The sequence below is a fragment of the Amia ocellicauda genome, chromosome 3, assembly GCF_036373705.1.
Source record: "Amia ocellicauda isolate fAmiCal2 chromosome 3, fAmiCal2.hap1, whole genome shotgun sequence".
Lineage (NCBI taxonomy): Eukaryota > Metazoa > Chordata > Actinopteri > Amiiformes > Amiidae > Amia > Amia ocellicauda.
The window spans coordinates 45,999,729-46,071,817 of NC_089852.1; the positions used below are offsets into that span (position 1 = coordinate 45,999,729).

Below are 72,089 nucleotides of genomic sequence, written 5' to 3' on the forward strand. Positions count from 1 at the left end.
AAATTACTTTATTTTCATGTACCCTGCACATATTGCACAAAATGTGTCATAGTACTATTAACACATTATTTGAATTTCTACACTGTAACCTGACAAACAGATTTTAAAAATTCTATAAAAAAGCTGACCCAACACATAGCCCAATGTGGGTTGATATAGCACCGACCCATTGTTGTGTCATTTTAACCCAATGCATTGGGTAGCAAGTTTTACCAATAAATTGGGTTATAAAATAACGAATTTGTTGTGTTTTATTTATAAATTTTTTGGGGGCCAAAATGTTACTTTAACCATCCTAGTATTATTGGTACTATTATTATTGGTACTATTATTATTGTTGACATTATTATTATTATTATTATTATTATTATTATTATTATTATTATTATTATTGCTGCCGTGTAAATAAATTATAATGCACAAGTTACAAATATCTTGAAAATGCTTTACTTCCATTAAAATTATATATATATATATATATATATATATATATATATATATATACACTCACCTAAAGGATTTTTAGGAACACCATACTAATACTGTGTTTGACCCCCTTTCGCCTTCAGAACTGCCTTAATTCTACGTGGCATTGATTCAACAAGGTGCTGAAAGCATTCTTTAGAAATGTTGGCCCATATTGATAGGATAGCATCTTGCAGTTGATGGAGTTTTGTGGGATGCACATCCAGGGCACGAAGCTCCCGTTCCACCACATCCCAAAGATGCTCTATTGGGTTGAGATCTGGTGACTGTGGGGGCCGGTTTAGTACAGTGAACTCATTGTCATGTTCAAGAAACCAATTTGAAATGATTCGACCTTTGTGACATGGTGCATTATCCTGCTGGAAGTAGCCATCAGAGGATGGGTACATGGTGGTCATAAAGGGATGGACATGGTCAGAAACAATGCTCAGGTAGGCCGTGGCATTTAAACGATGCCCAATTGGCACTAAGGGGCCTAAAGTGTGCCAAGAAAACATCCCCCACACCATTACACCACCACCACCAGCCTGCACAGTGGTAACAAGGCATGATGGGTCCATGTTCTCATTCTGTTTACGCCAAATTCTGACTCTACCATCTGAATGTCTCAACAGAAATCGAGACTCATCAGACCAGGCAACATTTTTCCAGTCTTCAACTGTCCAAGTTTGGTGAGCTTGTGCAAATTGTAGCCTCTTTTTCCTATTTGTAGTGGAGATGAGTGGTACCCGGTGGGGTCTTCTGCTGTTGTAGCCCATCCGCCTCAAGGTTGTACGTGTTGTGGCTTCACAAATGCTTTGCTGCATACCTCGGTTGTAACGAGTGGTTATTTCAGTCAAAGTTGCTCTTCTATCAGCTTGAATCAGTCGGCCCATTCTCCTCTGACCTCTAGCATCAACAAGGCATTTTCGCCCACAGGACTGCCGCATACTGGATGTTTTTCCCTTTTCACACCATTCTTTGTAAACCCTAGAAATGATTGTGCGTGAAAATCCCAGTAACTGAGCAGATTGTGAAATACTCAGACCGGCCCGTCTGGCACCAACAACCATGCCACGCTCAAAATTGCTTAAATCACCTTTCATTCCCATTCAGACATTCAGTTTGGAGTTCAGGAGATTGTCTTGACCAGGACCACACCCCTAAATGCATTGAAGCAACTGCCATGTGATTGGTTGGTTAGATAATTGCATTAATGAGAAATTGAACAGGTGTTCCTAATAATCCTTTAGGTGAGTGTATATATATATATATATATATATATATATATATAATACTCCTGGGTGTTAAAGACCTAGATCCATTCTGCCTTATCCACTGTGCTCAGTAGATGGTTGTTCCTCTCATATACTCTTCAGTTTGACTGATAGGTTGCTTATTCTTCTTCAGCCACTCCGTCATTGTGTTACTGTCTGCCTCACTCACATCTGAATCTGCATGAATCACAGAGCACCAGAGTGATTAATATCACAACAACTTAAGCCAGGGGTATCAAAGAAGAAGCTGAACTATTCAGAACAAACACAATATGGGTTCCAGCACCAGCATAATTCAGTTAAAGGGATAGTTTACCCCCAAAAGTTGTTTGATCTGTAATATATTTAACTAGTTGACCTTATTGGCTACGTTCACGCAGTCAGTGTTTGGGATTGACAGCCATATTTAATAACAGGTGTGACAAACTCTCCTGTTCACACAACAGTTTACATGCAGTATTTAAGTTACTGCATGAACAAGTAACCAATGTCAATTCCCTTTTTTGTTCTCACAATAGCCGTGAACATCACCTGTAACCAGTGACAGTGACTAAAGTAAATATCAAACACGGCTACGTCCGTAATATGAAATATTAATTATGTATGATTTCCAAAGAAGTGTCGGGATGAACACAGAAAGTGAGGGGGAGCATCCCAATTAATGTTTCTACGCCACAGTTTGAAATAGGCTGGCTTTATAGCAAGTGTTGGTGTCGGTAGCCAAGTGAGCAGCAATACAGCAGACCCAAAATTACTCGGAAGGGTAAATTTAATTATTTAATTAATCAGCTATTATTGTATGTTGTTAAAGAAAATGAAAAGCGTTAAAATATAATGTAATATTATTAACTTACCTCTGTTTCTTCTGTTGCCGGTGGCACTGGTCGACCGTTGAAATTTAAAATGCCCTCGTGAGATAGTTTTAACTCAACTGGGTGCCTTATTATAGAAACAACCCAGTAAACGATAGGAATAACCCAACACAACGACCCAATATGTTTAACCCAGCTATTGGGTAAAATAAATAACCCTACGTTTTTTGGAGTGTACAGCCAGCGCAGTTAAAATGGAGGCTCTTCCCAGACTGTTCAAGTTCAGAGTCTTTCCCGCTTTCATCTAATTGGCCGATTACTTGACCCTTTCCGACTCTGATTCGTCAGCTAAGCGGTTTGTCATAGAGTACCATTATATATACACACACACACACACATATATACATATACATGTATGTGTATGTATGTATGTATATTAATGGATATATATGCCTGCTGTATATATATGTGTTTTATTTATTAAGGGGAATTTTGTGAATTTGTTACTGTGTCACTCAAAATACACCCATGAAAAATGTACTCTCTGGGGAAATACATTTGTTTAACAGGATATTGTGTTTGATATCTGGGGTCTGTTTGATTGTTTTGACTTTCACTATGTCTATTCAACCTGAAAGCAACGTATATTTCGATGTTGATGAGTCGTTGCCAAAACCACGTTGAATAGCAGTTGTATTCTTGTTGATCCACGTCGCAACTAGATTTCAACCACAAAAGAATGTGGAAATGACGTCGAGTGCCTGCTGGGATGAACCTGCTACAAGTGGGAGTGTACCTGGATGATCTCATGGTCTTCGGAAGAACTCTGGAAGAGCATGAGGCAAGACTTCTGAAGGTGTTGGATCGTTTGGAAGAGCATGGACTGAAGCTGTCACTGGACAAGTGCCAGTTCTTCCAGCCCAAAGTGAAATATGTAGGCCACATCGTGTCCGAAGAAGGCATAGCCACAGACTGAGAAAAGGTCAGAGCAGTAGCTGTATGGGAGAAACACCATGATCTGAAGTCACTGAGATCATTTCTCGGGTTCTGTGGATACTACCGGAGATTTGTCAAGAACTACTCTGCGGTAGTTAGGCCGTTGACTGAGCTGACCAAAGGTTACCCCCCAGCACAGCACCAGCACAAAGCTGCTGCCAATAATACTGGAAAGCAGTATTTAAAAGTGTCCAAGCCCTTTGGAGAGTGAGGGGACCTGTCTTGTGATGAAGACTTTCATAACATAATCAAATGCTTGACGGAAGCACCTGTGTTGGCGTTTGCAGATTGTGAATGGCCGTACACCCTTCATACGGATGTCAGTCTGGACGGGCTTGGAGCAGTATTGTACCAGGAGCATCCTGAAGGCTGTCTGATGCAGAAACAAGGTACCCAGCTCACCAGCTCGAGATTTTGAAACTGAAATGGGCGGTGGTAAACAAATTCCCTGAATACCTGTATGGAGCCAAGTTTGAGGTGAGGACAGACAATAATCCCCTCACCTATGTGTTAACCACAGCTAAACTAAATGCTTAGGGCCATAGGTGGTTAGCTGCACTAGATACTTATGATTTTAGTTTGCAGTACAGGCCCGGAAAGGTCAATATAGATGCTGATTCTCTATCCCGCCACAAGCATACAAATGAGAGTACAGAGGATTGGATTAAGATGTCTCCAGCTCAAGTGAAAACACTGTGTGAGCACATTGGAGTGAAGGAGTCTGAAAGTACTGCATCAGTATGCCTGATGAATACACTGGGAAGTCCACCTGAGAGAATACCTGGGGCCTACAGTTTCCCCACCATGCTTGGATTTGGATCATTGCCAGCTAGCAGACCCTGTGATCAGTGAAGTGCATAAAGTAATTAAAGACAACTATCCTACCCATTCTGTGAGGTCCCTGTTAACAGATGTATCTCTGATGTTGAAAGAGCGGGCTAAACTGGTCATTAGGAAGGGACTACTATGTATAAATGTATAAAGACTCACTCATGGAGAAGTAAGTCAATTAGTGCTCCCAGAAGAGTTTAAGGCCATGGTGTTGGTCACTTAGGAGTAGAACGGACTGTGCAACTGATTAAAGACCGATTCTACTGGCCTCGCCTGGCTACTGATGTGGAACAGTACATAAAGACATGTGGTCATTGTATTCAGCGTAAGACTTTGCCTGAAAAGGTAGCAACTGACGAGTTCTGGACCCCTTAACCTGGTATGCATCGACTTACTGTCTATAGAACCTGACTATAGGAATAGCAAACATGCTGGTCATCACTGACCACTGACCACAAGAACAACTATTCCATATTATTTTCGTATTTTATGATTAGTTAAGCAGGAGGAAGTGTACGATGAAAGCTGATACTAAAAAAACATAAAAATGTGTGAATGAACCTATGAATTCTATTCATATGGAATTACTGACATGTTTGTATTAATACAAATATTTATATCATACTGAAGGCAAACAATCTATTTTCTTTGCTGATATGTGCAACACAAAATAATTCAGATTTCATTCAGATTTTTGCACTTTTAACATGGTTGTACTGCTATGTTGATGTAGTTCTACAGTGGAATATCATTATAATGCAATAATAAATGTTTCTAAAGCACACTTCCTATATCACACCATGGTGCACTCGTGGTGCACTTTACTACTTCACAATGAAGGCAGAATGAACCCATAAAAAGTCACTGCACAATCACAATGAAACAATGCTAACTGCTAAAATAAATTTACCAACACACACTTGCTTAAAGACATCCTTAGTTTAGTTGAATTGTCACTCATTTTGGGCTGTGTGAATAAGTCATTTGGGGGTTTTAAATCTAACTGAGGTACTGGATACAACCTAACAGTGAATGCATTGAGACTGACATTTTAGTCCCTCTTTAGTCCCCCTTAGTGCCTCTGGAGGGATAACATCCATTGCTGGCCTCTGAGGGCTGAGAGTGCACTGAATGGATGGGGTTGTCAGGGAGGCAGACCCCCAAGGCCAGAATCAATCCTTATTCCTGGGAGCTGTATCCCAGACATTTGTGCTGAATGAATATCAAGAACTTGTGTTTTTAAAGAGAACTTTAGGGAGATGTGGGGGTGGATTGCTAACAGGATAGAAGCATTCTCAAAGGATATTCCTTTGCAGAGGATGCATGGGAGTTAAGAGATTTATAATTACATACTTTGGTTCTATTGTATTTTAGCTTTCTCAAACATTTGTATGACAAGCCGCTAAAGATTGTGTTGTCATTATAAAAAACATTTCCTGAGGTCAAAAGTACATATAATAAGAATAGTCCTAAATGTATTTTATGTAGTGCAACTGACTAGGGATTAATTATTGTATAATGAGAGCTCTTGTGTATACAGCATGCTACATTGGTGATGAATCTCAAAATAAATACTTCACAGCTCTCATATCCATGAAGCCAGAATACAAGAAAGACATGTAAGTAGCTACATTAATCTAAAGCAAGAAAACTGAGCACCATTTTTTCAGTTATATATGGTTTTCATAGTAAATCTCTCAAAATTTAATGAACTGAACGAAAAAAGGGTTAAAAAAATATTTGTCCTTCAGAATGTAAAGAATATTTTATTTCACAAAGTGAAAGCTCTAAAAAATACTATGTATTCAATGTAACCTAATTTGTCTTTGTATGATCATATATATTTATATACAATATATTTTTTGTATAGAATGCTAAAATAAATAAAGGTTTTAAACTGTCAAAGAATAATATAAACAGTCCACTGAGGTACATTGTAGGATTGGAGCATGACAGAAATACTGTTTTCTTTTCATTTCCATCTCTATCATGTTTACACTGCTCTTTTTCTTACAGAATCTGAGACTACAGTAATTGTGGATCATGACATTTACAAACCTTACAGCTGAAGCCATAACAGAATTTTACATCACTGGTTTCAAAGAGACTCAGAATCCAAAGGCAGTCGGATTCATCATTTTGATCATTTATTTACTGATTTTATTGGGCAGCAGCGCAAACATCTACATCATCGCAAGGGACAAGCGTCTGCACACCCCAATGTACTTCTTCATTTGCAGTCTCTCTGTTGTAGACATAATCAACAGCACCAGTGTCAGCCCAACAATGATCCTGGTGCTATTAGCTGACATCACTGCAATCTCTTACAGGTCCTGTATTACTCAGATGACTCTTTCAAACTTAGCTTTTGTAATGGATAAGTTTACTATTAGCTTGATGGCCTATGATCGGTTGGTTGCAATCTCCAATCCTTTGAGATATCACAGTGTCCTCACAAAGACTCGTATAGTGCTGTTAACAGTAGCATCATGGGTGCTGGGTTTTTCCATTATTGCAGTTCTTACAGGAATAGCTGACAGACTTCCTTATTGCCAGAAAACACTTTCATCTGTGTTTTGTGACTATGGTGCTTTGGTTCTGGCGGCTTGTGTCAATACTGTTGAATATTTTGTTGTATCAAGTGTTCTTGCCTTCTTCATTTTACTTTGTTCCTTTGCTTTGATATTTATATCCTACCTTAAGATAATCTTCACTGTGCTTAAAATTGCCCCCTCAGAAGACAGGAAAAAAATGTACAGCACTTGTTCAAACCACTTAATAGTAGTTGTTTCAGTTTTTTTCCCTCCATTTGTCATTATTATTCTACCACGCATAGGTTTAGTGTTGAGCCTCACAGAACGTAATGTATTAATTATTTTCTATTCTCTGGGCCCCTGCTTGGTGAATCCTTTTGTGTACTGCTTCAGAACAAAGGAAATAAGAAGTCAGCTTTTCAGAATATTCAAGGCTGTGGCACCCCAAGAATAGCATGGCGCCTGCCATTCAGTGTGGACAGTTTTTTTATTTGATACACCTGCTTTTATGGATTCATTTTAGCACTGAAGCTTTATAGAAAGCTTATCTGTTTTTCTTCATAAGTGATTTTTCATGACACTGGAAATATTCCTGTAACATCTATTATGGAACACCGGCATTTAAACTGTATGTATAAAACAAATATATAGGTTCTTATTTCAGCTCTAAGTCATCTATCAGTTTTAATTACTTCTCCTTTGGGGAAATTATGTATTAATATATTTCATATATGTTGTACATCACTATTGTTTTCTGATTAGAAATTATGTTTTAAATAGACAGTACTTGTAATATAAGTCCTTTTAATCCCCGTTGGATAGCACTTCACAGCATTTTATCATGCTTCTTGCGTTACTAATACTTGTATTATTGATTGATTTCCCTGTTGCTCCCTTTCCCGTAGTCCTTGACTGTGACCTTACATCTTGACAGCAATTAGCTTTACATTCCAGGATGTATGACCTCACTTACTGTACTTACCTCTGTAAATTGGAAGTTGTAAAATGTGTTATATTTTGAATTGCTCTGTTTAATGTAAATTTGAATTTGTAATGTTTGATGCCTTGTACTTAACTGTATTTTTGCACTTAGTATTACACTTATGTTGTAAGTCACGCTGGATAAGGGCATCTGCCAAGAAAAAATATATATATTATTATAATAATAATAAATATTTCAGTTTTGTTAAATAAAGTAAATAAAATACTGAAGCTTTAAAAAAAACAGATTTCTAATTCTTATATCTTTTATTATCGTGGAAAATGAGTTACTGTCACTTTTTTATTCTATCACTGTTTTGATTTGCACCTATTTACTTGTGTTGATTATTCACTTATCATTTCACTCGTTTGGTGTCCATTAATAACTAAGTGATCCAAGGATCCTATCCAGTCTATTTTTGAATGTGCCCAAATTTTCAGCTTCAAACTACATCGCTGAGGAGTTTGTTCCAGATTGTGACAACTCTTTGTGTGAAGAAGTGTCTCCTGTTTTCTATCTTGAATGCCAATTTCCATTTGTGTTATTTGGAGGAGGAGCTAGTACCCCTCCCCCTCCATTGAGTGATGACACTCCCCCTGCTCCCGTGGGACAGGACCAGGAGTTCTGGGCTACTATCTGTAACTGTCCAGGAGTATCTGTCACTGGTTGCAGTGGCCCACACGGGCCCTCCCGCTGCTTCCGGACCTCCTAGAGGAGCTCAGAGCGACCTGGGACCACCCGGGGACGGCCCCTGCCAGGCATGGGCAAGAGAGGCCTATGCCAGGACCCAAGGTGTGGCTGAAGTGGGCCTGGTGGACTTCCCATGCGTGAACTCCACCATCGCCACGCTGATCTCCCTAACTCCGCTGTCAGCAGAGCCTCGCTACTTGGCCTGCCCTAACAGGCAGTGTCGCATCACAGAGAACCTGCTCCGGAGGGCTTATGAGGTGGGTGCCCAAAAGGCACGCCCCTGTAACATGGAAAGCCTGCTGGCCCTTTACCTAATGCGAACCCTCCAGGAGAGAGAGCAATCCCTGCAGCTGGCCCGGGTTTACCCTGTTGCACCTCAGGCCCAGCAGCGCAGGCAGCCTGCAGCAGCTCGACAGCAGGGAGGCACTCCGACCACGGTTCCCAGGCAACAGCCCCACCCTCTTGCTGACCATTGTCAACGCCTTTCCAGCAGACAGGTGCTCCCCCCGGCAGCCAAGCGCCCAGCTCGATGCCCTGACCCCTAACAGGAGAAAGGCTGGTGGACCTCTGCCCCCTCCTCCCCTTGCAGCGCAGCCCTGAGGCCTTCCAACAGCCTCTGGCCCACCCATACACCCTCCGGCAACTCTCCAATCTGCACCCAGAACTCCTGGGTGCTCCAAATTACATCAGTTGACTGCTCCCTAAGACACACCCACCCCTCTTAAAAAGGCACGGAGTGGACTCGAGTGAGGGACATGTTGCAGTGTGTGGTGCTTTGTGTTGAAATCGCCTTCCGCCCTGGAGAGGCAAGCAACCTGAGCACCATGTCCCAGGCCATCAAGCCTGGCGACTGGTTCACCATGGTGGATTTGAAAGATGCCTTCTTTCACATCTCCATTGCACAGGCGCACAGGAAGTTTTTCCACTTCACCGTTGAGGGCCGAGTGTTCGAGTTTGCTGTTCTCCCCTTCTTCCAAGTGCATGGACGTCGTGTTAGCCCCCTTGCATTGCCAGGGGGTCCACGTCCTCAATTATCGGTCTGTTCTCACTCCAGGGAGTAGGTTCAGAGCCACTCAAAACAAATTCTTGTCCATCTCTCTAAATTAGGCCTTTGGGTCAATCGAGAAAAGAGCCGCTGGTGCCACAGAGAGTTGCCTCCATATGCGCATGTCTCTACCTCTTCCGGTTGAGAGCCTGTGTCAGGGTGTCCCTTTACCAGAGGCTGCTGGGCCTCCTGGCGGCTGCATCACAGACCATCCCCCTCGGCCTGCTACAATTGAAGCCGCTGCAGCAGTGGTTCAGGTCTCCTCAGATACATCATTGCCACAATCGCACATGCCGAGTCACAGTCACTCCAGTGTGCTGGAAGGTGCTCCGTTGGTGACAATTTAACCTTTGGCCCTTTGGGGCCAGGCTGCCACTGAGTGTTGAAGACGACAGACATCTCCAAGCAATCTGCAATGGATGTGGAGTCCGAGGCAGATGGACGGTGCCCACACAGGCTCTCCACATCAACGCCCTGGAACTACAAGCTGTGCTCCTTGAACTGTGCCATTTGCTGCCACTCCTATGGGACAGACATGTGCTGGTTTGGATGGACCATCTGCTTCTATGGGCGGAGACCCGGCTCCAACAGGGGAGGTCCCCCGGTTTCAGTGTGGACAGGTTTTTATTTTAGACATCCCGTTAATCAATGCATTTCATATATGTTTTACATCAATATTTTTTTCTAATTGGACGTAAAAAGCATGATTTTAAAAATGGTAAAACTTGGTTTAATTAATACAACCTTATATTGTTTCTTCTTCAGTGTAGTGAGGATGCACTTGAGAGTTCTTTCTTGTATGCATGTGTTAAACACTGACAACAGTTTTAAGATTTTTTTATTTAAGATAATATCATAATCACACTGCTGTAAGATCAGTCGGGATCAGGGGAACCAAACCATTTGTTTGATGAAACAAAAAGATTTTACTCAGCTATTATTTGAGATCTTACTTGATAAAGTGCCCATGAGAACTTTATTAACACTAATGTAATCAGGGATTTGGAGCTGCAAAAGTTGTGCCATGATCACCATGAAGAATGAAAAAATAAAGAGCCATTCAGTCAAACAATAATCAAACATAAAACAATCAATCATAAATGTATAACTAGCACCATTGTTCTTTTTCACTTGAGAATAAATCACTGTGCCTAAAATATATCTAATTAAATTTGCTGTGTTGTACTTTTTATTACATTATTTCTTAAATGTTTAGATTCACTATTTTAAAACTAGAGCAGTGAATCTAAACTAATCTAATCTAAGATCTACTATTGTCAATATGGTATTCAAGGAGAGGGGCAGTTACGCAATGCGTGAGTTTAGTTTTTCCAATGTTTGAAATTGTAATTATTTAAATATATATATAACAATAAGTACACTAGCACTGAGTTTTTTCCAGAGGCCACAAACACTAGGGAAGGGTTTGGGTGGTGGCCCCTCTAGTGCCTAGTTGGCCAGACTCAATGCCTGAACCTGAGCCTGTTCAACCTCCAGACGCAGGGGAGGAATTAGTGGTAGAGCAAGGGGTTGACAACCGATCTGGCAGGGGGGAGTGTCACACATGTGACAAAGGCTATTTATTATCACTATTTATTTTTATTTTTATTTACCCATTATCTTGTTTGTATTTACTAATTGGTTTATATCTGTACTGCTTCGTTCCTGCTTTTCTTATTGTAACCCCCATGAATTGAATAGAATTCATACTGGGGTATTCAAAGCAAGAGAGCTGTAGTTCTCACAAATTCATGCAGGTGGTGCATAACTCTTCCAAGGAGTGCTCCCAGAAGAACAAGTGATTCCTTGCTCTGAAACAAAACAGATGAGCGTTTCATCTCTGTACAGGAGTCTGTCCTGTGATACGCAAACAAGACAGCATGCTCATTGGAGGAGAGGGCAAGCCAGGGACAGAACTGTGAAAAATTATTATTTTTTTGTATTCCTGTTCGAGACATTAGGGGGAGAAACCCAAAAAGTGGGGAGATATTTTTGTATTGCTTTTATTTAGTTTTTGGATTATGTTATAGCACTGTTTCATTAAATGCTTTTTAGATTAGATTAGTTTAGGTTTAGATTAGTTTAGTCTGCTAGAGGCAGACTTCTTGCCCTGCCTCTGTAAACTATTATTTACTTTTGTGGAATAATACATTATTCATTTTACATCTGTGGCATCCGTGTGCTGGGTGTAGTTGAGCTGGAACCTTAGGGGAACGGTTATTGGGTAGTTTGAGGATCCCCTTTCTCACAATAATATTCGGGGGTCGGTCATTTCGGTTCAGGTATTGCTACCACCCACGACATTCCATCCCAAGATTACACCCTGCACAACTCTATCAATATATGATGTATTTTCATTTTATACATGAAGCCCTGTGGTAAAATGCTACTAATAATAGAGTCCATATAGGTTATGTATGGAAGGCTTTAGGACCTGGTGTTTTAGTAAGAGTACTCAAGAGGGAGGGAAAGTGTTCTCATGGACAATGAGATGCTTAGTGTTGGAATGAAATGAAATGAGTCAGAGAAACCAGGAAGTAAGTTGGAAGAAAGAGAAAGAAGAATGTGAAACAGGAGCTAAGTAGAGCAGGATAAATCAATTAGAGTAAAAAATAATTAAAGTTAGTATTTCTTAACCCAGGAAATACCATTAGACTTGAATAGGTAACTCTTGTTTAAACAAGTTTCAGAAGAAATTTCTGTAATTTGCGCTTTTATTTCTTTAGAGCTCGCATACCAAGCTCGCGTTTTATTTTAAGCAAAGTTATGCCTGTTGGTTTTAATATCTAACTCTGTTCCATCCACGCTCAGTTTCGGCTACAAATAGTTCCCATTTAAAAATAATAGTCGTGTTTATATAGTGCCTTATGACTGCTTGCTGTGTTGGTTTTTTGTCCACAGGGCTTTTTCCTCCACTGCAGGAGCGCTAGCAGCGGCAGTTAAATCCGAGGCCTGAGCCTCGGTGTGTCGTAAGAGATCTCGCCCGCATGAGGTGCTCCTCCGCTGGCTTGTGCCCGCACTGCAGCCCACAGCTGCGGCTGTAGGAGATCTCGCTCTCTCAGTGCGCTGAGAACGAGGTCTGCTAGCTCTCCCCGTCCGTACGTGTAGGCCTCGGTTTTAGATACCACTACGGCTGGTGGTCTACTACCCTCAGCCCCCTTGAACCCTGGACTCTGCATCACCCGGTGTCTCCGGAAACCCTGGCACACATAGTGTGGTTAAGCCTAAGGGCCTACGTGGCGCTTGTATACAGCACCTGGTGCTTGGCATACACAGTGTTCAGTCTGGCAACAGCAACGTTGCATTTTGTTGGTGTTGCAGTGCCCCCATGTACATAAACGTTGCTGTGTGGAGACACACTTACAACGGTGAACCTGCTGGGCACTCCACTTGTTGCAGAGGCATTTTTCAGTTATTGTGTGCCCCTGGTGCAGACACTGACCAGCGCCTCAGCTGCACTTTTCCCTGTGCACGTGCGTGTGCGCTCGGTGATGAGCTCCTCTCGCCCCCTGTGCTTGCAGCTGACGCACCTTGCCCATCTGGAGTGAGGAGGTTCTATGCCCCATCTGTCTGGGCACCGACAGTGGGCGTGATTTGGCCGCGACTTCTGGGTTTGCTACGGTGCGCCCAGAGGTCCACCATCCACCAAGCACCGCCGCAATCGCTGCCGCACCCGAAGGTCTCCCACTCCAGTGATGGGGGGGTCTTGGGGGTGCTGGATCTCCGCCTTTCCCCAAGCACCCTCCACCGCCTCTTCCAGGACTTTAGTGCTGGAAACAGCCACACTTTAAACAGCAGGATGGACCAAATCTGCGCTCTCCTGGCCACACAGGCCTGAACCGTCACCTCAAGGTGTTGCACTTCAAGATACTCAACCTGAACACCATGTCCCAGGCCATCAAGCTCTGCGACTGGTTCTCCACCGTGGATCTGAAAGATGCTTACTTTCACATCCCCATTGCGTGGGCGCACAGGAAGTTTCGGCCTGTCACTAGTCGTGTTAGCGTCCTCGATTATCTAGACGACTGGCTGGTTTGTTCTCACTCGAGGGAGCAGGTTCAGAACCATACGAACCTGATTTTAGGCCGCCTCTCCGAATTGGGCCTCTGGGTCAATCGAGAGAAGAGCCACCTGATGCCAACTCAGCAGGCACAGTTCCCCGCAACTGCGCCTTGATTCCGTTGCCTTGCTCGTCACACTGGCAACAGAGGCCGCCTTTGCCAGAGGCTGCTGGGACACCTAGTGACTGCATCACAGACCCTCCCCCTCGGTCTCCTCCAATTTAGGCCGCTGCAGTGGTGGTTCAGGTCTCTCAGGATGCACTCTTGCCGCGATCTAGCACACCGAGTCATAGTCAATCTGGCATGCTGGAAGGTGCTCCGTTGGTGGTGGAGCCCTCACAATTTTACCCTCAGTGTGCCCCTGGGGGCAGTCTACCACCAAGCAATCATGACGACAGACGCCTCCATGCAAGGTTGGGGAGCAGTCTGCGACAGACGTGGAGTCCGAGGCAGGTGGACAGAGCTCACACAGGCACTCCATATCAACGTCCTGGAGTTACAAGCAGTACTCCTTGGACTGTTTAATTTCCTGCCAGTCCTATGGGACAGACATGTGCTGGTTCAGACGGACAACACAGCAGTGGTTGCCTATATCAACAGGAAAGGAGGTCTCTGGTAGTGCAGACTGTACTGTCTAGCACGCCGTCTGCTTCTGTGGGCACAGCCATGGTTCTGCTCCATCAAAGCAGTTCACCTTCCAGGCCTGTCCAACACGGCAGCAGACCTGCTCTCTCGGGATGCCCTCCGGTCTCGGAATAGCGCCTCCACCCACTTGTGATACAACAACTGTGGAGCCGGTTTGGCAAGGCGGACGTGGATCTCTTTGCCTCGGCAGAGTCCACACACTGCCCACTATGGTTCTCCGTCCAAGGCCGCTCAGGAACACTAGCCCACACATGGGCACGCTGTCTCCTTTACGCGTTCCCACTATTCCCCCTTCACCCGGTGGTCCTGGAGAAGGTCAAGAGAGAACGAATGACAGTTCTGCTGATAGCCCCTCGGTGGCCTCGCAGATTCTGTTTTGCAGACCTGATCGCCCTCCTCCACAGAGAGCCTTGGCAGCTCCCAGTGAGAGCCGACTTGTTGTCCCAGGTGCAGGGCATGCTTTGGCACCCCAATTCGGGCCTCCTCCAGCTCTGGGCCTGGCGCCTGAGCGGGAGCGACTGATTGCCTGGGGTCTGCCAGACGTGGTAGTAGCCACTATTCAGTCAGCGAGAGCTCCCTCTACAAGATCACAGTATCCTACCACTGGCAGACGTTTAGCACCTGGTGCCAAGACGGTGGTCAAGACCCAATTAGTTGCCCGATCGGGGTCATATTACAATTTCTACAGGAGCTGTTGGACCAGGGCAAGTATTCATCCATGCTCAAAGTATATCTGGCGGCCATCTCTGCATGTCATGTCTGGATTGAGGGCAAGCCCCCTGGGTCTCATTTCCTGGCTGCGCAGTTTCTAAATGGAGCTGGATGGCTGCGGCCTCCTTGCACCCATTCGCTGCCCACATGGTGCCTTGATGTAGTGCTGGACGCACTTTCCCAAGCCCCATTTGAGCTGGTGTCACTTAAGACTGCGTTTTTGCTGGTAATCACCTCTGCAAAACACATGAGCGAGTTACACGCCCTGTCTGTACACTCATCTGTCTGTCTGCATTCCATGTCAACAGCCCTATTGAGTTGCTGGCTTTTGATCCTCCTCGCTTCGCTTCAGAGCAAGAGAGTTGGCTTCACCTGGTCTGCCCTGTGCACACTAGGGACATTTGGCGTTCAGACCAACTGTTTGTGTCTTATGGAGCGCGGACACAGGACCAGGCGCTTTCAAAGCAGCGCCTCTCGCATTCGATTGTAGACACCATTACCATGGCCTACGAGTCCACCAGGACCCTGAACACCTGGTGGCCCACTCGACTCAAGGTGTTGCCACATCGTGGGCCCATTTTCAAGGCGCCCCCTTGACAGACATTTGTGCGGCTAAAGCTTGGGCCTCTCCACTTACATTTGCCTGGTTCTACATGTTGGATGTGACAGGACCAGTCCCTTCCATTGGGAACCCGGTGTTGGCTTCAGTTGAGCCCCAGTAGCCCCAGGGCTGCTGCTGCCCTCAGCGGTAAGCACGTGAACAGGCTATCGTCTTCCGCTGTGTATATAGTTCATTTGTCAACACAGTAGAGCTAATGTTGCCCTGCGTTAGTCGGTCTAACCAGCAGGTGTTAACTGCTCCTGTGTTCCATGGGCGGCGCATGAGTTCGTTCCTGCGCCCCGTGGTGTATATAGTTCATTTGTACGAAATCAATTTGTCAGCACAATGGAGCTCTTCCACTCTGTACTATTCAGTTGAGTTGGATGCTTCTGTGCTGCACGCTGACAGCATGAAGGTCTTGCTGTCATGCAATATGTACATATTGTATATTGTTGTTCAGCTCGGCTACTCTATTGACTAGCCAGCTATGTATTCTGTTGTTTTTCATTGGGTCTGTGGCCCCATTCCTATGCCATGATAATGCGCGGAGGCTGCACAAGTTGCTTGATTTCCCGCGCCAGATATTGTGCAAGTAGTTTCGGCCTCGCTCCTAGCTGCACTAGTAGAGCAGCCGGCTTTGCTATTGTAAGCGGAGGGTGTGAAGGTTAACCCTTGTAGTCCCGCTTTGTATATGCTGATTCTAGAGCGTGACTATGGTCCTCGCTCCTGGGCGGCTAAGGTGCGCCCTACGGGGCCCCTGAGGTTACCGTCAATAATGCTGTCAGATGTAATGTTAGCCTGGTGTGTATTGCCTGCTACACTACTGCAGTCTGTGTCTTTACAAGCTGAAAAAATATATTATCTGAGATCCATGAATGCCATGTAGCATGAAACAAAAGAGTGAAAGAGCCATTTGGTCAAACAAAAATCTAATATAAAATGTAAAACAGAAATGTATAACTAGTATCATTGTAATCTTCTTCACTTGAGAATAAATCAATATGCTTAAAACACATCTCTTTCAATTTGTCTATCCCGATCAAAATCTGTATCTTCCCAAATTAGAACTGGATAACAATCTCAAGATTGTTGAGATGCGAAGATCTTACAGAACATGAAATAAAGTTTCTGAACAAAAAAAATCTTGCAAAAATGTCATTTCTTGAGTTCAGCCGGTGAGAGATTGGCACCACATGGGTCACATGTCTCCCCAAATAGACCCTGAGCCAGACTCCAAAATGTAGCTTCTCTGTATCGGTGCCAGATGTGCACCGCCCCTCCCCCAACACTTCCAATTCAGAAGGCCTTGAAATATAGGGGGTGAGAGAGAGAGAGAGAGAGAGAGAGAGTGCAAGAACCGCAAAACCATTAATATTTTCTAGCGCACCCAAGAAACCGCAGAACAATTAGCGATCTGGATACGATGGTGATGGGAGCCCGGATAGGATAGGATATGTTACTGCATTATTAATGTCTGCCCGAACTTTAAACTTTAATAACTTTTGGACATAATAGATATTACTATTTCATCATTTTTTTGTGTTTTTGAACCCTTAATTTAAGTAATTTGATTACATTTGACTCTTTAAATTGTGTAACTGATAAAAAAGTTGGCTCCTTAATAATTTCCCTATACAATTTTATACTTAACTTAAAACCTCTACTATTAAAAATGATTAAAAGGCTCTGATTTAGGAAATTATTAGTTCAATTAAGGGTTCAATTAAGTAATTGAACAATTACTCTGTTGGAACAAAAACCAGCAGGACAGGTGGTACTCCAGGACAGGTTTGAGAACCACTGCATTAAGTGATTCATTATAGTGGCATTTATACAATATGCATAACTACAATTATTAAATGTATATAGATGTAGCCTTGAATAGAGATTTTATTACATAATAGTCAAATACTTAAGTACATTCTTGGGTCAGCTAAGATACATGGTGAAGATCCTGTATTATAAAGTGTTTTGTTATAATTATATACACTGATTATTATATGACTGTTCACCGCTTTTCCTTCCTTAGACCACCACTGCAGACCGGGAACACCCCACAAGAGCTGCAGTTTTGGAGATGCTCTGACCCAGTCGTCTAGCCATCACAATTTGGCCCTTGTCAAAGTCGCTCAGATCCTTACGCTTGCTCATTTTTCCTGCTTCTAACACATCAACTTTGAGGACAAAATGTTCACGTGCTGCCTAATATATCCCACCCACTGACAGGTGCCATGATAACGAGATTATCTGTGTTATTCACTTCACCTGTCAGTGGTCATAATGTTATGGCTGATCGGTGTGTATACCAACAATACACACAAGATTCAAACAATTATGTCTAAAGAAAAAACAGTGATAGAATTAATGAACGCCTATTGACTGACACTTTCTTTCAGATTTGTGCACCTCTAACATGGGTTTAAAGCAATGCTTGCTGTAGTTTTACAGTGGAATACCATGATATGCAATAATAAATGTTTCTAAAACATGCTTACTATATCACACCATGGTGTACTTGTGGTGCAGTTTAGCAGTTTAACACAGTTTGAACCCATAAGAAGCCACTGCAAAATCATAGTAAAAACATATTAAAAGTGGAGACCTGCTATGGTAAATTTACCAACACACACTTGCTTAAAGGCATCCTTATAGTGTAGTGGGATTGCAACTTCATTTTGAAATCACTATCACTCTTTCACAGTATTTGGATGGTGAGTCTGATGTCATGATGTCATGCTATAATTATGATATTCCTACATGTATTAGATGTACTGCAAATGAATACTAGTTCATTATCTTATAATGAGAGCTCTTGTGTATACAGCATGTTGCATTGGTGACCAATCTCACAATAAATACTTCTCACCTCTTATATCCACAAAGGCAGAATACAAGAAGGACATTAATCTTAAGCAAGACAACTGAGCATCATTATTTCAGTCAAATGTGGAATAAATGATTTTCATACTAAATCTCTATCTAATCATTTAATAAAAAAACATTCAGAAACTAAAGAACATGAATGATTTAAACAAATAATTTGGCACCGTGAAGCCTATATATTGATATTAATATACTATGCATTCAGTGTAACCTTAATTTATGTTTGCATGAGCTTGTTATTAAATTACATTAACTGTATTTTTCTTATAATATGCTATAAAACTGTTTCACAGAATAATAAACAGTCCACTGAAGTATGTTGAGGGTTGAAGCGTGACAGAAATACTGTCTTTTCCATCTCTGTCATGTTTACACTGCTCTTTTTCTTACAGAATCTGAGACTACAGTAATTGTGGATCATGTCATTTACAAACCTTACAGCTGAAGCCATAACAGAATTTGACATCATTGGTTTCAGTGGGACTCAGAATCCGAAGGCAGTCGGATGCATCATTTTGATCATTTATTTACTGATTTTATTGGGCAGCAGTGCAAACATCTACATCATCGCAAGGGACAAGCGTCTGCACACCCCAATGTACTTCTTCATTTGCAGTCTCTCTGTTGTAGACATCATCAACAGCTCCAGTGTCAGCCCAACAATGATCCTGGTCCTAATAGCTGACATCACTGCAATCTCTTACAGGTCCTGTATTACTCAGATGACTCTTACCAACTTAGCTTTTGTAATGGAGAAGTTTACAATTAGATTGATGGCCTATGATCGGTTGGTTGCAATCTCCAATCCTTTGAGATATCACAGTATCCTCACAAAGACTCGTATAGTGCTGTTAACAGTAGCATTGTGGGTGCTGGGTTTTGCAATTATTGCAGTTCTTACACGAATAGCTGACCGACTTCCTTACTGTCGAACCACTCTTTCATTTGCGTTTTGTGACTATGGAGCTTTGGTTCTTGCGGCTTGTGTCAGTCCTGATGAATATTTTGTTGTATCAAGTGTTCTTGCCTTCTTCATTTTACTTTTTTCCTTTGCTTTGGTTTGTATATCCTACCTCATGATAATCTTCACCGTGCTTACAATTGCCCGCTCAGAAGACAGGAAAAAGATGTACAGCACTTGTTTAAACCACTTAATAGTAGTTGTTTCTGTTTTTGTTCCTCCATTTGTCAGTATTATTGTAACCCGTATAGGTTTGGTGTTGACCCTCACAGAACATAATGCACTATTCATTTTCTCTTCTCTGGGCACTTGCTTGGTGAATCCTTTTGTGTACTGCTTCAGAACAAAGGAAATAAGACGTCAGCTTTTCAGAATATTCAAGGCTGTTGCTCCCCAAGAATAGCATGGCGCCTGTCACTCAGTGTGGACAGGTTTTTATTTGAGGCATCCCCTTTCATAGATGTTTTAGCACTGTAGCTTTATGTTAAGCTTATCTGTTGTTCTTAATTATTGATTTTGAAAACAATTGAAATATTCTTGTAACATCAGTTATGGAACACCAGCATGTATATAGGCTCTAACTGCAGCTCTAAGTTACTTCTCAATTGGGAAAATGCTTAAGTTAAGTCACAACATAAAATCCTTTTGAAGGAATGTGTCATGATTTATTGTATTTCATTGATTACTTAGCATACATTAATTGGTTCTTAAGTTTAACTTTATTGCAGTAGTGAATTTAAAATGAAATTGTATGATTCATATTACAATTATTACAATTTATCAGACATGATTTACAACGTGACAGATGTAAGTGAAGTTCTCATAAAGCTTTCATTCAGCTTATGGATATATTTAATCATTTTAAGAATCAGTACAGACATGGGGGTAGATTTTATGCTAAATACCAGTTGTAGCACAAACACACTGCAATGTGCCTGTATGTGTTCTGTAGTGTCAATTCATGGGGTAAACATTTTGTCATATGTTCTTGGAAAATGTGCGGAACAGTGCCATAATATCCTAATAGGAATATATTGTGCTGCCTCATACTAAGATAAACTATGTGTGAGTTTTGCAACATTTCCCCCAATCAATAATGGTTTCAGATCACGGTCCTGGAGCAGAGCTGGAGCTGGCAGTGCTGGAGCTGGAGCTGAGGACATGAGCTGAGCTGAGCTGCATTACTCTCTCCCTCTCCATTAAACTCTCCCAGATATTAAGTCCAGTTTTCTTGATGAATTAACAAAATATGTAACTTCATAGGTATTGTTTTGTGTTTGAGCTTATAAAATAAAATCGGTTCTCACACCAGCTATTAGTACATAATACATTATTTGTAATTAATTGTAATTCTCATTTTCTCAATTCAAGAAGTGATTCTGCACATCTCTCATAAACCACTTGCAAAATAAGGAATGTCTGTTTTCACTTCACACTTTTAAGTAATATAATAATTGAATTTTAACCCAATTTCTTTATCTAATGAAATTCACCTCATTTTACAGCACTCTGTTATCTGAAATGTCCTCACTTTTGATTGGCTAAAAGTGGTTGACAGGGAGTTAAAGTCATATGCTGGAAATACCTGGATTGCCACAGCAATCTATATTGTACTATTTTCGACTTTTCCATGTTTGAATGGTTAAACAGATGTTTATGTTTTACATTTTTCTGCTGAAGCTTTAAAAAACAGATTTTAATATATTTTAATATCGTGGAAAATGTATAACTGTCACTTTCTTATTCTTTCACTGTTTTGATTTGCTCCTTTTTTCTTGTGTTGATTATTGACTTATAATTTATTTTTCTTATTTCCTTATTTGATTCACTGATTGTTTGATTATTCACATGTGTCTTTTTATAATTACTTGCACAAGATTTTTTGCACCCATCTTGACTTCGGGGGCATCCTGCCCAGGGGTGGGTTTGTCAATTTTGGGGTCTCAATCTAAGCTCAGTTTAGGGGGCACTCTGCCTCTACCTGTCATGACCATTTTAGCTTCACCACACACACCAGTGTCTGCCACAATCCATTATAAGGTTGGGCTAGAGTATCATCAGTGCATGGGAGAGCGAAATACATTTTCTTACCTTCTAGTACTTCTTCACTTTGCTGTCTTTGACTGACTGAAGCTGGCAGAGTTACAGCGGCTCAAATTGGTCATGACGCTGAATTAAATTACCATTTGTAAATAGATAGGCATGCACATGGGGTGTGTAGGATGCTATGAAATCCGTGTTGCGGAGAACACTGACAGAATCGCGGAATTCAGGCTTTGTTCCGCTATTCTTAAAAAGTAGGAGTCTTCAGTTTTATTGTTCAACCAAACAGTAGAACTAGTTACTATGCAAATAAAAAATAAAGGTAGAATTAATAAATATTAATGAATATACAACACAAACTAAATAAAATAATGATTTAAAAGACAGATGTGCAAATTACATGGCAAATTGTTTCATTGTTATAAAGTTTCCGACTTAAAATCCCAACTTTAAAAGAACTACGTATAAATGAATCAATTTCAATGTTGTTATTATTGTTTTTAAATTTTACAAATGTGTGATTTCAGTAATGTTCTGTGCCAAAAATACCAACATGAGTGTCTGGCTTTAATGATGATTGCATCAGAGCTGCAATGTACACTATTCCTTTTAAAAACAATTCGTAAATGGAGCCTTAGGTATCCCCTCAATTTGCCACACACTTTTCATCACAACCTTTTAATCACAAACAATAAGGTCACAACAAAAGATTGTCATCAACAAGTTCTTTTTTGGAAATCACTACTTAAGCTGTGCTAAAAACAAATAGCACTAAAATAAATAATACATAACAGATATAGTACGTATTCAATTCAGTAGCTACATAAATAAAACCTGATCACTTACTGTCTCATTTAATTTAGATTGAATACTTCTTAATGTCCTACAATGATTCCAAAACAGGTGTTAAATAAATCCTACCGTTACCCACTGCTGTTGTAGCCTTTTCCACTCAACCTTTTCTGTCACCCCATGCAGGGTGCGTTCACGTCATTCAGACTTTTGTCGTTCTGCTAGGAATCTGACAATTTTGTCTGATTTGTGTGACTTCAGAGTGATGAATACAAACACACTTCTTAGCATAACAATGCTAAATACAGAAACAAAAATAGCCCACAATGATAAAAACAATTAATGACAAAATACCCTAATGTATTTTCTGGTTTAATAGGCTATGAGGATTCTAATTTAAAATAAATGTTTATTCTCACAGTGCTATTCATGGTATTGAAACAGCAGGATTCAAACCCAGGTCTCCCATGCTACAATGCAGACACTTTACTGCATCACAAAATAAAGAGACTTCAAAATCACTACATTAAAAATAAAAGGTGGTATTTACAATACAACATTTTTCATCTTTAAAAAAAAGGAATTTGTTGCAAGTTACAATTCCGCTTGTAATATAACACTGCTACTAGGCATCAGGGCCCCACGCATTTGCATAGTTTGCCTGTTGGGAAACCAGGCTACTGATCCTGCCTTTCAACCCAGAGCACCACTACGCCAGTTCCCACTCGAAATTGATTGCGCTTCTCACTATATGAACTTGGCTGAGTGCTGAGTGGGGCAGAATGCAGCAGACTGAGCAGAGGGAGAGCGAGAGAGTGCGGGTGCAACAAGAAGCAACAAGGAGCACAGGATGGTGCAAAGGGGAAGCTGCGGTACCAGGTGACTCTTGAGAGAGAATGGCGCCATGACAGTTCACATACAGTACTGTGCAAAAATGTTTGGCAAATGTGAAAAAATGCTGTAAAGTAAGAATGCCTTCAGAAATAGAAATGTTAATAGATTATATTTATCAATTAACAAAATGCAAAGTGAGTGAACAGAAGAAAAATCTTCATCAAATCCATATTTGATGTGACCACCCTTTGCCTTCAAAACAGCATCAATTCATCTAGGTACACTTGCACATAGTTTTTGAAGGAACTCGGCAGGTAGGTTGGCCCAAACATCGTGGAGAACTAACCACAATTCTTCTGTGGATTTAGGCAGCCTCAGTTACTTCTCTCTCTTCATGTAATCCCAGACAGACTCGATGATGTTGAGATCAGGGCTCTGGGGGGGCCATACCATCACTTCCAGGACTCCTTGTTCTTCTTTACGCTGAAGATAGTTCTTAATGACTTTCGTTGTATGTTTGGGGTCATTGTCATGCTGCAGAATAAATTTGTGGCCAATCAGATGCCTCCCTGATGGTATTGCATGATGGATAAGTATCTGCCTGTACTTCTCAGCATTGAAGAGACCATTAATTCTGACCAAATCCCAAACTCCATTTGCAGAAATGCTGCCCCAAACATGCAAGGAACCTCCACCATGCTTCACTGTTGCCTGCAGACACTTATTTGTGTACTGCTCTCCAGCCCTTTGTCGAACAAACTTCCTTCTGTTATAGCCAAATATTTCAGATTTTGACTCATCAGTCCAGAGCACCTGCTGCCATTTTTCTGCACCCCACTTCCTGTGTTTTCATGCATAGTTGAGTCACTTGGCTTTGTTGCCATGTCGGAGGTATGGCTTTTTGGCTGCAAGTCTTCCATGAAGGCCACTTCTGACCAGACTTCTCCAGACAGTAGATGGGTGTACCAGGGTCCCACGGTTTTCTACCAATTCTGAGCTGATGGTACTGCTGGACATCTCCCGATTGCAAAGGGAAGTAAGCATGATGTGTCTTTCATCTGCTGCACTAAAGCTTATATACAGTACTGTATATACACGATATGTAGTAGATTTTAATTATTTGAATGTAAATTTGTAATCCCAACATTCATATCTCCTCATTTGAGGCTTCAGCCACAATTTTTTTTTTTTTTTAATACTTGGAGCATGGAGCAGGGTAGATTTTCCTTGCTCTAGCTCAAGGCAAAATCCTGCTGCTCCAAAATCCTGCCAATCGCAATGCTATAATATGTATTACTTCATCAAGCTGGACTATATAAAATATGTATTGTAGCTTGCATGCTATTTGAAATCAGACTTTTTAATACAAGAACAATCCCACATATGATTAATGTTGCTTACTGATTGGAAATGTCTCTTTATCTGTAAAATCCCAAGATTACACCCTGTACAAGTATATCAATATATGATGTTGTAGAACCCAGTAAAGAATTTAAGTATTTGAAGCACAGAGAATAATGTTTTTATTTAACATGCCCGACCTGGAAGGCCCCAACATGGAAGCTCCCCACCTCAGCGGAGTTTCTCTGAACAACAAAATGTAACAGCCTTTATAGAAAGCATGGTGGTTCTGTGGGCAGAGTCAGTCACATGCTCCCAAGAAGTGTAGCTTTGGAATGTTCGTAATCTGTCTTCCTGGTGGGAGGTGTGGGATACGGAAACCAGATGGCTTCCTTTGATGTACTTTGAGAATTCCTGTCCGACATCATTAACATCTGTCAATCAATCACTATGATGTTATCTCTCCAATCTTAAGAGAACTCGTAAAAACAGCCTTGCTAACATTTGTTTGCTTGACAATTAATACAGTTAGCTCTGTTGACATATTAGTATTTCAAATATTAATATAAAACATTATACAGTTACTACAAAACTCTTATACCGGTTCTTCAGTCCCACCTGTTGGCAATAGAGCAAAGCGGAAAGAAGCCAAAAGAATTGTGTTTGTCAGTTACAATAATTTCTTCCTCCTGAGGGGCAGGTGGTGTGGTGATGTGTTTTTAGGTCCCATCCATCCCAGTCTGCCACCTTCGAGGTGTGTATGCATGTACGGTGAGGTATTCAAATAATCAGGGGGTAGGAATGTCCTTTTCTTTATTTGGTCATGCAAACAATTATGCTATAACCACACCTAATTGAATATTGACCTCTCTTATGGAAATTGCCAGTACATCTAAAATTATGTTTCATCCTGCCCCAGGTCATTAAGGTCAATCCCCAGTTTCTACCTACATAATACATACATTTTTGTTGCTTCTTACAGAATACAAAAGTCTATCTTTAGTTGTCACCTTCTTGTTCAATAATTCCTGTTTTTACATATAATATACAAAAGTCGTAAACGTCTGTTATTTTTAAAAATTCAGTTTACATATATTTCTGTTGCATCTTAACTTAACTTAATAAACATTACACATTCTACAAATATCTCCCTTTGTCAATCTTAAGAGAAGGGCAATGGACTTATTCTTACTTCATGGCTCTTATTCTATTCATCTCCTGCAAAAGCGCTTTATACATGAAACTATCAATACAATAATTTATGCTACTGCAGATGCCACTATAGCTGAGGAACCTCGCCATGTCACTTGGTAGGTCCAGTCGTTGAGGTAGGAGGAGAACCACGTGAGAGCAGTCCCAGAGATTCCAAGGTCAGCGAGGCAGGAGAGGACGATGGAGTGATTGATGGTGTCAGATGCTGCAGAGAGAGCAAGGAGAATGAGGACTGAGGAGAGGGAGGCCGCCCGAGCACAGCTGAGGGAGTCAGTGACTGCCAGGAGAGCAGTCTCAGTGCAGTGAGCTGTGCGGAAGCCGGATTGCAGAGGATCAAGGGGTGAGTGATGGGAAAGAAATGCAGAGAGCTGACGGTCGAAAGCACGCTCAAGGGTCTTTGAGAGGAAGGGGAGCAGGGAGACAGGGCAGTAGTTCTGAGGAAAGGTAGGGTCAAGGGTAGGTTTCATGAGGAGTGGGATGACAGCAGCTTTTTTAAATGCAGAGGGGAAACAGCCAGAGTGGAGTGAGGAGTTGAGGAGGGAGGAAATGAAGGGGAGTAGATCAGGAGCAGTTGCTTGGAGGAGGCGAGTGGGGACAGGGTCCAGGGCACATGTTGTAGGTTTGTGAAAGTAGATAGTAGGGTTTTTTGGGCGCGGCCTATTTTGTTATGACGTATGCCCTAAGCTTATTAATATTCCTACGTCATAATTGGGGGGTGTGATTTTAGGTAGAGTTATTTCCTTAATTATTCCTACGTCATATCCGTCAGAAAGTGTACACCCATAAAACCCTGAACAACAAGGCCACCCATAAATACCCCCACCCCTCTGAAGGCAACGCCCCGAAACTCTCCTCTCTATTTAAGAACCCGCGCTGCTTTTAGGCAATACCTTTTTAATTCTCAGCATCTGAAACATCCCGCTTCTTCAACATGTCCAGCAACATCAACATGAAACCCTGCAAGAAACAATCCAGGGTTCCTGTACTCACCAATTTGAAGATTGAACGCTCCTGTGTGTTGTTCTGGGGGGCTCGACGGGGTTACTGCTTTAAAAGGGACCCCAGCTTTGTTGGAGTGGAGCTTTTTGCTTTGGGAGAGAAGGAGGGTACGTTGGAACCTTTTGAGACGGTAATTGAATACTCTTATGAGGACTGGTTGAAGGTGATGGCCTGGAGAGATCTGGGGCTTGTGGATAAGACTCTAGAAGGCTTGCAAGAGGGTCCAAGAGAATGCGAAACGGAGTCTCCGACTCAGGGTTTTGAAAGGTGTGAATGGGAAAGCTTGCAGAACTACGGTAGAGTGGTGAAGAGTCTATCTCTAACTACAGCTCGCAAGGTTTTGTTTAGCAGTACCCTGATTACAAACCCTATTGAAGGGGGTGTGGAGGATCCAGAAAAACAGGTTACTGAAATTATGTTTGACGCCGTGGACTGGCCGTTCTTGAAAGAGGTCATAACCTGTATAAATGACGGTTTTGACATCTTGACCAAATGTTCGCAAATGGATTCGGTTAGAAGGAGAATATGCTGGATTATGGATTATATATCCCCCTTGAAGGACGACGACGATGATAAAACACACGACGTGTGGGGTTTTGAAGGTGGGTCTGATGGCTCAGGGGCTACTCTCTTCTAAGAGGGAGGTGTGTCGTGACGTAGTGAAGAGATAGGATAAAAGGCGCAACAATTCATTCATGGTTTAAAATTAGAGAGAATGTCTTACCCGAAATCTGCGGACGTCGACAGGCTCTACAGGCCTCTTCAACCCGGGATCTCCCCTGGTTCTATTCCCCAGATTTTGTATACACTCCGGAACCCTCTGACTGCGGTTACCCTCCAAGACCTCAGACCCCGGTCCCTCAGGACGAAACAGCATGCGGTGCGATGGATGTCCAAATGAGTCTCGGTGATCCCCAGCCTCTGGAGCTCATGGAGGGCCTCGATTTTGCCGAACTGTCTACCATCTGTGTGTCTCAGGAGGGGGTCAGTCCAATGGATGTAGAAACACCCCACAAACCACCAGGCGACCCAATGAGCATCGGACTGTCCCGGGGGCGTGATGAAGACACAGGATTTATGCCCGGGGTATGTGACCAAGTAAGCAGAGTGGTTAAAAGCACCCTGGTGTATATTCTGAGTGCTCTCATCGACCGAGCTCTGAAAGAAGTCTGTTGGGGGTGTGAAGTGAATCACCCCAGTCAGTTGAGACACAGTTGTTTGTTTGAACCAGACCGTTACTATTTCCTGTTCTATTTCAATGTGTTTTACAGAAGACTGAACAAACCGTGGCTGAAACCGGCACTAATCAAGGCGCTGTCTTACTCCCACATACATGTCACTGCGGGACAAGTCCAGAAAATCATAGATGAGATTTTGCTGGAGCTGAAAAAGGAGCCGTTTATAATAGAGAAACTTGGTCAGCTGCTCAATGACCTGGATGAGCCGAGTAGAAAAACCGCTGGCAAGCTAAAAGCTTATTTCTTCCGTAAAGAAGTTAAAGCTGGGGGCAGCGACAAAGAATTCGACATCTACGCCACTGATTCAGACTCTGACCTGAACTAAGGGACTTTGAACATGGGGAATGTTCTGCTTCTGCAACTGGTTCTGTCATCAACACTCTGCAGCTAACCTGAGAGCGCTATTACACCATGTGCTTGACAGAAAAGTAGCCAACGCGAGCCTTTTCTCTACAGATTTAACCATCGATGAGGATCAACTTTCAAACCTGGAAAAGTTAATGGCTGCTGTAACAAAGACCGGGGGGTACGAGCGCTGGGATGAAGCGCTCAAGGGGGTCAAGAATGATATTAGGCCATTTCATCAACATCTGTATGACTTTTTACTGAGCATGTTTAATACACCTCTGTTTACTTTTAAAATAGGCCATATTGTTGTTTTATTTACATATGTAACTGAGGTGTGTGCCTACAATATAAAGAAACAGGTATTTGTTGATATAGATCAAGTAACCAATCATCTGATTTCTTTTTGTCTGGACCGTAGAAAAAATTGTTGTGTATGTTATACTTTTCTCAAATGTCTAAAAAGGGGTATCTGCTCTCCTGAAGTTGAATAAAAAACCTTGTATAAAAACTTTGCGCATAGTGTGGGTCTGTGTTGTTATTTGACAGAATGACTCGGCAAGCTCCCCAAATGCAGGAACTATACTACAACCTAGCCAAGATTGGGGGTTTGGTGGGTAAGAAGGGTTTTCAAAGAGGACTCGCTGAGGCCGGAGTGAAGGTTAATGATGTGGTTGTTTCAGAATGGTTACAGGAACAAGACGCCTATACCTTACATAAACCTATCAGGATTAACTTTAAAAGAAACCGCGTATATGCAACTGACATAGACTCACAATGGCAAATGGATCTAGTCGATATGTCAAATTTATCAAAACATAACAATGGTCACAAATTTATGTTGATGTGTATCGATGTGTTATCAAAATATGCCTGGGCTCACATTCTACATAATAAAACAGGTCGGGCGGTGACAAGGGCCTTTGAGGATATATTGGGACAGGGTCGATGTCCTAAAAAACTGCAGACTGATAAAGGAAAAGAGTTTCTCAACAGAGAATTTAAGAATCTACTGAAGAGACACAAAATACATAATTTCACCACCGGTAATGAGCTTAAGGCATCGGTAGTGGAGAGATTTAACCGCACCATAAAGACCAAAATGTGGAGATATTTTACAGCGGTCAACACGTTCAAGTATTTTGATAAAGTTCAGGATTTTATCGATGCTTACAACCAAGGGTATCACACCAGTATTAAAATGAAGCCTATAGATGTTGATCAAAGTAATTCTTTTAAGGTCTATACAAATTTATACGGACCATTTATTAAGAAGGGAAAAACTACTTATAAGTTCAACATCGGTGATGTGGTTCGCGTTTCAAAGCTAAGGAGTACTTTTGCCAAAGGTTATGAACAAACATTTTCTGATGAATATTTTACAGTTACCGAACAGTTGGCTAGAGACCCCCCCATGTACCGGTTAAAAGACTATGACGGGGAGGATATAGAAGGAACGTTTTATGAAGCCGAGTTACAAAAAATTATTGTGGGTAAAGACAGTGTATACAGAGTTGAAAAGATATTAGCTGAAAAAACCCAGAACCAGAAAAAATATGTGTTGGTGAAATGGCTTGGATGGCCTGAAAAGTTCAATAGTTGGGTCCCGGAACAACAGGTTTGCGATATTCAATCTGTATAACAACTTGCCCGCGGGTGTGTAGGGGGCATTACTTTCGATACTCAAGATGGAATCAGGAGGCTTCTACGTGACTCTACCCAGTAACGCCTCTCTCGATATATATCCTAAAAATGAAATATCCAGTTACACGGTACAATTTGGAAAATCTATAGATCTAAGGGGGTCGTGGGAAGTGGGGTTGGCGGAAATACAGTATCCTTACACTTGGGCTGTTTTACACCATTGCCATTTTTGATGATGTTAAAAAGAGTCAATGGACATTCACGATACAAGGAGGTTATTATGACAATGTGGATAAAATATTAGATGAGATGCATAAACAGTTCTCAGAAGGCACCCCCAACATCAAGCTATATTAAAACCCTGTTAAAAACAGAGTGTACAAGGTGTCAAAACCGGGTATTAGCATTCAAACCAGCGGCCAACTGGGGCGTATATTAGGGTTCTATTCTGACACAGAGAGCAGGTTCTCAGAAGTGGTGGCCCCCTTTCCAGCTGACATCAGGGGCGGCTTTTACACTCTTTATGTGTATACGGATATCATAACCCACCAGAGGGTCGGGGATAGTTATGTCCCCCTTTTTAGAAATGTACTTATTAAAGGTAAAAGCAATGACATGGTCACAATTACTTATGACAAGCCACACTACGTACCAGTCTCAAAGACCCACTTTGACAACATCACGAAGTAAAATCGGATCAGAATATCAACGTACCCTTCCGCTTCGGTAAAGTTATTGTCAAATTACATTTTCGACCCCTGAAACAGTGTGTACATTATTAAAATGGCTACCTTGAGGGGTTATGTTGATCCTAGCGCCTATGTAGATTATTACAAGACGCAAGCCGGGAACGGCTTGCCCGGTTTTGTAGGAGCCCCCACAATGTATGGTGCCGGTCTAGGAGGGCTCTTTCGTGGTCTCTTTAGAATGGCCGTACCCCTGCTTAAGAGAGGCTTTGCTATAGCCAGACCCCACTTGAAATCAGCGGCTAAAAACATTGTTAGTGACGTGTTCACCAATGTTATGAACCGGGCAGCTAGCCATGAGCATCAGGAGGGTTCGGGTCTCATGGTAATGGCGAGGAGGGGGGGTAAAAGAAGAAACAGCAGGTGTCCACCAGGGCGACGAAGATCCGTGGCTAACAAAAAACGAAGAATCGCTCATTCTCCAACATATCGTGGAAACACTCGGAGAAGGAAGCAGCACAAGAAAAAACCTGCAAAAAGAAAGTCTCAAAGAAAGACAAATAGAGCCTCAGGATACATCTTTTAAACATGTCTTTTGTTCACAGTCTATCGGAAGAATGCATCAAATCAGAACTGGATCTGTTTACAGTTCCATACACTCAAACGAGAATAGATAAGAGCATATATGTAGAGATTCCCCCTCTTTCAGCAATTTCAGACACGGCCCCTCTGGAGTTTTTTATTGCCGGCAATGGCGAGGATTATATTGATTTGAATAACACATTTATTTTAATGAACTGTAAAGTGACTGATGAGGATGGCGATGCAATCGAGAAGACGGCCAACGCTGGGGTCATCAATTACCCGGTGGCCACCATGTTTTCACAGGTGGATGTGACCCTTGGAGATCGGCTCATTAGTCAAAGCAGCAATACTTACCCCTATAGAGCCATGATGGAGTGTATCCTTAATTATAGTGAGGAGACCCTAAGCAAACAGTTCAGCCCCGGCCTTTTCTTCAAAGACACCCCGGAAGCTATGGACGACAAGGATCCAGAGGGACCTTTGAGCTAATGGGGCATATTCATGCAGACATATTTTTCCAAGAAAAACTCATGCTCAGCGGGGTAGACATTAAAATTAAAATGATCCGTAGTAAAAGTGCTTTTTGTCTGATGACCCCTGATACTGAAAAATATAAACTGACCATATTATCGGCCTCGCTGTTTGTGAAAAAAGTGTCCGTCTCCCCGGCGGGTAAACTAGGACATGCGCAGGCGTTAATGACGGCAAACGCCAAGTACCCGATCGAAAGAGTCTATATGAAAGTCCACAGTATCCCCGCAGGGACACGGGTGATGAACCAGGAAAATCTGTTTCTAGGACAGCTCCCAAAACAGGTTATTATAGGTCTCGTGGATAATGATGCATTTACCGGGGTTTACAACAAGAACCCCTTTAACTTTAAACATTATAACGCGGAATTTATAGCGTTGTACGTCAATGGTGTGCAGGTTCCATCCAGACCTTTTCAACCTGACTTTGAAAACGGCAATGCGGTTCGTGAATATTACAGTCTAGTACTGGCTACGGGTCGCCATCTCAAGGATCAACCTCTGCTGATCGATCGCCGGGAATACTGCAGCGGTTACACCCTGTACGGTTTCAACCTGACCCCTGACGAAGAGTGTGGACAACATTTTTCACTGATGAAGACGGGCAATATGCGTTTGGAGATGCGTTTCAAGCAGCCTCTACCACGCACTGTAAATATGGTCGTGTACGCTGTGTTTGACAACATTATTGAGGTGAATCAGAGGAGAAACGTTCTGTATGATTATTATTAAAATGAACACCAGAGAGCTCAACCACATCATGAATGCCCTGGCCGGCTCACGGAAACTGTTTCAAGGAGTCTACGCCTGCGACCAGCTGCCTAAATTTAAGATCAAGAATTTACCTGCAATGTACATAATCAACACACACCCTAAAAATATGCCCGGAGAACATTGGCTGGCTATTTATCTAAGGGAGGACCACCGTGGTGAATTTTTTGATTCCTATGGAAACCCCCCGGATTTCAGACCTTTCCCTCGGAAGATCAATAACTATCTGCTCAACAACTGTCAAGAAACCATTTACAGCGGTCGTCAAGTACAAAGTCTACAGACCTTCACTTATGGTCAACACTGTGTGTTTTTCTTATATCATAGATCTAAAGGAAGGTCATACCCCGATATTATGGCTTTGTACAGTGAGGATTTAGGCCAAAATGATAAAAAAGTGGCAGAGTTTGTCAGGACACTGTGGACCCCCCCTTATAACACAATGACTTACGACCCTAACCAACCATGTATACAGATGGGGTGTTCTTGTGAGGATTTTAAAAGATGTCATGCATGTTAAGGTGAAAAAATAATGAAAACAGCCTTTGAATCATTAGTTTTGTTTTTATTCAACACAATTCTTATACAAAGCAGGGGTTATGTTATATATAAATGTACAACATTTGAAAATAAAAAAAATAAAATAAAAAATTGTTTGTCGGGCCATTATTTACAGGGGGGACAAATAAAAACATGTATGTTCAGACAGGCCATCGCCTGTAGGAAAGCATTCCAGCCTACAGGTCGGCGACTATTGGGTACCTTATTAGTGCTAGTGACACTCTTCAACAAATCAAACATGTGTGAACCTTTGATCAGTTGTCCTTTAAAAACAAATTCACCCTGTTCATTCCAAGCCGTTACCCGCGGTTTCTGAACCATTTTGTGCAGGATATATTCTGCATGTCTTTTGCTTCTGGCCGGCATGTTTCTCAAAACATCAGTTACAACATCTCCCTCTGAACTCTCAACAGGTTTGGTCACCGCAACATCTTTATCAACTGTACCCCCCGCATCAGCCCCAGAACCATTTTCTTGAGAGGCCATGGTTAAAGTTAAAGTGTTTTGATCTTTTTCACCCTGTCTAACCAGACGGAGGTAGCGCTGTAACGTGTTGCTATACAACTGGGCTTTGGAATACTGATTTAAATCGGCCCTGGCCAGTATAGCTTTCATTTCAGAGTCCAGGTTGTTTTCGGCCGTTTGTCTAATGGGCTCTGGCCCGACAACAGTTTTTCTCAGTTTCTCAAGCTGCTCCTGAGGGATCAAAAACATTTTCTGAGCATATTCCATTATTAACCCACTCTGGAAGCTAGAAGACTGGTTAGGAAAGGCACGGCTATGCTCAACAGCGGGCCAATAAAACCCCCGGTTTGATTAATCTTCTTTCTTTTTCTTTTAATAGAATACTTCTTATTAGCGATGATCTTGATAACCGCTTTTTGTTTTTTGAGTTTAGAATGTTGAGAAGGGGTTAGGGGTATATTAACGCGTAAGATGTTAAAAGCTATTTCACACAGGGTCTCGATCAAATCTGAGGGGGCCCCTGCCAGCACAGCTTTCCTATGGCGCGGGCTCCCCTCAAATAACATTTGCAAAAGCGGCAGATTTCTTTTAATCCGAACAGACATTCTTATTTATTTCCTTTTCTTTAGCACATACACTGCCGGCCAATCAGGCGGGCACAAACCTGTTCTGAGGCGAAAGTCTTCTGGGGTTTGTGCTTTTAAGTCCGCAATCAAGTACCCATAGGGTTTTTTGGTGGCATCCTCAAATGCCTCCAAAAAGAACTTGGTCTGGTTAGGGTACATTTGACGAGCCAAGACGGTGACCTGTAGTTTATCTCTGGGGTTTTTAAAAAGAATTATATAATTGGCGTTTAAATTAATAGTGCGGCTTTTTTTACCTTGAAAAAATAGATTTTGAACAAAATAAATAATACTTATATTCCTATGATGAGTGTACTTTGTGAAAGCTTTTTCCACTTCACTGTTGTCATCGGCCTGCTCCATCAGGTCATCAAGGATCACTAGATTAGTTTGACCAGGCGGGAACAAGTCATCGTCACACAACGAGGCGGGGAGACCTTGCACAAATTTCAGATTATTTTTTTTCGAAGCCAAATTATTGTAGAGAGGTTGCCAGCAAGAGTAACACCACACTACGTTGTCAAGAGCTTGGGACACGGTTGCGTCCACATCTTCTATGATGTTCTTTATAAGATAGCTCTTACCCGAATTGGAGGGACCGGCTATAATACAGGAGAAAGGGTGTTGAAGTCTGTTATCAAAACCACCGCTAATATCCATAAGGCAGAGTGTTATAATCAGTCTTCAACACTCTTTTATTGTACACCACCCTGAACCGTTTGTTTAGTGATCTATTTTCCAACGTGTACCCCTTTTTATTGCGATAGATCTGATTTCCGGCAGTAATAATCTCATGAGGAGGCGCGTCTTTCTCGGTTACAAAACTTTGTACCAGGGTCGTCAGAGACTTGATGTTAAAGAGCTTGTTGTTATAATGGTTCAGAGTGAAACCCTTAACTTTCATACATGTCTTACCCGCAGCCATTCTGTATGCGTAAGTCTTAGGACCCCCTGAAACAAACTCCACTATGTGGTCCTGAGGATTTAGTTCGCTTGTTAACTCCCCAAGGTAGTCCCCGAGGGGAGGGACCCAATCTCCTGGCCTGGTGACAAAGATTACAGAGTCAGTATCATGATAGAGCGTGTGTTCCTGCAACTGATCCATTAAGTTGTACAGTTCAAGCCGGGCGTAAGCCGTGGTGAAAACCACTATGAAAACATTAACGTTGCCCTGTTTGGTGGGGAAATCTTTAGGGGCCCTCCACTGGACCTGTGCCACGTGGTCATTTAAGAATTGAAAGTGTGATACAGCATGTTGTTTGGAAAACATAAATTCTATAAACTGTTACCCCACAGACTGTTTAAAATCAGTTTGGACATTTGTCTCTTGGCGGGGTTTACAGTTATGTTCCCCGGCTCTAGACGGATCCCTTCCTTTTCAAAATATTGCTGAACGTATCGCCCTTTGGCCATGGCGTCAACACACCATGAGGGATAGCCCGATGCCTCCTGTTTACCTTTCAGATGGGTCATAATGTAATCAGCAAAAAGAGTATCAGATTTTTCAGAAAAATGCCAAACCTCATACACCTTACCGACTCTGTAACCTTTCTCCACCGCCTTGTCAAGCTCAATGCTACACCAGACACCCGTCAGCGCTCTCTCTTCATCACTGTGCAGACAAGAGGTAGTCTGATTTTCAGTTTCCACACACGTTCTACACAGAGGGAACATCAATTTTCCCGAACACCTGTAAGGCAACACAGGTAAGAACAGCTCGCAAGGAGGGTACATGGTGACCTTGATCAAACCAAAGTAATGTCCGATTTCGAGAAAGTCACGATAAACAATGGTTGGATGCCCCACCGGGTACATTTTGGTCTTGTTGACATAAGGGTACAGACTGGTTAAATCATAGTAATCTACTCTCTCACCCTCCTTTACCTCATAATGTAAACAGAGGGCGTTGGTACGACCCCCAAATAACGCATCCCGGGGCTCTAGACGTTCAGGAAAGTCCAAGGTTTCCATAAACCGTTGTACCCCCGCATCCTGTTGCTTCAGGGTCGTCCACTCGTGTTCCCAAATCACCAGCACGTTCAAACCATAGGTGTTTTTTAAAGTTTCAATTTGTTCCTGGAAATCATGGTACATATCACCGCAGAGTTTTTGTGTTACGGGGTTAAAGGTGTTTGGGTCGAAGCACTGAGGACAGCCATGGTAAATACAACCAGCAAACTCATAAGCGGTACGCCGCCCGGACACGTCGCTAAAACCGTCTAAGTAGTAAGGCCCCATTTTGACTTCCCCTTGATTTAAAGCATGTCTGATGAAGATGTTATCCCTGGCACTCAGGTATTCCAGCCACTGTATGGAGACAGTCGAAAAGTTCTTTTGTCTAGCACGATAGTTGTCAGAAGTGGTGACCGCTATAGTGTTTTTCTGCAAGAAATTGGACCGATACATTTTCATGCAGAGAGACGCTATGGTCACACTTTGCAAAGGGTCGAGACCCGAGGTGTTGATAACCTCAGTGCGGAAACGCACACAGGCTTCTTTAAGGATCACCACATCATTTTTACAATAAGTGGCCATCTCTTCTCGGAAATCAAAAACACCTCCCTTAACCGTATTGTACCATTTAAAGAATTCCTCCCTCTCATGAGACATCATAGTATCAACCCCATAATAAGAGGCGGGCGGGTAGGACCCTCGATAATTTTGAGTGTCCTTAGTATTAAAAAAATGGCAGAACCAACCTTTCTTCTGAGCCTCAAAACCCAGAGCTTTAGGCAAAGCGCTCAATTTCATGGGGAGGAAATTTAACGAGTCTATGTAACGTTGGTTGAAAGCTTCGTCGGTGAAACACATGATCTTGCTACCCTGAGCTATTATTTTTGGGGTCACCCCATTTTCCACCAGATACTTCATCAAAATGTAAGAATCATAACCCTTAGCATTGTGGGCAATAAATGTGTAATTGAGGTATTTTGGACCACGATACCGCGTAAAGAAATCCCTGACACAACTCTCACCGCTAGCTGACCACTCACGATCCAACATGTCAATACAGTGTATATAATTAGCAACGTGGACCCCGTTTTCTTGCCGACATTCAAAATCAAAAAAGACATACCGGTTGTGCGGCGGCTCCTTTTTAACCGGCTGAATAAAGCACTGGTGCTCGGACCCCGGGGTTAAATCAGCATTACAGATCCTGCATCTCAGCTCCAGACATTTGTGTGGTTTAACCTCATGAAAACGGTACTGGAGGCAACACTGCGGGCAATATTTAGTTTGATCACAATAACTCAGTTTTTTAACCCCCTCAGCAGCGGCCCTCTGTACCTTATGCTCGGAAAAACAGAACGCTGAGAGACAAATCCTTAAGCAATCTTTACATCGGATGGTGGGGGCCAAACCCTTACGACATTGCGGATTGAAACAGACGTTACAGTAACCGTCACAGCGGTGCTTAAGCTTATCATTGAAGGCCTTATAACACCAATGACAAACATACGAACAACCCAAAAAAGCCGTCAAACTCTTTATTCCAAAGTAATGACTATCACTTAGGAAGAGAAACAGCGTCTGTGTATGGGTTTCAGGATGTGTCTGAAATTTCATAAATACTTCCTTTACCTCACAACGGTACCACACAACAATTTTTAGACAACAACTCCTCAAACTTGGTAATGTCTGAAAAGGCAACCATCTGTTGAGAGTTTAAGCCGGCACTCTGATGAAGCATTAAAGCCTCTTGCAGAGCTTGGGGTTCAGGTATGTCGGGGGTGAGTAGTTTTATTAAACTGTAAGCAAAACAGAGCTTATTGTCCCCACTGGAACTCACCACTAATTGCCTGAGCTTGGTCCTAATTATGTAGTTCTTCAAGCATTTCGACAGTCTTCTAAGCGCCCGACCCTCAGGGTTACGAACCACATTCATTACCAGAGACAGACTTTCATCAGCTAAGATGGCCGCGTTACTTTGCAACAACGCTTCGATTTTAGCCAGAAATTCATCAACATCTAAATTATCTCCACTCAGCATTACAGATAGGTTGCTAAACAAATCATCCCCTCTGAGTTCTAACTGTACAACATCTCGAGGTCTGACCCTTTCAGCAACCTGTTCAAGTATGTTTTGCAAGGCCTCGTGTATGTTGACAAATATTTCCGCATAATTGTCACAATTTAAAAGTTCTGCAAAATTAAAACGCTGAATCATTTCAAAATTGTTATAGGCCGGTCTATCTATAATCACGGGATCACTGGAACTCTTGGACACATCATCATTTTGAACAAAGCCTTCACCCCCTACATTCTCACAGAGCATGTCCTCCACAGCCTTATCAGTCTCAGAACCCTCCACATTCCGAACACCCCCACCGCTGACATCTACAAAACCCCCTTTTTGAGGAGGCTCATTTAAAGCCTGTAAAAGTCCTTCAAAGATATCCAACCGGTTAATGTCAAGATCCTCCTCTATAGTGACGGCTGCTTCTGCTGCCATCCTGTGTTCTAATTGACTCAAATCATTTATAATAGGGGCAGAATTTGGTCGGGGTAGCTCCTCCAAAGCCTCCACCATTTCAAACAAATCGGGGGGAACTAGGGGGTGAACCTCTATAGGCGCTACCGGTGGGAGGTGGTTATTTAGATCATTGACCATCTGTAACACGTCGGGGTTCACCGGTAAGTCTGTTAATTCACATTCTATCGGGGGTAGTTGGGGGTTATTTAAATTTATCATTTATCATTTGTAATAGTTCCAGGTTCATTGGGACATCAGAGGAGTTCACAACAGGGCCGGGGATGTTCTCTCGGGAAGGTCTTTTTGGGGCCCTAGCGTGTTCATAATCCTTTAGTTCGTGAGTTCTTTTACCAAGTCCGGACATTTTTTAATTTATTTTTTATTTTTCCAACAACCCACAATAGTAAGGCGTTTTGTGTCTATTAAAACATTAAAAACGGTACAATTCGTTAGTAAGGGTATTAATAAAGGTGTTTTGGCTCTCTATCACCAGGTTTTGCCCCACTAACACAAGTCTTTGATTTTGTAACAAAGTATGTAGCAACTCATGCCGACCTTCAGGAAGTAGCTCCGGGGGCTGGTGGCCTGGCTCAGCTTCAAAGGATGGTCGCTCCGGTAAATCTCGGTCGAAGGAGGCAGGGAGCGAGCGTATACTCACGGAAGGAGACCAAGAAGGCCTTTGCGGTGACACCCTGGCCAAGTGCGGGGTACTGTTCCACGTTTCTGTAGCCAAGAAAGGGGTCTGGGGGGACGATGTTGAAACCAGACCGTCGTTGGGTGGTGTGTCAGCCCTGACTGACGGCGACCCCTGAGGTTGTTGGGTGGCTGTATTTGTTCCGCCCGACAATGCGGCGGGCTGAATCTGGGGTGTTGAATTACCCCCAGAAGGCTGTGGCCTGAGTAGATGTTGGGGGGTCTCCAAGACCAATTACTTTCCCAAGAGTCTTGGGAAGAATAAAAATATACATTACATTTACATCTTTAAACGGCGACAGAAATCAAACTTAAAACAACATGTCCAGGACATTCAAAACCTTTCGCTTTTAGACCTTTGAAAATAGCCTTAGACATTCACTACAACGCCTTATTATTTACAGACAATATATTTATTAGGACTTGATAAAATCTAAAACCTTATAATAAATGTAAAACAGAGAAGCCGCTGTAAATAAGCTGTTTCTTAAATGTTTCTTTAAAAACTGTAATATTGTTAATAAAACACTTTTATACACACACACAACAACATTTCATTTTTAAACGAACCTTCCAAGTGTAAACGCTTCCTGATCCCGGGACTTCCTGTTTCACAAACGTTTTCACGATCTGTTTAAATATTAAATACAATGAACACATTCAAGCCTTTTCCTACAACCACTTTAAAACAGAAGTATAATAGCGGGAGATATGCCAAACAACTTACTAAACCCTTTCGGACGGCTTAACTTCCTAACCAGACGGTACGGCAATCGATCATTTCTAAACACATTTCCCAGAAACAAGCCTAGACCTGTCCGGACTTCTAAAGATCTTTTCCAGAACCCCCTGCCCTACAGGAAACAGGCACACATCACTTAAATATTAGCCCTCAATGGGCAAACAAAGCCCTTTTAAAAACATTAAAGTTTGAAAGATCTTACTTACCTCCACAGAATAATCGTTTCTTATGTTTTTCGGCTGGTTTAGCTTTTTGCACTGCTGTGAAGGTAAGAGACATGTTTAACCTTTAACCACACCGCTTTATAAAAAGCTTTAACCTCTTATTTACAGACTGCAGATATATACTCACAGCTATCAGATACTGGGGCTGACGGCCTTTCAGATTCTTGAAAGGTTACGGTTCTCGAAGGTAAAACGAAACAAGCCCTCGATGTGGAAGGCCTTTCGTTGTCTCGAACCATGTTTCTTAATACTGTTAGAAAGGATAATTTTTTAAAATTAACAAAACTGAACTCAAACATCTTACAGAAACGTTATACAAACAAACAGGGGTTTAGTTCTTACCCGGTCGGCAGACAGCCTGTCTAGGGACAACCACTTCTCTTGGTCGATCCTCGGAGACATTAATCACAGGCCTTTCGATAGTTTCTGTGTAATTAAAGAGACCGGAATTAATATATATTAAAACGTTTTCATAACTCTAATGAGCCGCTTCAAAACCACACACACCCATACATAAGAACCCATGAGCACAAACACAGAAAGCTTACCGGCGTTGTTCCAGATGATCTCCTCAGCGTTGGGAATTAACTCCTGTTGACTGGCTGAAAAATAATTTTACAGAACTTAAAACAGATGCTATGCCTTATTTACAATACATTTACACAACACGCTCTGAGTCAATGAAAATAATCTGAAGACTTACCTTAAAACTCGTTTAAATCGAAGTCGCTGATGTTGTTTCCGGACATTGTTGATCTTTAGTCTTAAATCGAAAGGTCAGTATGAGTCTGTCGATCTGAAGACCCGACCTTCATACTTATACTGATGGCCACATGCCGGATCTGCTTGTAAGGCATTGTTCTGGTCTGGCCTTTGTGCCGCCCTGTTACCAATTAACATATCAAAACCAACCAATAAAATGACACTGCATCAAATTTCAAATAGAAACCAAGATGGAGACGATCTCTCTCCTCTCTACTCTAAACTTTTATTAGAACCTTTTGGTCTCTCAAAAAAATATTTTAAGCATCTAGACCTATAGTCAAGACCCTATGCAAAACAGGTATTGTTAGGAACTGGTGGTATTACAGACAACATAACTTGTTGATCTTATAAAATGATTGGGCGAGAGAGAGAGACAGACAAAGACAGATACAGTGTGGATAACATAAGTACCCTATCCAAAACAGGCATTGTTAGGACCTGGGACCATTACAGACAACAGAACTTGTTAATCTTATAAAATGATTGGGCGAGAGAGAGAGAGAGACAGACAGAGACAGAGACAGTGTGAATATGATAAACGCACTTTTCAAAACTGGCATTGTTAAGACCTGGGACTATTACAGACAACAGAACTTGTTGATCTTATAACGGTTTAGATTTACTAAACCATTACATGTATATTTAAAAAAAGACCCCCAACCACTACAGGAAGATCCGACCCATTCACACTCTACAGTTGATCAACAAGAACAACAAGAACAACAGGTTATGGGCAGCCTTGTTGTTCAGGGTTTTATGGGTGTACACTTTCTGACGGATATGACGTAGGAATAATTAAGGAAATAACTCTACCTAAAATCACGCCCCCCAATTATGACGTAGGAATATTAATAAGCTTAGGGCATATGTCATAACAAAATAGGCCGCGCCCAAAAAACCCTACTATCTACTAGGAGGAGAGAGGAAAGATCAGAGCCTGAGAGAGGTGAGAATGAAGAAAAGGAAGCTTGAACAGTGGGAGACTTGGGCGGGATGGGAGAGGAGGGGGGACTGTTGAAGACCTTGTGGATGTCTGTGATCTTATAGAAAGAATGGCATATGGTGCTGTGAGCAGGGTCCAATAAAGTGCAAGCACTGGTCTGTTTGCGACCTGTCTTCCTAGAGGGAGGTGTGGGATGTGGAAACCAAATGGCTTCCTTTGATGTACTCCAAGAAGTCCGGTCATACGGCCTGGAAAAACAATTAAGTCCACAAACAGACTAACAAACAAGCAACTGTGTGGTCCTTTTATCATAGAGAGGAATTTCTAACAGATGTGCCTTGTTGACTTTTGCTAACATGATAAATATTATTTGCTTGGTCTGTATACATACTATTATTTCCAATGCTAGTATACAGTTAGTACACATTATACAGTTACTACAAAACACGTATACCGGTTCTTCACCATATTACTCTTTACTGATCCTCTCTTCTGCGAAATGCATGGGGTTATCTGTACAAAATGGAAATCTTCACAGAACCAAATCTTCTGTTTAAACAAGAGAGTCGACTCCTACTTTTCTTCCATCTTTGAGAAGGGGTGCTCTAATACAATCCAGGTGCATTGTGTTAAAAAAATCAATTGTTTTTAAAAGAGAAGACTTGTAATATGAAATTAGGCAAGTTTTCCATTATATAGAGAGGGAGAAAAGTGCCCCAGAAACTCCATGTAACTCCCATAATGCACCATTTCATGGAACACGAATGTTCCCACGTAAATTAGGCGGACTATCTTATTTAAATAGGTGATCTTTAGCGACCCCTGCTGAAAAGATCACAGTGACTGGGTCACAGTGAGGTCACAGTGACTGGGTCACGAGGTGATTTCACTGTGATCTCAGTGTGTTGCCTGCTCTGGGGAGCTCACAGCATGACCTACATGTGAGCTCACTGTGACCTTGTCATTAGCTCACGTCTTCACTGAGACATTAACAGAAAGATAGACAGAATGTCACCACCTATGGGTGCTAGAGGTGACCACATGAAACATGACTATGCCACCTTGTATTAGTCGAGTGAGGAACTCATTACACCCACTAATATTTCCCCCCGGGCAGGCTCAAAAGGACCCCAAGGCACCACAACACGGATGGTAAGGTCATTTATTTTTACACAATAAAAAGCCGAAACAGGGCACAAAGTCTGTTCAGTTTAAAGCACACACAGGATATCAATATTAATTATTAATAGCACACAGGATATATATAATAATACAACTAATTAAAATGCATTTAATAGCTCTGGGCACATAAATTCCAAAAATCCCAGGCAAACTAAAATAAAGAAACAAAGCAAAAATATATAATAATGGCAATAAAAAGTATTACACTAAAATATAAAATATGCCGAACCCCTAAACTTGCTAATCATATACTTTTACAGGTGGCTGTGTACACCAACCACACAGGTGAGTATATGGCACATCCTTGTAGCCACCTGAGAAGACAAAGATTGGTAAGTCCTGCAGATCTCAGTAAGGAAAGTCCTGTGAATGAAAGATCAGTAAAGGTAAGTCTTGTGCAAAACATGCAATTACTCTTGTAGAAATGTCTGGCTTTCTTTTTAAAGGTGCAGCAGCATTACCCATCACAACCAGAGGGGAGAAAACAGTCTCTACAGCCACAGGGAATAGATTCAATACTAAAATGCAGTGTCTTCTCCAGCCTGTGGAGGAATCAATGTGGATAAGTGTCGATTTGAATAAAGCCTTTCTTTCTCGCACTGTGTTTACTTCTACTTCACTTCTACAATGTATTCAGAGAACTCGGATTCCAGTACTTTGCCTTTCACTGAGCCTGTGCCATCTGCTCCTTCTGCTGGTAGCTTAAGTGCTGGATCCACCGGTCCCATCCGGTCTTCTTTCATCAATTTGTAATCCACAGTATAGGAAATCTTTCAAAAGCTGAATCACTGCCGTCATCCCCTCTGGCTTCCCCTCCTGCCCTAGTCGTTCGGGTTGCTGCTGATCTCCTGCCGGTTGTTCTGCATGCTTCCTCTCTCTGATCAAGTATGCACTGCTGAAAGAGGAGACTCCCAGGCTTTTATAACCAGTGTGTGTACATCTATAAAAACCAAACGAGGAGGCAGTGCATGGTATTGCAAAGTATTTATAGTTTCCAATGGTAACCGTATCATTTTCCCTGGATGTGTACAGGCTTTCCAATTAACGTTCAAAGTCCAGGACATACTGGTATGGCAGTACTCATTTTGGCCCAGACAGCAGCCGCCATGCCAGTATGGTCGTATGTTCCAAAGGTTTAACATGAAACAGCGTGAAAATGGACAAGACAACAATGTCTACATAAGAAACAATTACATCTGTCCTAAAGTAAAGGCAAGGGGTAAGTGGTATTGGAATTATAGAAAGATAATTCACATATGTGTTTAGACCACAACCAGGGGGAGACAAAACAGGTTTACAATTTTACAGAAAAGCACCATTTATGAATTTGTTATATGACAATACCCCAGGCTCCTGCAGTAATTGAACCCAAGGAGCCCCGTGCACGAGAAAAAGAGAGGGGATAGTATCCCCTCCTCATGCAGGTGATCTCCCACATAGTTCCAAGACCCATGATAGCAGATCTGGCAGGTGCACCAGTTGCAGATGTGGCACCAAACCACCTTCCAGGTCCTATAGAACCCTTGCGGAGGTCCCAGCAGGACAATTTGAGGACAAGACTGCAGAAATACAGGGAGTAGAGGGTGAGAGGCAAATTCTCTTGCTGAGGGTGGTAGTTTCGACGACAACCATTTTAGTAGGGGGGGGGAGTGTCACAGGAGGTGGCTTATATGTGTACTAATTATTATATTACGTATCTTTTATTGTTGTTTTCTTGTTTGGGTTTTGATTGCATTAGTTATTTTGTTGATTATTAACTTATTTTCTTTAATTGTTTAATTACTTTCTTGTTTCCATTCATTAATTGTTTAATTATTCACATGGGGGTTTGTTGAACATTCTTAGAAGTTTCTTTTAGCACCTAACAAAACTATGTGACTAAAATGGTTGCCAGTGCCATCAAAATTTGTATTTGATGTGTAACATTTCTCATCCATTCGCCAGTGGCAACAAACACCAAAGGTTTGCAATATTAGCTTATATATTGTCTTAGTAATTAATCGACTACAGCGTAGGGTGCGATGTGAGATCTGTGAGAGTAGGCTGCAATTACTTTGCAAGTTAAATTCATTAACTTGTACATTGTCTGTGTCATCAGTTCACTGATTTCAACAGTGTGGCAATGTGTTTGCAGTTATCTAGCTAGCTTTGTAAATTGAATAAAGATCCTCTATTTAAACCAGATAGTCATCGCCCCCTTTTCTTCCGTCTTTGAAGTGCAATGCATTATGGGATTTCAAGGAGTTTCATTGGCGCTTTTCTCCCTATCTATATAACGGAAAACCTGCCTCATTTCATATTCCTAGCTTTCTCTTTTAAAAACAATTGCATTTTTTAACACAATGCACCTGGGTTGTATTAGAGATGCTCCTCCTTAACATATACACGTTATTATTTAAACAAACAATGTTTTCACCCGGCCTGACAAGAACATGTTATCACTGAAGTGCTGTGTCTAGTTGTCAGCTTCATGAATATTTATGAACACACAGCAAGATGGAGGCCTGGTTTGGTTGCAATAGACGTAAGAGCGCATGTATTATTATTATAATTATTTTCATTTATAATTAACTGATAATATCAGTAATACTAATGTCTCTGAGGTGTTAGGTATTTTTTGTATTATTTATGGAGTACAATTTACAGAATATCATCCTGCCGATAATGGAAAAGAGAACACTAGTCAACTCACAATTATACATAGTGTATCTGGATGTCAAACTACAAAGATGGGCAAGAATCAAACAACAAGAAATGAAGAGAGAAGAAATCAGACACTTTTGCACTTTGGAAGCAGTTTTGCACTTTTTACCATAGAATAATATTGAACAAATAAGTGATTTGTGTTTAACCTATTTTATCTATTTGCACTGTATATAACTTTTCATAAGGTCCAGAGATAAAATGTTACACTCATATATATATATATATATATATATATATATATATATATATGTATGTATGTATGTATGTATATATATTGCATTTTTAAAACTTTCGTGAGGTTTACACCTCCTCCCTCCTCTTGGAGTGTCCACTTCTTTGAAGGTTCAGATATAGTAACCCTAGTATATACAGTGTATACACATGTTATTTGATGGCATTATTTGGCACCTAAAAAAACAAATGGCTCCTAATTGATATTGTCTTCACTGTCACTCTTTCACAGTATTTGGATGGTGAGTCTCTATAGATTTTGATGTCATGCTCACATTATAAAAACAAAGTCTCAGAGGTCAAAAGTACAGAGTTATAATTATGATATTCCTACATGTATTATATGTACTGCAAATGAATAGTGGTAAATTATCTTATAATGAGAGCTCTTGTGAATACAGCATGCTACATTGCTGAACAATTGCACAATAAATACTTCTCAGCTCTCATATCCATGAAGCCAGAATACGAGTAAGGCATGTAAGTAGCTACATTAATCTTAAACAAAAAAACTGAGCAACATTATTTCAGTCACATTCAGAAACTAAAGAACATTTAAATAATCTGGCACCATGAAGCCTATATATTGATATTAATATACTATGCATTCTATGTAACATTCATTTATGTTTACATGAGCATGTTACTATATTTAAACTGTATGTTTCTTACAAGATGCAAAAAAAAAAAAAAAAACTGTTTCACCAAATAATATAAACAGTACACTGAGGTAAATTGCAGGGTTGGGTTTCTTTTCCATCCTTGTCATGTTTGCACTGCTCTTTTTCTTACAGAATCGGAGACTACAGTAATTGTGGATCATGCCATTTGCAAACCTTACAGCTGAAGCCATAACAGAATTTTACATCACTGGTTTCAGTGAGACTCAGCATCCAAAGGCAGTCGGATGCATCATTTTGATCATTTATTTACTGATTTTATTGGGCAGCAGCGCAAACATCTACATCATCGCAAGGGACAAGCGTCTGCACACTCCAATGTACTTCTTCATTTGCAGTCTCTCTGTTGTAGACATAATCAACAGCACCAGTGTCAGCCCAACAATGATCCTGGTGCTATTAGCTGACATCACTGCAATCTCTTACAGGTCATGTATTACTCAGATGACTGTGAACCACTTAGCTTTTGCAATGGAGAAGTTTATCATTAGCTTGATGGCCTATGATCGGTTGGTTGCAATCTCCAATCCTTTGAGATATCACAGTATCCTCACTAAGACTCGTATAGTGCTATTAACAGTGACATCATGGACATTGGGGTTTTCCTTTATTGCATTTCTTACAGGAATAGCTGTCAGACTTCCTTACTGTCGAACCACTCTTTCATTTGCATTTTGTGACTATGGTGCTGTTGTTCTTGCAGCTTGTGTCAATCCTGATGAATATTTTGTTGTATCAACTGTTCTTGTCTTCTTCATTTTATTTGGTTCCTTTGCTTTGATTTGTATATCCTACCTTAAGATAATCTTCACTGTGCTTAAAATTGCCCCCTCAGAAGACAGGAAAAAAATGTACAGCACTTGTTCAAACCACTTAATAGTAGTTGCTTCTGTTTTTGTTCTTCCATTTGTCATTGTTATTGTAACCCGCATAGGTTTGGTGTTGAGCGTCACAGAACGTAATGTATTAATTATTTTCTCTTCTCTGGGCCCTTGCTTGGTGAATCCTTTTGTGTACTGCTTCAGAACAAAGGAAATAAGACGTCAGCTTTTCAGAATATTCAAGGCTGTTACTCCACAAGAATAGCATGGTGTCTGTAATTCAATATGGACAGGTTTTTATTTTAGACATCCCTTTTAAATTAATACAGTTAATCAATGCATTTCATATATATTTTACATCAATATTTATTTCTAATTGGAAATACAAAGCATGATTTAAAAAATGGGAAAACTTGGTTTAATTAATAAAACCTTATTGAGGTCACAACATAAATAACTTTCAAAGGATTGTGTCATGATTTAGTGTAGTTCATTGATTACTTAGCATTCATTAATTGTTTCTTAAGTTAATTTAATTAATATTAAATTTTGGGATGCATATTACAATTTTTTCAATTACATCTATCAGATGTGATTTACAAAGTGACAGATGTAAGAAGTGAAGTTCTCATCAGGCTTTCATTCACCTTCTATAATATTATGTATTTCATAGTTTTAAGAATCAGAACAGGCAGATTTTCCACTAAACACCAGTTGCAGCACAAACATGCTGCAATGTGTTTGTCTGTAGTGACAATTAGCGAGGTAAACATTTTGTCATGTGTCCTTAGGGAGAATGTGCAGAACAGTGCCATAATATCCTAATAGAACTATATTTTGCATCCTCATAGGGAGATTAGCTATGTGTGAGCTTTGCAACATTTTCCCTAATCAGTACTGGTCTCAGATGTAATGTTAGCCTGGTGTGAATTAGTGTTGGCTGAGCACCGGCTCCGGTCCCAGAGCAGAGTTGGAGCTGGCAGTGCTGGAGTCGGAGCTGAGGTCACGGAGCTGCCCAACTCTCTCACCCTCCATTAAACTCTTCCAGATATTAAGTCAATAAATTTTGAATTAACAAAATATGTAACTTCATAGGTGAGCCACTGTTTCAACAGTGTGCCTTTTGTGTCAAACTAATTAATTTATCATTAAGGTTTAAGTTATTCCTCTTCACAATAACTTATAAAAACAAACTACATAGCATTTAAACATCTGAAACAAATCAAAGGAATAATCAGTATTCTGCAATGTCCCTTTTCACCTTTTTACTAAGTGCTTTAAGAATATAACTCACTAAATCCTAATGTATTTTTTAAATCTCACCATTATTACAAAATACAACTTGGTGCATTGCTTTTCAACTATACATATGTAGAATACATTTATATTTATTAATATTAATTGAACTATTTAGTACTGTCCCTGATTCCACTGTTACCGGAGATAAACCCCTCTGCAGAAAAATGAATTTATGCACACATCACATGATCTGCAGCATGTGACATCATATTAAAGGAGGAAGACATCGGAAGCAACTTTAGGTAGGTATCTAAGCAGTTTTTCATATATATATATATATATATATATATATATATATATTAAACTAATTTGTCTGGGTTCATAAGGTACTTTATAAATGTCAACTATGTTATGCAAAGTTATGCAGAAAACATATATATACAAAAATATGGTTTCATAAACTCCAAAAAAGCCTTCATTAGAAGCACACTTTGTTATGTAAGACAACCCTGCTACCAGTCAACTCTGTTACATTTTGATGCAAAATATAGTTTTATCAGGATTTAATGGCTTTTAATTTACAGGTTTTCTGCTGTTAAGCTTGGGAAAAGTGTTTTTTAGTTAACTTAAAATGTTCTGTTTCATATACAAAAGGTTTATTTCCCACTGCCAAAAGGCATCCTATTGGAAGAATGACCCAGGTATTGTTGTGTGTTGGTTGTTATGAATTAAAATCAGTTCTCACACCAGCTATTAGTACATAATACATTATTTTAAAATAATTGTGATTCTTATTTACTCAGTTCAAGAAGTGATTCTATCTCAGTGCACATCTCTCATAAACCACTTGCAAAAGGAGAAAAGTCTATTTTCACTTGACACTTTTAAGTGTCCAAATTCTTTAATGGCCTAAATTCTGTTCATCAATCTGTTATCTCAAATGTCCTTACTTTCGATTGGCCAGAAGTTGGTTCTCAGAGTTATGGTCATATGCTGGAGCTACCTGGATTGCCACAGACATCTTTATCTTCTACTTTTTCATGTTTGAATAGTTAAACAGATTTCTAATTCTCACATATATTTTTATCATTGAAAATGTATAAGTCATTAGAGGTGCTGTAACAGTTTTATTGTATTGACTTTTGTATGCTTTCACTTTTGATTTGCACTCATTTACTTGTGTTGATGATTCACTTATTATATATATAGCTGGCAAGAACCGGGCCTGCACCACCCCAAGTTTGCTGAAAGCGAAAATGTGAGCTTCACCATCACCCAGGGACGGCTCCAGAAATGTTTCATAGATGAAATGAAACATTTCATCTATGAAATGCTTTGAAAAGCATCTATGAGGTGCTTTGTCACTGAATGTAGGTGCTTGGCGATCTGCATAAAATATGTGTATACAGTGAGGGAAAAAAGTATTTGATCCCCTACTGATTTTGTATGTTTGCCCACTGACAAAGAAATGATCAGTCTATAATTTTAATGGTAGGTGTATTTTAACAGTGAGAGACAGAATAACAACAAAAAAATCAAGACAAACGCATTTTAAAAAAGTTATAAATTGATTTGCATGTTAATGAGGGAAATAAGTATTTGACCCCTTCGACTTAGTACTTGGTGGCAAATCCCTTGTTGGCAATCACAGAGGTCAGACGTTTCTTGTAGTTGGCCACCAGGTTTGCACACATCTCAGGAGGGATTTTGTCCCACTCCTCCTTGTAGATCCTCTCCAAGTCATTAAGGTTTCGAGGCTGACGTTTGGCAACTCAAACCTTCAGCTCCCTCCACAGATTTTCAATGGGATTAAGGTCTGGAGACTAGCTAGGCCACTCCAGGACCTTAATGTGCTTCTTCTTGAGCCACTCCTTAGTTGCCTTGGCTGTGTGTTTTGGGTCATTGTCATGCTGGAATACTCATCCACGACCCATTTTCAATGCCCTGGCTGAGGGAAGGAGGTTCTCACCCAAGATTTGATGGTACATGGCCCCATCCATCGTCCCTTTGATGCGGTGCAGCTGTCCTGTCCCCTTAGCAGAAAAACACCCCCAAAGCATAATGTTTCCACCTCCATGTTTGACGGTGGGGATGGTGTTCTTGGGGTCATTCCTCCTCCTCCAAAGACGGCGAGTTGAGTTGATGCCAAAGAGCTCGATTTTGGTCTCATCTGACCACAACACTTTCACCCAGTTCTCCTCTGAATCATTCAGATGTTCATTGGCAAACTTCAGACGGGCCTGTACATGTGCTTTCTTGAGCAGGGGGACCTTGCGGGCGCTGCAGGATTTCAGTCCTTCATGGCGTAGTGTGTTACCAATTGTTTTCTTGGTGACTATGGTCCCAGCTGCCTTGAGATCATTAACAAGATCCTCCCGTGTAGTTCTGGGCTGATTCCTCACCGTTCTCATGATCATTGAAACTCCACGAGGTGAGATCTTGCATGGAGCCCCAGACCGATGGAGACTGACAGTTATTTTGTGTTTCTTCCATTTTGCGAATAATTGCACCAGCTGTTGTCACCTTCTCACCAAGCTGCTTGGCGATGGTCTTGTAGCCCATTCCAGCCTTAGGTCTACAATCTTGTCCCTGACATCCTTGGACAGCTCTTTGGTCTTGGCCATGGTGGAGAGTTTGGAATGTGATTGATTGATTGCTTCTGTGGACAGGTGTCTTTTATACAGGTAACGAGCTGAGATTCGGAGCACTCCCTTTAAGATCTAATCTCAGCTTGTTACCTGTATAAAAGACACCTGGGAGCCAGAAATCTTGCTGATTGATAGGGGATCAAATTTTGTATGCATTTTGTAGGCATATAGTCAGGTGTATGATTAAACAATTATACCAAACAGGTGCTAATGATCATCAGTTCAATATGTAGGTTGAAACACAATCATTAACTGAAACAGAAACAGCTGTGTAGGAGGAATAAAACTGGGTGAGGAACAGCCAAACTCAGCTAACAAGGTGAGGTTGCTGAAGACAGTTTACTGTCAAAAGTCATACACCACGGCAAGACTGAGCACAGCAACAAGACACAAGGTAGTTATACTGCATCAGCAAGGTCTCTCCCAGGCAGACATTTCAAGGCAGACAGGGGTTTCCAGTTGTGCTGTCCAAGTTCTTTTGAAGAAGCACAGAAATGAGCAACGTTCAGGACTGTAGACGCAGTGGTCGGCGAAGGAAACTTAATGCAGCAGATGAGACACATCATGCTTAGTTCCCTTCACAATCGGAAGATGACCATCAGCTCAGAATTGGTAGAAAACAGTGGGACCCTGGTACACCCATCTAGTGTCCAGAGAAGTCTGGTTAGAAGTGGCCTTCATGGAAGACTTGCGGGCAAAAAACCATACCTCCGACAAGGCAACAAGGCCAAGCGACTCAACTATGCAAGAAAACACAGGAACTGGGGTGCAGAAAAATGTCAGCAGGCGCTCTGCACAGATGAGTCAAATTGTGAATATTTGGCTGTAGCAGAAGGCAGTTTGTTTACCGAAGGGCTGGAGAGCGATACACAAATGAGTGTGTGCAGGCAACAATGAAGCATGGTGGACGTTCCCTGCAAGTTTGGGGCTCCATTTCTGCAAATGCAGTTGGGGATTTGGTCAGAATGAATAGTCTCCTCAATTCTGAGAAGTACAGGCAGATACTTATCCACCATGCAATACCATCAGGGAGACATCTGATTGGCCCCAAATTTATTCTGCAGCATGACAACGACCCCAAACATACAGCGAAAGCCATTAAGAACTATCTTCAGTGTAAAGAATAAACAAGGAGTCCTGGAAGTGATAGTATGGCCCCCACAGAGCCCCGGGGCCGGTTGCACTAAAAAGGTATTACAGTAAGTCTCAGCCTAAATCTAATTCCTGTGAAATGGACTTACGTAAGACCTCGCAAAAAGACCGTTGTACGAACAAAACCCTGCAGGACCTGCGTTAGCCCTGGCTTACCTGTTGTTGCTAAGCAACAACGTCTGGTCTTATTATTTTTGTGAAGAACGAAAAAAAAAATGTGCCATCCTGACGATTCTGTGCAGCTGCAGCAGGATTTCTATAAAAGTGATAGTGTGATCAGTGAGTTGTTTTTACCTCTTTAGAAAAGCACTTTAAAAAGAGAGCTCTGGTGTATACACACTGCTCGCTGACATCTACATTTAAGAAGCACATTGAGGGGGGCGAATACTTCCTGCTTTTGCTTTTATTAACCCTCTAGTTATTGTGACCATTATATTAAATATATAACTACATCACATAATATGTGTATTGTTTTTGAGTGGTGTTTAATACAAATACTAATTTTAACATAGGCCTATTTGTATAGTTACAATTATTAATATATATTGCTTATTTTACAGCTGTCTTACCGACTACATAACAACAGGACATTTACTTATTTAATTGCAGATTCTGAAGATGTCGGCCCCATTCAAACAAGAAAAACTAGATTCAAAGAGAGGACCTTTACGTTGAAGTGCTGGAACTCCAGAAGGGAAATCTGTTGTTGTAAAGGGAAAAGAAATCAAAATGTAAAAGTTAAAAATGGTAATTCGAGTTAAAAGGGGAAGGAGAAAAGTATTATTGTAGTTATGAAGAGTTGTTGGTTGTTAAGACATTTCTCATTATTTATAATAGATACTACATAATATATTTTAATTTGTATATTTTAATATAAAGTTTTTTTAAATTAAATTAAACATTTCAGTGTCAAATTAGTTGCAACTACTATTTGTCGAACTTCCATTACTTTGTATGTAATGAAGTATTGAAACATTGTGTAGAGCTTTTGCATTTTCCTGTTATTTTGAATTATTTGTATGAGAAGGCTTCTGCCTGCCCGTACATATCTTCTCTCAATTAAATATCCTTTATTTAATAATTCAAAATTACCTGGCATATGTGCTGCCATGTTGTTTTCATGTCAGTTTCTATAGAAAGATATACTTTTTCCCCATTTAAGTCTGGTGTAGGGTAGTGTGACAGGCCGCTGTCTGTCACGGCACGGCTGCTGCTGACGTCCACTGATGAGGTGCTCATGTGCCGCAGCTGTGTTGTCGCTCCCTCGCTAACAGGCTGCGGACTCACGGCTGCGGGCAACAAGCACCGAGGCGACTGTGACGTCAGTGGCAGCTGTGCCCTGTCTATTTAACCCCTCTCCCTCCTGGACGGAGGCAGCTAACCCGTTAAGAAGGAGGACTGCCACTATTACCCTAGACTGCCCGGAGCACCCTGTTTGTGTGGACGTTTATGTGCTTGTTTTTGTTTGTTTTGTTTTTCCCCTTTTTGTCTTTCCCTGCTGGACTTAACCTCAATAAAGCCCGGACACCGGCGCAACCTGAGACCCTCTCCCACCTTCTTGTGTCCGGCTTTTACAGGTAGGCTTAACAAATGACTTAAATTTCAGACCAAACTGATTTCATTTTGTTTTGTGCAACAGACACAATTTTGTGAACGCATTCTTGCAATTTTATGAAAGCATTTTTTCACACCTGCCTAAAACTTCTGCACAGTACTGTGCATTAACTAAACAAATAATAAACATGTAAATAATTATTGTTTTTAGGTTATTTATTGTTATAAGTTATGTTTTAGCACACTATCTTTTAGTTTTTTTCCTAGGAATAGCAATTTTACACTTTTTGACATAGAACCTGTTTTATCTATTTGCATTGTATATAAGTTTTCTAAAGAGTCCAGAGATAAAATGTTACACTCATGAACATATACAGTACAGTGCATAAGATTTAGGCAGGTGTGAAAAAGAGTAATGATGCTGGAAGAATCTGGGTGTTTCAAAGTGCCAAGAAGTGCACCCACACGTTGAAACTTCATCTCTCGTATTGTCAACACAGTGGCTCTTAACAGAGAAAGCCTGATAGACACATTCACTCGCATCACTGATCACCCCTCAATGGATGATGAATGTATAAGAACAGCAGATGGGCTGAAGACTAATTTAGAAGACTCTGAATTTTTGTTTTTGCTTTTTACATGTGAGCAGATTTTCTCCCAGACAGATGTTGTGTTTGACATGTTTCAGCAAAAGCAAAAGCAATGGATGTTTCATTTTATAAAAGGAGTGTTGAGAGGCTCATGGACACTATGGAGGAGTTGAAGTCAGAGCAGACATTTGAGAGGAATTTCAATAGAGCAGCAGATGTTACAGAGGATTCGGAGATCCAAGGTCAGAGTTGCAGTTGTTTTACAGTGACAAGGAGATCAAAGGTGGCAGCATTAAGCGGTGTGATTCATTACAGTCAATGAAAGATGCAATGCCTGAATTGTACAGACTAATGTCTCTCATTGCCACAATCGGAGTTACATCTGCTGGGGTTGAGATGAGTTTCTCTTGTCTGAGAATACTGACAAGTTACACAAGGAACACAATGGGACAAGAACGACCTGAGGAACTTGGCAATCCTTGCAATTGAGGGGAAGATTCTAAAATCTCTTAGAAAGAATCCTCACTGGTATGAGAAGACCATAGACATCTTCTCCGCACAGACTTCTAGAAGCATAGACTTCTCTTTTAAGTAAATTTGTCACTCTGTCCCTCTCTCATGGTCCTGATGACAACAGCCACTCTTTCTTTGGATCTTACATGGTCAAAAGGCAAGGTATTCATAGCTCAATTAAGTTTTTCCCCCAGTGCTTTCTTAATTACTATTAAATTGCCAAAGCTTGATTTGTGTTGATATTTTACTGACTAGACTTTTTCTGACAAGATCCAAAGAAGACAGACAGCATTTACGTCTCTCTTGCTCTTGGAAGAATAGATGCAACAACAGGCCAGCTATGAAGATAATCTCCCAACATGTAAAGTGAGTGGAACCCTCCCACATGCAGAAGAACTCATAACACACTTCACTTTTGCTTTGTTTCTAATAATTCCAGCTTTTCATGGTTTTTGTTTTACCTTTTTAAATCAGAGGGTGTAAAATTCCCACACTAATGTACTGGGTGCTGCGTCACTCCTAATTGGACTGACAGGCTTCTAGTGACACATTACGCACACACCAGGTTCATTCCCATCCAAAGCCTGCAGTAATTAGATGTGTCTTTCCCTCTCGTTCACCTGGCCCCCTTTTTATATTCATCCTTTGTGTTGTAATATGATGTATGATAATATGATATTTGTTCCTTATGGAAGATGGGGATAAACATCGGGTGCATTGCCTTACCTTAGTTGTATAGTACGTTTGCATTAGGTTGCTAGTTGGATTATTGCTACATTTGAGCATAAGAACATAACATCACTTGAACATAAGAAAGTAGAGATAAGTAGCCAACTAGTGTAAAATAACATGACAGAGTGGGTTGGTTTTCCTCCTGTCCTCCCCACTTTTTTAAGTCACCAGCTGCCACTGCAACATACACTTGCTTAAAGCATCCTTATAGTGTAGTGGGATTGCAACTTCATTTTGACATCACTGTCACTCTTTCACAGTATTTGGATGGTGAGTCTCTATAGATTTTGATGTCATGCTCACATTCTAAAAACAATGTCTCAGAGGTCAAAAGTACTCAGTTATAATTATGATATTCCTACTTGTATTAGAGGTACTGCAAATGAATAGTGGTTCATTATCTTATAATGAGTGCTCTTGTGTATACAGCATTCTACGTTGCTGACCAATCTCACAATAAATACTTCTCAGTTCTCATATCCACGAAGCCAGAATACAAGAAGGACATGTAAGTAGCTACATTAATCTTAAGCAAGACGACTGAGCACCATTATTTCAGTCACATGAGGTACAAATGATTTTCAAACAAAATCTCAAGCTAATAATTTACTTGGTAGAATGAAAAAGGAAGGGTTTTAACAAACGCTACATTATGAAGAAAAACATTCAGAAACTAAAGAACATTCATGATTTTTAAAAATATTTTGCCACAGTGAAACCTGTATATTGATATTTATATACTATGAATTCAGTGTAACCTGAATTTATGTTTGCATGAGCATGTTATTATATTTACATCAACTGTATTCTTTTACGCAAAAACATTTTGTTTACACAGTTTCATAGAATAATATAAACAGTCCACTGAGGTACATTGAAGGGTTGGAATGTGACAAATACTATCTTTTCTTTTCCATCTCTATCATGTTTACACTGCTCTTTTTCTTACAGAATCGGAGACTACAGTGGATGTGGATCATGTCATTTACAAACCTTACAGCTGAAGCCATAACAGAATTTTACATCACTGGTTTCAAAGGGACTCAGAATCCAAAGGCAGTCGGATGCATCATTTTGATCATTTTTTTACTGATTTTATTGGGCAGCAGTGCAAACATCTGCATCATCGCAAGGGACAAGCGTCTGCACACCCCAATGTACTTCTTCATTTGCACTCTCTCTGTTGTAGACATCATCCACAGCACCAGCTCCAGCCCAACAATGATCCTGGTGCTATTAGCTGACATCACTGCAATCTCTTACAGGTCCTGTATCACTCAGATGACTGTGTACCACTTATCTAGTGTAATGGGAAAGTTTACAATTAGCTTCATGGCCTATGACCGGTTGGTTGCAATATCCAATCCTTTGAGATATCACAGTATCCTCACAAAGACTCGTATAGTGCTAATAACAGTAACATTGTTGATATTGGGTTGTGCCCTTATTGCAGTTTTTACAGGAATAGCTGACAGACTTCCTTACTGCAGAACATCTCTTTCATTTGTGTTTTGTGACTATGGTTCTTTGGTTAGGGCAGCTTGTGTTAATCCTGATGAATATTTTGTTACATTAACTGTGATCTCCTTCTTCATTTTGTTTGGTCCATTTGGTTTTATTTTTATATCCTACCTTATGATAATCTTCACTGTTCTTAAAATTGCCCCCTCAGAAGAAAGGAAAAAAACATACAGCACTTGTTTAAATCACTTAATAGTAGTTGCTTCTGTTTTTGTTCCTCCATTTGTCAGTATTATTCTAACTCGTATAGGTTTTGTGTTGAGCCTCACAGAAGGTAATGTATTAATTATTTTCTCTTCTCTTGGCCCCTGCTTGGTGAATCCTTTCGTGTACTGCTTCAGAACAAAGGAAATAAGAAGAAAACTTTTCAGAATAATCAAGGCTGTGGCACCCCAAGAATAGCATGGCGCCTGTCATTCAGTGCTCTTTGGATTGAGTAGTGGCACTTTTTAGAAAGTTTATCTGTTTTTCTTCATAAATCATTTTGATAACAATAGAAATATTCCTGTAAAAACAATTATGGAACTCCAGCTTTAAAATATATACAATGCTATGTATTAAAAAACAGCTTTTCTAGCTTATCTACCAATTTAATTACTTCTCATGTGGGGGAAATGCTGTCAAACTGAAAAACACCACTTAAATAATACTGTAACAGTTTATTACTTCATAGAGGGTTCACAGCAGCACAGAGACAGATACTGTATTTCAAACAGGACCTGCTCTTTATTTACATCACAGCTCTAACTAGAGCTAAAGGCTGTAACTAATACACAGACACATTAAAAAGGGAAGGAGGACTGTGATAGTCACTTACCACCAGGCCAGGGTGGACAGACACAGGGACACATAGTAGAAGGGGCACACACCGGATGACATATAAAAGTCCCTCAGACAAATATTTACATGTGGCGCTGAGCACTGCCCTCGTCTGGAGTTGCAAGGGTCACTCCCATGAGCCTCTGTGCTCAACCGCTGCTGGGCTCCAACCCTCACTGCTGGATCACATCAGCAGAAATTAGAAACAGCATTCTAATTAGAAACAGGCAGGGGTGTATTTTTTGTTTCAGAATTGTGGGGGACTCTGTCAGTATTTGGGGGGACGCATCCACTACACCTATGGAGCTGGGCATACATTATTGGGGGGACAAGTTAATATTCTCTCAACATTGAGGGACATGTCCCTGCCGTCCACCCATAAAACTATGTCTATGATAACATGATTATCAAAATAGGCAAACTTGGTTTCATTCATAAACCTTATTAAGATCACAACATAAAATCCTTTCAAAGCACTCTGTCATAATTTACTGTAGTTCTTTGAAAATGTAATATGCACAAATTGTTTCTTAAGCTGAACATTATTGCAGTAGTGATTTTAATTTGGGAAACAATATTACAATAAATAGGATACTGTATACCTTACAAGAACAAGTCCTATGGCTCTCTATCAGCAGTGACAAAGTGACAGATGTAAGAAGTGAAGTTCTCATTAAGCTGTCATTCACCCCACTGATATATTCAGTAGTTTTATGACTTTGAATAGACACACTTCTTCTGAACACCTGTCACAGCACAAACACACTACAATGTGCCTTTCTGTAGCCATAATTTGTGAATTAAACATTTTGTCATGTTTCCTTAGGGAAAATGTGCTGAACAGTGCCAGTAGAAATATATTTTGCTTCCTCATAGTGTGAACTTTGCAACATTTCCCAAAATCAATAATGCTGTCAGTTGTAATTTTAGCCTGGTGTGTATTGCCTGCTACACTACTGCAGTCCGTGTCTTTACAAGCTGAAAAAAGATATTATCTGAGATCAATGAATGCCATGCAGGATGAAAAAGAAGAGTGAAAGAGCCATTTGGTCAAAAAAACAAAACATAAAATGTATAACTGGCGTCATTGTAATCTTCACTTGAGAATAAATCACTGTGTTTAAAACATATCTCTTTCAATATGTCTATCCCGATCAAAATCTTTATCTTCCCAAATTAGAACTGGATAACAATCTCAAGATTGTTGAGATCTTACAGAAAATGAAAAAAAAATTCTTGAGTTCAGCCGGGGAGAGAATGGCACCATGACGGGTCGCATATCCCCCAAATAGACCTTGAGCCAGACTCCAAAATGTAGCTTCTTGGTATAATTTCAGGTGAATAATGATTATGGTGTTTTTTGGAATGCCATAGCATAGGAGAGTTAAAAAAAATATGATAGCATTGGATTGATTGGTAGCTTTGTTGTGGAAGACACAGTTTTTGTACCCTTCCCCCACCACCCAGTGGATTCCTGTTTCACAAGTAAAATCATCAGGAAATTATTGAAACAAACTAAAAGTAACCTTATTGAAGACTCTGTATAGGAAGTTGAAGAAAGTGTTTTGTGATAATTATATAATGTTTTATATTAATACTAGCATTAGAAGTAGTTTTGTATACAGACTGAGCAGATTAGATTTAGCAGGACAAGTAAAGGGTCAACAAGGTCGATTTGTTAGAAACTCCTGTCATTAATGAAAGATTACACAGTGCTTAAATAGCCTACCGACGTCTGCTGAGAATTTGTTTATGACTTAATCGTTTCTCCAGATAGGCAGAAATTGTTTCTGTTAATGAGCCATTGACACTAGGTAAATGACGACCGTGGGATCGCATCTTCCTAGTGCACATCAAAGACGGACATCTGCTTTGGATCCATCACCTCTTCACGGGAGGACAGATCGTAAAACGGACCCGGACCTGTATCTTCTGATTGGATGAACGGCCATAAGATGTTACGTCATTTTTCCTATAAAGCTGTACTCATGTTTGTAAACATTAAGTCTCACTGAAAGAATTATTCCTGACGTGGGGCTTCCGAGCGGCTCGATTAAAGTTCTATTTGCTTTATCTCCGCGACTTCTCCACTTATTTCTGAGACGGTTCTACACTAGTATTAATATAAAACATTATATAATTATCACAAAACACTTTCTTCAACTTCCTATACAGTCTTCACATGATTTGGTTTAAAACCATTGTAGCTTGATTTTAACTAATTATGCATAAATTAGTTTTTGACTTGGAAATGGTCCTAGAAGGTAAAAGTCATCAGCATACATTAAGTGATTCATTATAGTGCCATTTATACAATATGCATAACTAAAATTATTACATTTATATGGATGTAGCCTTGAGTAGAGTTTTTATTACATAACAAATACTCTAATTCTTGGGTCAGCTAAGACACATGGTGAAGATCCTGTATTATAAAGTAGAAAAAAGTGTTTTGTTATAATTATATACACCAATCAGCCATAACATTATGACCACCTGCCTAATATTGTGTAGGTCCCTGTTGCCGCCAAAACAGCCCTGACCCGTCGAGGCATGGACTCCACTAGACCTCTGAAGGTGTGCTGTGGTATCTGGCACCAACACGTTAGCAGCAGATCCTTTAAGTCCTGTAAGTTGTGAGGTGGGGCCTCCATGGATCAGACTTGTTTGTCCAGCACATCCCACAGATGCTCGATTGGATTGAGATCTGGGGAATTTGGAGGCCAAATCAACACCTTGAACTTGTGATTCATCAGACTAGACCACCTTCCTCCATTGCTCCGTGGTCCAGTTCTGATGCTCACGTGCCCATTGTAGGTGCTTTCGGCAATGGACAGGGGTCAGCATGGGCACCCTGACTGGTCTGCAGCTACGCAGCCTCATACGCAACAAACTGCGATAGACTGTGTATTCTGACACCTTTCTATCAGAACCAGCATTAACTTTTTCCGCAATTTGAGATATAGTAGCTCGTCTGTTGGATCGGACCACACGGGCCAGCCTTCGCTTCCCACATCAATGAGCCTTGGCCACCCATGATCCTGTCACCAGTTCACCACTTTTCCTTCCTTGGACCACTTTTGATAGGTACTGACCACTGCAGACCGGGAACACCCCACAAGAGCTGCAGTTTTGGAGATGCTCTGACCCAGTTGTCTAGCCATCACAATTTGGGCCTTGTCAAAGTCACTCAGATCCTTTCACTTGCAATTTTTCCAGCTTCTAACACATCAACTTTGAGGACAAAATGTTCACTTGCTGCCTAATATATTTCACCCACTGACAGGTGCCATGATAACGAGATTATCAGTGTTATTCACTTCACCTGTCAGTCGTCATAATGTTATGGCTGATCAGTGTAATGTGTTATATTATGTTGAAATTAGAAATAATGACGCGTGCAGACTTGGCAAAATTGATTTATTAGTAAAAGGCCAACGAAGCAGTTAAGTGTACACCCTTTCTTAATTCCTCTCACCGCTTATGTTTTTCTATGCTAAGAGAAACGGCCCACCAATGTATTGCCCTATGGGTTTGTCTGTTTGTGGATTTCCTGTTTCTCCTCTCAAAGCTAAAGATGTTACCTCATTGTTAAGAAAACCACAAGATCTACAGTTTGTATGCTGTAACAGAACAAGATATCTGCTTTCATGATGACCTCCTCCCTTGGGAAGGGCAGCCTACAGGCTTTGCGGAGCTTACATCTTTTGAAGCTTTTTGATTGGATGAACGGTCACAACATTCTACGTCATTTTTACATAAAAAGCTACACTTGTGTTTGTAAAAGTTAAGTCTCACTGAGGGAACGGGCCTGATGTGACACTTCCAAGCTAGCTTGATTAAAGTTCTATTTGTGTTATCTCAACGACTTTTCCAGTTATTTCCAAGAAGGGTTCAACACATGGTCCAAGGAAATAACTCAGAGCTTCAGAGCTTCAGTGATCTAAAATTAAGAAAGATGAAGAAGGAGTTTGAGCAGTAGTTGATCTCATCTAGCCCTCCTATTATCTTTGGGTCAATTTGACCCAATTCAATGTTTAACGTCTCTAAATACTTGATTGACATCATTATTTAATGACTATTCCTAACTTAATGGGGACAACTGTGTAAAAAAATTAACATGATGATTTGTTTTCAATGTCCTGTACACATTTTGTAGCATCAGTGTTCTCTGGGGTCAATTTGACCCCAGGCTATTTTAGCTGTATAAAATATCAACATTTTACACACATTTGTTTTGGTTGTTTTGGATGATATTGAGGTCACTATAACATGCAATTTTATAATCTTCAAAAAACTTCCCTCTGCCCTAGGGCCCTAACCTAACATAACCATACCTGTAGTATTGTGAGAACCACTGATAGTTCACACGACATGGGGGAGGGGAAAACATAATTCTCACGAGGACATTGATAGTTCACCCAACATAGGGGAGGAGCAAACATATAAAAGTTTGCACAGCAGCCTTCTAAACCATTTCTCTCGGTGCTCTGTGGGCTCTCTCTTTATGCTCTCTCTCAATTGAAAATGACCTCTAAGCAACGGTTTTCTGTCAATGAGGTTTTGTCACAGCTCTTTGACAGTGAAAGTGACATAGAGGAGAATGTGTCTGAGACAGAGGATAATGTTGAGGAGGATCCTGAATACGAGGCATCCTCCTCAGATGAGAATGAGACTCTTAGTGTTGACCCTCCTGTTGCCTCTCAACCACCAGCAGACACATTACCATCCAAAAATGGAAAGTTATTATGGTACCTCTCCCCACTTAAATGACAGGGTAGACTTAGTGCTGCTAATGTCATCAAAATGGTTCCAGGCCCCACCAAATACGCTGTCAGCCATGTCCAAGACATAAAATCAGCATTTGAGCTCTTTGTAACACCATCAATCGAAAAGGATATACTTTGAGATGACAAACTTAGAGGGGAGGTGCATGTATGGGGACAGTTGAGAAGACTTGGATGTGACCCACTTGCAAGCCTACATTGGGTTGCTCATTTTGGCAGGAGTGTAAGTCAAACGGAGAAGCAACAGCAAGCCTTTGGAGTGCTGACACTGGAAGGGCAGTATTTCCAGCCACCATGTGCCAAGGCATTTCATGTTTTCTCCCTGTCATACGCTTTCATGACAGAGAAACAAGGCAGGGCCGATGAGAGCGTGACAAACCCAAAGCCTTATGGGATGTATGGGACAAGTGGGTCCAGCGATTACCCTTTCTTTACAATCCAGGCCCCCATGTCACTGTGGATGAATGTCTGGTTGCATTTCGTTAGCGAGGTCCCTTCAGACAATACATACCAACCAAACCGGCTAAATACGGTATCAAAATATGGGCAGCATGTGATGTACAGACTAGCTATACATCAAATTGACCCCAAAAATAATATATGTTACTATCCGTGATAACAGAAATTGTTCTTCTTTCCAAATGTTACAGAAATCTGTACTTAGAAATAATATAAAGCCATTAAAATACCAAAAAGATCTTTCTTTCCAATTTTAGGTCAATCGGTGAGATTTGCATATTTTTCCATAGTCGCGCAATAGGTATTCTGGATGTATAAGGGGGGGTGGGTGGGGGGTTATGTTTTATTTAAAGGTCTATTTAGGTAGTCAACAAAGAAACATAAAGTACCTGACACATAAACTGGGGTAAAAAACATATTCTGGAGGTTTAAATTGCTGGGGTCAAATTGACCCCAAGGATAAAAGATGTTAGTAAATTTGAGGATAAGAGGAGGGCTAGTCATTGACTGGATGAATGTTAAGCCAGCACTAGAAACCATTATGAAGTTGTTGTGTTGCAACTGTAAGTGGAAATGCACTGCACCAAATTGCGTTTGTGTGGTAAATGGGCTGAAGTGTACAGTTATGTGAAAACTCCAAGAATGTAACAATCAGGCTTCCCTTCTAGATACTGAGGACAGTGATGGCGGGGATGAGGAGGAGGATGAAATAGACAGTGATGAGGATTATTAAAGCTTACTCTGAATCATGATTCTGTATACCAGAAACACTTGTACTTAAGTTGATATACATATGAAAAATCTATTGTATTTTAAATATGTAGGAAATAAAATGTTGCTAAGTGCAAATTTTATAGTTCATGTTTATTACTGCCATTATTATTGTATTACCTTTTTTCATGACCTTCTAAAAAGTATATATATTTGCCAAAATGTTTTTCACTCAAATACATTATTTGATTGACTGTCATACTTTTTTTTTTTTTGCCTCAAGATAGCAATTTTTGATAGCACTAAGGGAAGGATTAAATCAAAAATGTTAGCGCTGCGAGTCGTTTGCAGAAGTATTAGCGCATGTCCGCGAATGGAAATCGCGATGCTAAACTATCGCGGTATTAAATCTGACCCAATTTGCGCTGCAAAACGACCTTCTCGCAGCTCCTTCCTTGCACAACGCGAGAGAATAAAACACAGCTTTCACACAGCCGCTACTACAACACTACACCACTGTACTCAGTCACATATTTAGTTAGATGCTACTTTCTTCAAATTTTTAATGTAAATCCAATGATGTACAGTTGTGTAGTTTGCTATTAGAGGCTGGTTAAAGTGGTATTTAATCCCGACAAACAATACAGAGGGAGTGGTCCAATTTTCGCTGCATTAAATCAAGAAAATATCTTCGAGAAAACAACCTGAAAATGCTCTCGCAGCTGCTCTAGTTTTAGACACTTCGGAGTTGTCTAAAGCCTCTTGCGGTTGAGGCACAGTGTAAAGAAACCCCATCCAGCACAAGTTTGCGCAGGCGCTGCTCTGTGGGTTCATTCACAGCCTCCGCAGCTCTGTGTGTTCAGTGGAAATAACTGCTCATTGCTACAGTAACTGCAATACAGGCGTACAGTGCGGGTAACAACATCCACACAAACGAAATGTTGCCTATTGTTTGTGAACAGAGAGAAAATATGTTGTTATTGAATGTCATTTTATATTATGTTTTGTTCAGTAATGTGTCAGTATTCGTTTGGGTTATGTTTTTGACGTATTTCTTCGTAAAAGTTTTAAAGTTTTACACATAATAGAAAAGGTGGGCTGTGTGACTTTCAATTTTAAAATGAGAAAATGCACTCTCCAGTGAGAAACACACGGGTATATCCAACAGAAGGACAAAGGTAATGCCGGCCAGTATCCATTTATATTAGGTTAGCAAACATATTGTTGTTAAAATATATCAGCATTACAGCAGTTCACGAGTTGAGCATTCACTGTCACTCACATACAGATACAGCCTAGAAATCCATGTAGAACCATGTGCAGTAACGCACTCACCGCAGATTCAATGTGTATTCTACTGTATTCACTTTGTAATCGAAGTTCGGACATATATATTTCATGCATCTCTCTCTATATGGACTGAACGCAACTTTTAAGAGACGAACACTGCATCAAGTAACACTGCTGTGACAGCAGCTGTAGCGTAAACATACAGTACAATTGCAATTATTAATATTTACACTAATAGGTAAAGCATGGAGACGTCTGGATGATATTTGTTATGTTTTTATATATAGTTTGTAAGTGAAGACAACATGGACACGAGACAACTTCATCAGCAGGAACCCTTCCTTTTACTGAAATCCACTGTCAATGACGTCATACAAGTACGGGTAGCACAAACATACAAAATACATGACAATATTTCTGGAATATTGTTATAGACATATATGGTTGCATAACTTGCAAGCCAACACATCCAGTGCATGAGGTTTGTGCACTGCAAATTGGGTGGATTAAATAAATCAAAACATAAATAAATAATCTGTTAAAGGCAAATTTTGCACAATGTAGCCGATACATTTAGGATTGGAAACAAATGTAATCTTAGAAAAATAATAACTATCTGAACAGATAATCTTCTAGCGGGTGGTCAAAGATTTGCCATTATCTCAGGCACATTATACAAAGTGGAAGTGATAACTATACATGTTACATTGACACACACACACACATGCACACGCACACACACACAGTACATGTAGCAGGCTTGGTGGCGGTCAGATCACACACACACAGTCGGATATATTACAAGGTGTACTGTAAAGAGTATGTATGTATGGAAATGCAATTTAGACAATGGTACAAGTGTAAATATATCTGTGTAACACGATAATATATTTAACATGCATGTTTAAACATTGAACACTGGTTTCTTCATTATATATTTTGTCAGTGTGGCCACAGTATACACAGTCTTTGGAGAGATGTGGCGAGTGCGCAGGTGTGCTGAACTGCAGGGTCTGCTGTCAGTACTGCATCTTGAAACACCGAGCATAAATTTGTACTTATTGCTTTTTACAGTAGATGGCATTGAGTGATATTAAAATGATGTACTTTGTATTGATGTACACATCACTGTTCAGTTTCAAGTGATGATAATAAAAATTGCAATAGGCGTTTACATCACAACATCTTGTCCAACAGTGGCGTACTTAGCGGGGTATGGCAAGCCAAATTAGCATTTAGAGATATCTCTAAATGCATTTCAGGATACTTTCAAATATTTACAGATATCTCTAAATCATTTCAAGATATCTTTAAATAATGTATAGATATCTGCAAATCATTTAGAGATATCTTAATAAGGTGCTTTTTAAAGATATATCTAAATGATTTGCAGATATCTCTAAATCAGAGGTGCACAATGGGCGGACCGCGGTCCGGGTTCGGACCGAGTGAAGGTTCTATCTGGACCTCGCCACATTTCTCATAAATAATTGTTAAATACTGATGAAGCGATGCTTTTTTTTTTCAAAGTACACATACTGCGCTTGCTCAGCATAGCTGGGAGGGTCCCAGACAGCGCACCGTAATACTGTGTGTTGTCCAATCACGTACGTTAATTTAATCACTTCATGAAACTCAGCCAATCAAAGCGAATGTTTAAATGCATGTTAGAGAGAGAGAGAGAGAGAGACGGGGTGAGGAGCATACGCGGGAGCGTGAAGAGAAGCTTTAGAATGGCGTTTGCAAAAATCAGGCAAGTCGATGCAGAAAATCGAGCTTTCAAAGAGGAGTGGACAGACAAATATGCCTTCATTCTTCCCGTAGCGAGTGTCAGACCACTCTGCCTGATTTGTTCAGAGACCGTGGCTCTAATAAAAAGTGCCAACGTGAAGCGCCACTACGAGACAAAGCACAGATCTTTTGAGCAATCATATCCACAGCAGTCTGAGGTGAGGGCACGCAAATTAAACGAACTCAAAGCCCAGTATGATCGGTCCACCAGAGTCCTCTCCCATGCAACGTGCAAATGAATGTTCACTAAAAATAGCTTGGATTTTGGGTCAACACCATTTACGGACGGGGGAGTGGTAATGGAGTGCATGAATGCTGTTGCTGAAACTTTACTTGACGGTAAACAAAAAGACGAGCTGTGTGAAAAGATTAAGCAAATTCCAATGTCACGTACAACAACAGCAAGAAAGAGTGAAATACTAACAAAGGATATATTAACACAGCTTGATGAAGCTATTCAGAGTGCACCATGCATAGCATTAGCTGTTGATGAATCTACTGATGTGAGTGATAATGCCCAGCATCTGGTCTATGTTAGATTTTACCACACAGAGAAGAAGGAATTCTGTGAAGACCTGTTAGGTGTAACACCACTCGAGACACATACAAGAGGAAAGGACATATACATGGCCATAAAGGAGATGCTGAGAAAGAGGGGGATAGATCTAAAACAAGTGGTCTCTATCACCTCAGATGGGGCCCCTGCCATGATAGGAAGAGAGAGAGGAGCTGTGGTACATTTGAAAGAGGATAACCCTGATCTCACAGCTTATCACTGCATCATTCATCAGTCTGTCCTGTGTGCCAATCTGTCAGAAGAGTATGCTGAAGTGATGAATACAATCATGAAACTCATCAACTTCCTCAGGGCATCCTCATCTCATCAACATCGACTGCTGAGAGAATTCCTGAAAGAAGATGAGGCAAATGCAAATGACCTACTGCTGCACAACAGTGTAAGATGGCTCAGTAAAGGCAGAGTGTTGGAACACTTTTGGTCTATTCGAAAGGAAATAACAGCTTTCCTAGTACAGCTCAAGAGTCAGAAGGCAACACAGTTTTCACTTTTTTTGCAAGACGAGAGCAAAATGGATATTGTTGCTTTTTTGGTAGACATCACATCACACCTTAATGAGCTCAATGTGAAACTACAGGGCAAGAACAATTCAGTTTGTGATTTGATGACAGCTGTCCGCTCCTTCCAGAGGAAACTGGAAGTGTTCAAGGAAGATCTTCAAGGAGATTGTGCACACTTCCCAAAAGTGCAGGAACAGATTCAGGGTGAGAGAGATGTTTCTCCTCATGTTGACTTCATAAATAAGCTGATTGGAAACTTCAGAAATCGCTTTGACAGCTTCAACCTTGGACAGTAGCTCCTTCTTCTCATTGTAAATCCATTCCTCATCACAGATGTCAGAGGATTTTCAAAGGAGGTGACACAGACCTTCAAGTGGGCACATGCTGGATCTCTACAGATGGAACTGATCGATCTGCAAGCAAATGTTGCACTAAGAGAGCACTTTCAACTAACTGATCATGACACTTTCTGGCTGCAGGCTGTGTCTGACACTGTTTTCCCTGGTCTAACCAAAGTAGCACTACACACCTTGACCATGTTTGGCTCCACATACAGTTGTGAGTCTTCTTTCTCCACTATGAACATCATTAAAAATAAGTAAGGTTCTAGACTCACCAATGAGCACCTACATGTGCATGAGAATGGCACTGACTCCATTCCAGCCAAGGTTCAAGTTACTGGCAGGGCAAGCAAAAGCCCATTTCTCTCACTAACGAAGAGAGATGTGAAGTGTTCAAATTTGTTAAAAAATCAAAGCACTTTTTTCAGAAACAGGCACTTTTGTTATTTTGTTGTGGAAAAAAAATAGTTTTGCTTGAAATGAGAAAATTTGTGATAGGCCTACGTTTATGATTACGCTGCATATTTATTTTACCTCATGTTTAATGTGTCTGCATTGAAAATGTGCAATAAATATTGTTGAAATGTTATTGAAATGTAGTACTTTGTTTATTAGCTATACATATACAAGAACTACATATGCCCCCAAATCATAGTGCACGTTAGAGATTTTAATGGTTTGGACCTTTGGGGGGAGAAAATGTTAGTCACTGGACCTCTTTGAATTCTAATTGTGCACCCCTGCTCTAAATCATTTAAAGATATCTTTAAATGATTTGCAGATATCTCTAAATGTTAATTTGACAAACCAAATCTACCAAATTTTCATTAACATATATTTGACTTAAAATCATTTCAAGATATCTGCAAATCATTTAGAGATATCGTCAAATCACTTCCTGTGGGTTAATGACAATTCGTAGTCCACATCATTATATATTCTCCATTTGAGCATTTGTAACCATGAGTGCATTCACTTATTGTAGACTCATAGAACACACATATGTGTATATATAGTACTATTATTGTTATTATTATTATTATTATTATTATTATTATTATTATTATTATTATTATTATTATTATTATTTATTAGCAGACGCCCTTATCCAGGCTATATATATATATATATATATATATATATATATATATATAAATACACACACACACACATTTTGTATTATTTATTATAATTAATGTTTTTACTTGATACATTTATTTGAAACAATAACCCCAATAATTACATTTCATACAAGTAATCACGACAGCTGAAGGCTGCTCAAAACAATATCATAATTATAACTGAGTACTTTTGACCTCTGATTATCTGGAGCCCTGATTTTGACATCACTCAGAGTTATAATTATGATATTGCTACATGTATTAGAGGTACTGCAAATGTATATTGGTTAATTATCTTATCATGAGAGCTCTTGTGTATACAGAATGCTACATTGGTGACCAATCTCACAATAAATACTTCTCAGTTCTCATATCCACGAAGCCAGAACACAAGAAAGACATGTAAGTAGCTACATTAATCTTAAGTAAGACAACTGAGCAACACTATTTCAGTCACATGTGGTACAAATGGGTCTCATACAAAATCTCTATTAATTTACTTAAGGGTTTTAGGGTTTAAAAAAGAAAAAACATTCAGAAACTAAAGAACATTCATGATTTTTAAAAATATTTTCCCACAGTGAAGCCTATATTTTTCTAAAGCAAAAACATTTTCTTTACACTCTTTCATAGAATAATATAAAGAGTCCACTGAGGTACATTGAAGGGTTGGAACGTGATGAAATACTGTCTTCATTTCTTTTCCATCTCTATCATGTTTACACTGCTCTTTTTCTTACAGAACCTGAGACTACAGTAATTGTGGATCATGCCATTTACAAACCTTACAGCTGAAGCCATAACAGAATTTTACATCACTGGTTTCAATGGGACTCAGCATCCAAAGGCAGTCGGATGCATCATTTTGATAATTTATTTACTGATTTTATTGGGCAGCAGTGCAAACATCTACATCATCGCAAGGGACAAGCGTCTGCACACCCCAATGTACTTCTTCATTTGCACTCTCTCTGTTGTAGACATCATCAACAGCTCCAGGGTCAGCCCAACAATGATCCGGGTGCTATTAGCTGACATCACTGCAATCTCTTACAGGTCCTGTATTACTCAGATGACTGTGAACCACTTAGTTTTTGCAATGGAGAAGTTTATCATTAGCTTGATGGCCTATGATCGGTTGGTTGCAATCTCCAATCCTTTGAGATATCACAGTATGCTCACTAAGACTCGTATAGTGCTGTTAACAGTAGCATCGTGGGTGCTGGGTTTTTCCATTATTGCAGTTCTTACAGGAATAGCTGTCAGACTTCCTTACTGCCGATCGACTCTTAAATATGCTTTCTGTGATTATGGTGCTATGGTTAGGGCGGCTTGTGTCAATCCTGATTAATATTTTGTTATATCAACTGTTCTTGTCTTCTTCATTTTATTTGGTTCCTTTGCTTTGATTTGTATATCCTACCTTAAGATAATCTTCACTGTGCTTAAAATTGCCCCTTCAGAAGACAGGAAAAAAATGTACAGCACTTGTTCAAACCACTTAATAGTAGTTGCTTCTGTTTTTGTTCTTCCATTTGTCATTATTATTGTAACCCGCATAGGTTTGGTGTTGAGCGTCACAGAATGTAATGTATTAATTATTTTCTCTTCTCTGGGCCCCTGCTTGGTGAATCCTTTTGTGTACTGCTTCAGAACAAAGGAAATAAGACGTCAGCTTTTCAGAATATTCAAGGCTGTTGCTCCCCAAGAATAGCATGGCGCCTGCCATTCAGTGTGAACAGGTTTTTATTTTAGACATCCCTTTTAAATTAAGACAGTTAATCAATGCATTTCATATACACTCACCTAAAGTATTATTAGGAACACCATACTAATACTGTGTTTGACCCCCTTTCGCCTTCAGAACTGCCTTAATTCTACGTGGCATTGATTGGTGCTGAAAGCATTCTTTAGAAATGTTGGCCCATATTGATAGGATAGCATCTTGCAGTTGATGGAGATTTGTGGGATGCACATCCAGGGCACGAAGCTCCCGTTCCACCACATCCCAAAGATGCTCTATTGGGTTGAGATCTGGTGACTGTGGGGGCCAGTTTAGTACAGTGAACTCATTGTCATGTTCAAGAAACCAATTTGAAATGATTCGACCTTTGTGACAT

The 72,089-nt window shown here is 40.7% G+C and overlaps 2 protein-coding genes across 2 annotated transcripts; both read left to right on the plus strand.

The window, feature by feature from the left end:
• The first annotated feature begins 18,952 nt into the window (after positions 1-18,952).
• On the plus strand, positions 18,953-54,244 carry LOC136747216 (olfactory receptor 1f45-like). Its single transcript, XM_066700166.1, has 3 exons — positions 18,953-19,426; positions 53,938-53,984; positions 54,241-54,244. The coding sequence occupies exons 1-3, from the start codon at positions 18,953-18,955 to the stop codon at positions 54,242-54,244; spliced, it is 525 nt and encodes a 174-aa protein (XP_066556263.1).
• Positions 54,245-57,030: 2,786 nt separating this feature from the next.
• On the plus strand, positions 57,031-57,975 carry LOC136747218 (olfactory receptor 10G4-like). The gene has a single exon (XM_066700167.1). It carries the CDS (start codon positions 57,031-57,033, stop codon positions 57,973-57,975), a length of 945 nt encoding a protein of 314 aa, XP_066556264.1.
• Positions 57,976-72,089: the final 14,114 nt, after the last annotated feature.

Coding starts and splice junctions, on each gene's coding strand:
- LOC136747216 (XM_066700166.1), top strand. CDS start 18,953: ATGTCATTTACAAACCTTACAGCTGAAGCCATAACAGAATTTGACATC. Junction 19,427..53,937: donor TGGGTTTTGCAATTATTGCA/GTTCTTACACGA, acceptor CCTCGCTAACAG/GCTGCGGACTCACGGCTGCG.
- LOC136747218 (XM_066700167.1), top strand. CDS start 57,031: ATGTCATTTACAAACCTTACAGCTGAAGCCATAACAGAATTTTACATC.